This window comes from Haliotis cracherodii, unplaced genomic scaffold (genome assembly GCF_022045235.1).
Source record: "Haliotis cracherodii isolate W230 unplaced genomic scaffold, xgHalCrac1.p SCAF_9, whole genome shotgun sequence".
NCBI lineage: Eukaryota > Metazoa > Mollusca > Gastropoda > Lepetellida > Haliotidae > Haliotis > Haliotis cracherodii.
This window is the reverse complement of record NW_027266343.1, coordinates 8150022-8207838: the sequence shown is the minus strand read 5'-3', so window position 1 is coordinate 8207838 and position 57817 is coordinate 8150022. Positions and strand designations below refer to the sequence as shown.

The following is a 57817-nucleotide window of genomic DNA, read 5'->3' as shown; positions in this document are numbered from 1 at the left end:
AGAAAATCGAACCACCGACCTTCTGCTCTCAGCGCAGACGCTCTACCCTCTAGACCATTGTTCGGGTGTGGATTTCCATCTGCCCAAGGCAAGGGAGTTAACTGACTATAGAAGTCCAGTTTCCACCCTTGCCGAGCTTGCCTGGAATTTCGTGGCCCAATTGTAGCGCAGTGCAGTGGCTAAGAAGAGTTATGTCCCTTCCATACCCCTCCCATTGACCAATCAGATTCCACCTCTCATTTCACTTGCTTTTTCTTCAAACAAAATGGCGGCGCCCAGTCAAGACGATCTGATGGATAATCAAGATCAATATTGTTATAAAATGGGTCTTACATCCCGAAGTGCATCATATCACCTGAGCACCTTAATTGAAAACATGAAATGATCAGACAAATATCTGTTGACGCCAAGTTGACAGTACACATGTTTTGCAAATCCTGCAGTCGACAGAAATCTGCACGTTGAAATCCGTGTTGATGTCTAGTTCTTTACGTGATTTTGATTGTACTATGCATAGACTCGTTAGTACAGCCAAAATGTAACAGTTACTCAAGAATTCCAGCCCAGTTCGGCAAGGGTGGGAAGTGGGCTTCTTTGCCTGGAGTAGATGGTTACAGGACCTTATTTCAGTTCAGATACTGACCGCCTCCGTGGTCTAATGGTAGGGCGTCCGCCCGCAGAGCGGAAGGTCCGGGGTTCGATCCCCATGGTACTTGTTGTTACCCTGTCTGGCGCTTGGCATTGAGGGGGTAAAAAAGGACTCGTCGGCTCGGAGTCAGTGTACTATGTCTGAGTGGGGTATTCATGTTTAAACTGCCGCATGGTGTCTCAGTGTGCTAGCACTATAAATCGGCATCAGTCCGGCCTAGTACAAGCAGCCACACACACACACACACACGCACACACACGCACACACACACACAAACACGTGCATGCACGTCGCTATATAAGTGCAAAAATCTTGGACGCGACGTTAAAACCCATTTCATCTCACCCCACCCAGTTCAGATACTAGTAACTAGATATGTTTGATTCTTCGTATTCACCTTTCATTTCGTGACAACATTCAGCTTCACATGTTTACCCTGTACAAGGGGCGATCGGGTAGCCTAGTGGTTAAAGCGTTCGCTGGTCACGACGAAGACCCGGGTTCGAATCCAGACATGGGTACAATGTGTGAAGCCCATTTCTGGTGTCTCCCACCGTGATATTGCTGGAATATTGCTAAAAGCGGCGTAAAACCATACTCACTCACCCTGTACAAAAAGAACACGTCAACCAGCCCGTTTTAATAGCTAAAACGTGATATAATGTTTAATTCTAAGTATATGTTCAGGATCCATCTGCTGTGATGCAGATGCAGATATCAGACTTTGAGTCAGGGTTCTGTCAACTTTCAAACCGTGCCTCGCCCTAGGGGCACAGCCCTTGTCCCCCTCACGCGATATATGGTGTGTGAGCGTGTCTAGACGTCGGGAAGGGAGGAGGGGGGGGGGGGGGGGTGGGGGGGTGGTCCTGCTGCTAGTTGTATCCCAGTCGGTAAACGCAGGTAACCCATAGGGTCATGCGAATGGCAGTCAAGCGATCACTGAGGTTTTCATGTCACGCCTTCAAAGGATTTGCGGTTTTCAAAAATGCTGATTGTGTAGACTGCTGTGAGCGTAGTGGGAGTTCTGATTTTGTTGGAATGCTGTCACGCTCTTGTCTCATTCCAAAATGGGTTGGTTTGTTGTTTTGCAACCGTCAGCAATATTGCAGACAGGTCGCGGCGGCCTGTCAATAAGCGAATATACAAACCAGTGGTTGGTATTATGAGCATCGACCTTGATCTCCCGATCCATTTTGTCGCATCTAGTGTGTCTCTCCGTCCCTGAACCACATTATTTCACTTCCAATCAGCCCTATCTGTAATGCGAAAACCTTATATGAAGCAAGTCTAGATTTTCCTCAGGTTTTTGATCTCCCTTTTCACTGGGGCTCCTTTTCAATATTAATGGAGTTATTTATTTTCAGAGCTTTAATTTGAATCGCCTCTTGCGACAAGCAGTACATGGAAACTATACTGACAGCCAAAAGAAACGCGAACCATAGAAACTTATAGAGAAGTATGTACGTTAAGAAGAGATGTTTCCAATATGTTCCACTTAATGACAAAACCAACAATCAGTCAAGTATTACGACAACGTGTCTTTATTCTTTTAACGATATGCTGTACGTGGTTTCAAAACTTTAAACGCTCATCCTGCACGAGACACATGGTGCTTCTCGAGTCATGGATCTGTGACGTCACATGTAATGCGTACATGAGCGTCGGTTCACACAACATACCAGTATGTTCATTTGTGCATCGAACCAATCCAATATCTATCATATATAAGTAATTCTTTATATATTAGCCAATATGTGTGATATTCGCGTTTCTTTTAGCGGTGAGTAGATATGTGTACCCAGTGAGGTCACGCGTTTTACAATTGCAAATGAGGCGTTAAACCGCTTGAAGTAATATTCCAACCTTATCACGACAGAAGATACAAATAACATAATTCTGAAATAGCCTGGAAAATTGATGTCACGACAAATCTTTCATCCGTTCGCTACTCCTCAAAATGTTTTTTTTTTTTTAAAATATTGTAGTGTTTCTCTGTTTTGCGTGAAATCATGTTCATATGTTTTGTATACTATAAAAATAGGACAGGTGGTTACGAAATATTTCCTTCCTCTGTGTAATTGCTATGTGTGACTCCGTTTGATGTTCTCTCAAACAGAGATAGGCCAGTTTTAGATCCGATCTCAGCAATGTCCCTGAGGTATGGCTTGTGGTTGTTGTTACAGGTATCTCCCAGAGGGTATTATTTCGACTACCTGATAACATTTCTAAGAACGTGTTCGTTATGACATCAGATAAAATCACAAGTCCTACTCTCTGTAGTATCTCAGCCAGCTAGTGCATGGTGATGACGGGGGTTGGGGGGTGGGGGGTGTGTGTGTGAGGGGGGGGGGGGGGGGGGGTGTGTGTTGACAGTGTACTAATTGTATGATAGCTCGGTGAAACGGTTGCTCTTCATGTGTTGCGTGTGTGGGGCGTTGGAAGGGAGGCAGGGAGCAGTAATAACGCGTTAGTGTGACGTTACAAATGATTATTTGCATATTCGTATAAGCAGAGGGCTCGGCGTACAGTTGTCGGTTGAAAGTTATCACATCAACTCGATAACAAGCGGAATATTTTCCCCTTCGCCTAGGCCTTACTGTAATGCAAGTAATCAAAGCAAGTCTAGATTTTCCGAAGCTTTAGGTTCATATCTCACTGGGGCTCCTTTTGAATTTAAATGGAGCTATTTGTTTCTATCAAAATTATTTATTTCAGAGACTAAACGGTAGTCTATGCTAAAACCAGGGTATGGGGAGTGGGGATGTCAGTGTGTGTGTGGGTGTGTGGGTGTGTGTGTGTGGGTGTGTGTGTGTGGGGGGGGGGGGGTAAGGAGGGAGCAATAGAGACCCTCCGACAAATGAAGGTCGGGCTGGTCCGCAAATTAGAAGCGGAAGATGCGAGGAGAGGAGCGCGATGGCATATCGTGGGAGGACAATGGGTTCGTTTCTCAACACCTACCAATCTATATTTTTTATCTGTTTTCAGACCGATTCACCCCAGGCCTGGCATGTGTGTTCCAATGACTGTTTGTTCTACGCCGCAATCAACAATACTCTGTAAATAACTGAGGACACTTATCTCATTTGAGAACATTTATCTAAAAATAGGTCAATACGGACAAATGGAGCACAGTCGTCCCGGCACTGTCGCAATCCGTCTTGGTTTGTGCTTGACGAATCAAGAATCAATTAAGAATCACGATTTGTTTTGTACAGAACACCCTTGTAGAAAGGGTACAGACTATCTACATATGGTAATAAATATAACTATAGACATGAATGATAGATATATATAACATACATTATATATAGAAATATAACATATTATTTTCATTCACGGTACGTGAAGGTTTATATATATCATAACGTGGCTGACAGTGTACTTACTTGACGAGATGACCGCCTCCGTGGTCTAGTGGTAGAGCGTCCGCCCGGAGAGCGGAAGGTCCGGGGTTCGATCCCCGGCTGCGTCATACCAAAAGACGTTAAAAGATTAGCATTAAAGGGCTAAAACAAGGATTGGTCGGCTCGGAGTCAGTATACTGTGTCTGAGTGGGGTATTCGTGTTAAACTGCGGCATGGTATCTAAGTGGGCTAGCACTATAAATCGGTATCAGTCCGGACTAGTACAAGCAGCCAAACACACACGTGCATGCACGTCGCTATGTATGTGCAATAATCGTTAAAGCGACGTTAAACCCAATTTCACCTCACCTCACTTGACGAGATAACAGAACACCGACCGCTAATGCTTCGATAGCGGCCTATACCAGCTATTCCGATACAATCACGTCAATAGTCACAGCTTTCATATCAAATGTAATTTTTTGGAAGGAAATAATTTTGGAAGCAATTATTCAGATATTGCTACCTATCTTGATTCTTTCTTTCAAATATATCCTAGAGCCGCAACAATATCAGCAACAACGCAAACATCAACGCAACAACTTATGATTCTAACCAGACCACGTGGCAGCTTGTTGGAAACAAACACACTATGTATTAGAGATTAGAGAAAAACACATGTCGCGGCACATGCTCAGACGTAGGTCATGTCGGACTGTCACGTGAGAGGAAATGTGACACTCTTCCTGCTTACATAACAGTAATAGCCATGTAAAGGGAAGTAACTATCTTGAATTTTATGCAGACCTTAAACTTCTTTCATGCTAAAACAATAAGCAACGCAGGTTCGTCCCTCTACTTTCGGAGTAGCCGGTTTTATAAGTGTTCCTTTCCAAAATTATATTGAGAAAATATCTCTAAATGTATGTACATGATAATAATATATGTGTGTGCTCGCGTGCGTTTGTACGTATGTGCGTGTGTGTGTGTGTGTGTGTGTGTGTGTGTGTGTGTGTGTCCCGACTAATGCCGATTTTATAGTGCTAGCCCACTGAGATACCATGCCGCAGTTTAACATGAATACCCCACTCTGACACAGTGTACTGACTGCGAGCCGACCAGTCCTTGTTTTATCATCTTAATGCCGAGCCCCAGGCAGGGCGACAACAAGTACCGATCTTCCTCTCTGTAGTATTATATCGAATGTAACGTAAAAAAACAAAATCCGTTACAACAAATAATAGGATACAATGTTAGCTAGTTGTTGGCAAGACAAGCTTTGATAGCATAGTGATCCAGTGATGCCAATTTACTGGAAATCGAGGAAATAAATAAAAGATAAAAAAATAACTAAAGAACAAATTCTAAAATGTTTGTAGTTAAGATGTATATTGTTTATTTGGTTACTAGATCCATCATCCGTTTTAATTTTCCAGTTTTATCTTAGCACATGTAGGGGATTTACTATCGCAATAAGTGCAATCATTTTAGACCCGACGTTAAACCCCATTTCACCTCAACTCAGCTCCAAGAGGTCCCGCTGTACGTTTATGTATTTACGTCACAGTATCAGCGTACAACTCCACAGTGAAGATCCGGGTTAGAATTGGCCTGCAACAGCCCATGCCTGTCGTAAGCATCTTCCCGAGGCAAGAGAGTTAACTGACTTTAAAAGTCCAGTTTCCACCCTTTCCGAACTACATGTAGGCTGGTATTATGGAGTTACATTTTGGCTGGACTAACGAGTCATTGCATAGTCCAATCAAAATCGCGCACCGAAATCGAAATCCGGTTTGTAAACTGTCGTGCAGATTTCGGTCGATTGCAGGATTTGCAAAGCATGTGCACTGCCAACTCGTTGTCAGCCGATATTTTCAAAATCTTTTCATGTTTTTAATGAAGGTGCTCACGTGATTTGATGCATTTCGCGATGTAGGACCCGTTTTATCACAATATAGATCGAGCAGATTGTCCTGACAGGGCGCCACCATTTTGTGTGAAGCAAACGCAAGTGATACGAGAGGTGGAATCTGATTGGTCCATAGGAGAGGCCTAGAAGTGATCAGACTCACTGTCCTGGTTGATGCATGTCATCGTATCCCAATTGGGTAGATCTATGCTCATGATGTCAATCACTGGATTTTCCGATCCAGATTAAGTTATTTACAGACCCCCGCCGTGTATCTGTCAACAAACAAACAAACAACCGTGTACAGCTCTCAAGGCTTCATCCAGCTTCTCGGGTGGTGGGGTAGCCTAGTGGTTAAAGCGTTCGCTCGTCATCCCGAAGACCCGGGTTCGATTCCAGACATGGGTACAATGTGTGAAGCCCATTTCTGGTTTCCCCCGCCGTGATACTGCTGGAATATTGCTAAAAGCGGCGTAAAACCATACTCACTCATCCCACTTCTACGAGGATTGATTGACAAGTTTTGAGCCTCACAATTACGTAATTATGTAATAGTGAATTTTTGTTGTTGAGGACATGACATGATGTTTGTTCATAGTTTTAAGCAGCACTCATCAATGTGACGGCGGTCTGTAAATACTCCAGTCTGGACCTGACAATCTAGCGGTTGACATCTGTTTCCTAACACGAAGAAGGCTCTACCCGGCAACCGTGATTGACATTTTTCCTCACACGAAGAAGCCTCTACCCGGAAACCGTGATTGACATGTTTCCTGACACGAAGAAGGCTCTACCCGGAAACCGTGATTGACATGTTTCCTAACACGAAGAAGGCTCTACACGGAAACTGAGATTTACATGTTTCCTAACACTAAGAAGGCTCTACCCGGAAACCGTGATTGACGTGTTTCCTCATGTGAAGAAGGCTCTACACGGAAACCGTGATTGACATGTTTCCTAAACGAAGAATGCTCTACCTGGAAATTGTGATTGACATGTTTCCTCACACGAAAATGGCTCTACCCGGAAACCGTGATTGACATGTTTCCTCATACGAAGAAGGCTCTGCTCGGAAACCGTGATTGACATGTTCCCTCACACGAAGAAGGCTCTACCCGGAAACCGTGATTGACATGTTCCCTCACACAAAGAAGGCTCTACCCAGAAACTATGATTGACATTTTCCCTCACACGAAGAAGGCTCTACCCGGAAACCGTGATTGACATGTTTCCTAACACAAAGAAGGCTCTACCCGGAAACCATGATAGACATGTTTCCTCACACGAAGAAGGCTCTGCCCGGAAACCGTGATTGACATGTTCCCTCACACGAAGAAGGCTCTACCCGGAAACTGTGATTGACATGTTTCCTAACACAAAGAAGGCTCTACCCAGAAACCATGATAGACATGTTTCCTAACACGAAGAAGGCTCTACCCGGAAACCGTTATTGACATGTTTCCTAACACAAAGAAGGCTCTACACGGAAACCGTTATTGACATGTTTCCTAACACAAAGAAGGCTCTACACGGAAACCGTGATTGACATGTTCCCTCACACAAAGAAGGCTCTACCCAGAAACTATGATTGACATTTTCCCTCACACGAAAAAGGCTCTACCCGGAAACCGTTATTGACATGTTTCCTAACATGAAGAAGACTCTACCCGGAATCCGTGATTGACGCGTTTCCTCACACGAAGAAGGCTCTACCCAGAAACTATGATTGACGTGTTTTCTCACACGAAGAAGGCTCTACCCAGAAACTATGATTTACATGTTTCCTAACACGAAGAAGGCTCTACCCGGAAACCGTGATTGACATGTTTCCTCACACGAAGAAAGCTCTACCCAGAAACCGTGATTGACATGTTTCCTAAACGAAGAAGTCTCTACCTGGAAACCGTGATTGACATGTTTCCTAACACGAAGAAGGCTCTACCCGGGAGCCATTTTGACTCGAACTTTGACCTTACAGTAGCTGTTGAAAAAACTAAGAGAATGGGATAAAATACCTTCGGCATCTTTGGCAAAAGTTTGTCAGCGAGGAAGGAAATATTTCATTTTAGTATCTTAAGTTCAAGTCATTCTATGTGAGGCTGAGAACTTATCAATCAATCCCGTAGCGATCAGTGGAAGTGAAGGAGTTTGGCTGTGCTCCATTCACTGGGATTCAGGTTGTGTCTGATGACTATCTTGCATGTTGCATGTTACGTCTTCTGTTATATAAATACCCCAAGAACCCATTAATAGAACAAGCCCAGTCAGTCTTGCTACCATTCACTAGCAAGTTGATACATTGTGTGACGTTTTTACGCTTCTTAGTTATTTGGGTCCATTGGCTCGTTAAGGATAAGTGTTTGCCACGTACGTTCTTGTCGTTCAGGTCCTACGTTATCAGCAGTAAACAGCAGGTCTTGTAATGAAGACTAGTTTGCTGTATTCCAGTGTTCCAACACCATGATAGTAAAAGGCTCAAATATACAGACAATTGGTGGTGATTGGTGAATATGATTGATGATGATGCTTGATGATGATGATGATGATGATGTTGATGGTGATGATTGGTGATGCTGCTGCTGATGATGATGATGACTGGTGGTGGTGATGATGATGATGATGATGATGATGATGATGATGATGATGATGATTGATGATGACGATGATGATTGGTGATGATGATCAACCACCGACTCTGACCTGACGCCGTTCCACAAAACCATCTAATATTTACGACTGAAGACAACAGATAAATATTCCTAAACTACATACACGTACGTCGGTATTGCAACGATATCATTAGCTGCATCTACATACTCCCGTCACATATTCCTGACATTTGGGACACATCAAGGCAGTAGAGACATAGGTGATCAGCTTTCTTCAGCAAGCAAGCATTCAGTGGCATACGTTAGACATGAGATGTACGGCTTGTGTAACTTATTTCACGAGACTGTATTGATTCTTGGATTTACATATTTACACAATAATACATGGTTACCATGGCTACGTTCCTTGCATGTCACAGCATCGGTTCTACAAGTCACTACATGCATGTCGTCATGTGTTATATATGTTAATGATTTTAATGAGGCAATATGTATACTAATAGTCACTGAAAATTTCAGTCCACATGTTTGCTTGTTTTTTTTGTTGTGTAACGCCGCACTAAGCAATATTCCAGCTATATGAAGGCGGTCTGTATATAATCGAGTTTGGACCAGACAATCCAGTGACTGACATCATGAGCATCGATCCACGCAATTTGGATACTCCATACATTAACCAAGTCAGGGAGCCTGACCACCCGATCTCGTTAGTCGCCTGTTTCGACAAGCATAGTCGCCTTTTACGGCAAGCATGGATTGTTGAAGACCTATTCTACCAAGGATCTGATGAGTGCAGCGTTAACAAACACACAAACAACATGACATGTTTAGGTCTTAACATGTTTTGGACTGTGTTTAACAGCTAAATGTGTTAACATGTGTGTAACCACCTTGACATTCTTTGTAGATAATTTAAAAGAGGGTGCTTTCTATAACCGTTTATTTGGGATACTGTGAGTTTGTGGGGGTGGGGATAGGGGTGAGGAAGGGGACGGGGACGGGGATGGGAATGAGGGTGAGGATGAGGATGAGGGTGAGGAAGGGGACGGTGATGGGGATGGGGATGGGGAAGGGGACGGAGATGGGGATGGGGATGAGGGTGAGGATGAGGATGGGGATGAAAGGTGAGGAAGGGGACGGGGATGGGGATGAGGGTGAGGATGGGGATGGGGGTGAGGAAGGGGATGAGGGTGAGGATGGGGATGGAGTGAGGAAGGGGACGGGGATGGGGATGAGGATGGGGATGGGGTGAGGAAGGGGACGGGGATGGGGATGAGGATGGGGATGGGGATGAGGATGGGGATGGGGATGCGGTGAGGAAGGGGACGGGGATGGGGATGAGGATGGGGATGAGGATGGGGATGGGGTGAGGATGAGGAAGGGGATGGGGGTGAGGATTAGGGCGAGGAAGGGGATGGGGATGGGGTGAGGAAGGGGATGGGGTTGAGGATGGGGATGAGGATGGGGATGGGGTTGGGATGGGGGTGAGGATGAGGATGGGGATGAGGATGTGGATGGGGTGAAGAAGGGGACGGGGATGTGGATGAGGATGTGGATGGGGTGAGGAAGGGGACGGGGATGAGGGTGAGGATGGGGATGAGGAAGGGGATGGGGGTGAGGATTAGGGTGAGGAAGGGGATGGGGTTAGGATGGGGATGGGGTGAAGAAGGGGATGGGGATGTGGATGGGGGTGAGGAAGGGGATGGGGGTGAGGATGGGGATGGGGTGAGGAAGGGGATGGGTTGGGGGTGGGGTGAGGATGGGTATGAGGATGGGGATGGGGGTGAGGAAGGGGATGGGGATGGGGTGAGGATGGGGATTGGGGTAAGGATGGGGATGGGGATGGGGTGAGGAAGGGGTGAGGATGGGGATGGGGATAGGGATGGGGGTGAGGATGGGAATGGGGATGCGGATGGGGGTGAGGAAGGGGACGGGGATGGGGATGAGGGTGAGGATTGGGATGGGGGTGAGGATGGGGTTTGGGGGTGAGGATGGGGATGGAGGTGAGGAAGGGGACGGGGATGGGGATGAGGGTGAGGATGGGGGTGAGGATGGGGTTTGGGGTGAGGAAGGGAATGGGGATTGGGATTGGGGTGAGGAAGGGGATGTGGGTGAGGATGGGGATGGGGATGGGGATGGGGATGGGGATGGGGGTGAGGAAGGGGACGGGGATGGGGATTAGGGTGAGGATGGGGATGGGGTGAGGAAGGGAATGTGGATTGGGATTGGGGTGAGGAAGGGATGAGGGTGAGGATGGGGATGGGGTGAGGAACGGGATGGGGATGGGGATGAGGAAGGGGGCGGGGATGGGGGTGAGGAAGGAGATGAGGGTGAGGATGGGGATGGGGGTGAGGAAGGGGACGGGGATGGGGATGAGGGTGAGGAAGGGGATGGGGGTGAGGATGGGGATGAGGGTGAGGATGGGGGTGAGGGTGAGGATCGGGATTTGGATGGGGGTTGGGATGGAGATTAGGATGGGGTCGGCTGGGGGTGAGGATGGGAATGGGTGGGGATGGGGGTTGGGATGGGGATAAGAGCTATTCTAGCAGTGTAAATGGATAAGTTTGGGGATGAGTGGGTTGTGGTAACTTAACAAACTTAAGCGTCTATCGTAGTAATCAGACATACTGGTACCTTCATTGACAGCTTCCTGTAAGAGAGAAGTACCACTAGTCATACAGCCTCAACACGTTTATAAACACATGGGTTATACACCTTTGTGGGATATACGAACCCGCAACCTCCTGATGTGTCCTCCTTCACGCTACCACCCGTGCTACGTAGACAAGTGCCTGAGAATCTGACTTACACACCTAAGTTCAGCATATATTATACATCTTATCCATATTTGACTTATTGCTTAATGATTGCACTTTATTAAAACACGTTTAAACTTTAAACATGTGTTTAGACCTAAATGCGTCTAGGTAGAACAAACCAATTTTGTAAACCTGATCATGTTTCGATCTGAACGTGCCTTGTCTTTATTTACATTCTAAACCCATTTTAAAAGTTTAACAACGGGGGGACATCAATGTTCACCATTATAATTTCGATTTGATATTTGCCATTCTGCATTGGACTTTGTAGCACATGAGTATGTATAATCTTGAATGAAAATAGCTTTAAAATTCAAGGCTTAAATCACTTTGACTGGTACTACTGATTACCGCTATTGGTGAAGGAACATTTGTCTTTTGGGGCTGTCTTGATAAAAGCAACAAAACCCTCCCCATAATCATGAGGAATTTCTACTAAATCAAGAGTACAATTCCGACTTTATCATAAGCATGCGTTTATGAACCACTATCAAATAGTGATAATATCAGGTGAGCGTATCCTGTCACATTGCTATCACCTGTCACAAACACATGCAAAGGCATGTTAATGTTCACCTGACCAAACACGGGAATATACATGGTACACGTTTTAACAGGGAACTGCATCGCACATCATTGCTGCCATGGTGTATCAAATGTCCTCCACATGACTCTCATAAAACCTTCTGAAGGCTTACCGAGACTTTGAATGTTGCAACCCTGTAACAGCTTTTTGAGCAAGAGTCGTATGACGCTCTTTGAAATCTTCGTGGAAAGAACATGCTCAGCTGTACCTAAAAACCTCATTGGCACTAACGTTACTCTGCAGATCCATTCCACAGATTACTATATGGAACAATTACATTTATACACATTTAAATTACTCCGTTCCCATGATTCTTCAATCCAGAGATTTGTATTCTGACCATTGCAACGCAGCCGTCCGGAAAAACGGGGGTTCGTTACATACAGTGTTCAGAGATTTGTATTCCGACCATTGCAACGCAACCGTCCGGAATAACGGGGTTTCGTTATATACAGTGTTCAGAGATTTGTATTCCCACCATTGCAACGCAACCTTCCGGAATAACGGGGTTTCGTTACATACAGTGTTCCGAAATTTGTATTCCGACCATTGCAACTCAACCGTCCGGAATAACGGGGTTTCGTTACATACAGTGTTCAGAAATTTGTATTCCGACCATTGCAACTCAACCGTCCGGAATAACGGGGTTTCGTTATAAACAGTGTTCATCATTACATTCCACGACTACAAAATCCTTGTCTCATTTCAGAATCAACACCAGCGTTCCTCGGCTCCCCTCCGCCGGCGATGATTACTCCGCTGATTTAGGTCAGTGTACTCTAGTTACAAAACGCCCCGTAATATGCCCCATCTTTCACAATGGGGGCACGCCTCAGGATTCCGGCACTCGTGATGTACGCTCACCAACTGTTTCGCCGAAAGTAAGTAAATCCCGGTCAGCGTGATCGTAACCTACATCAATATATAAACAGAAGAGGCAGACTGGCACCGAAAGCCGCACTGTAACTGTGTCAGGCTGACCTATTTCCGCATTCAGGACGGTCTGACCTACAATTTGCCACTTGATAGCGGACGGATTGAACGAGCGCGGCGTGATGGAGTTATTTATAGATCGGTAGCCTTCTTATCATGACATTTATAGTAGTTTTGATAAATAGGCCCTTGTGACCCACTTATCATAGAAATAGGTCACGGGTCATAAATATGGGCGTGTTTCGTTTGTTTCTTGTTAAACGCCCACTCCGCAATAGTCCAGCTATATGACGGCGGTCTGTAAATAATTAAGTCTGGACAAGACAATACCCTTGATTGACAACATGAACATCGATCAACGCAATTGGGATTCAATGACATGCATCAACCAAGTCAGCGAGCCTGACCAACCGATCCCGTTAGTCGCCTTTTACTACAAGCATAGTCCCCTTTAAGGGCAAGCATGGGTTGCTGAAAACTTATTCGACCCCGAAACTTCGCGGGTCTAAATATGGGCATGCTTGTCAGACACGTGAGAGCATGTAAGTTTATGTGTACTTTGGAGTAGTTTTGTTGTATGGACAATTGAGAAGTAGACACAAGCATTTCCATATGCCAGTTAACTTTTACATCGACACGAGGGACAGAAAGAACTATTGTTCTTCCCTTTCATGAAGGAGGGGGCGTATTGTGGGTCAGTTGCTTTTATGGAATGGTAAACGCCATTTTTGTTAATTATAGCAATAAGCAATAACAGCGGAGCGAGATACTAAAGCCATTTTTTCCTAAATGCCAAATCTTACTCTTTTACCTGCCTTTGATCATACTTCAGTAAATAAAAGGGACAAAGCTTTTCCATGGGTTGCTGAAGACCAATTCTAACCCGGATCTTCAAGGATAAACGACTTTTAGGCAAGATTTGAAATCTTCGTAGCAAGAGCATGCTCGATTATACCTGAAAGGTTTAGCGAAAGTTATGAAAACCTTCACGGTCTAATTGCCTTGTTTTGATTTTGCCAATCCGTGAAGAAATACCGATGCATCTACATTCGGGAGCACAATTGATGCATCCCCCCCCCCCCCCCCCCTCCCTCCCCCCTCTCCCCCCCTCCTCCCCCCCCTCTCTCTCTCTTCCCCCCTCCTCCCCCTCTCTTCCCCCCTCTCCCCAGCATGCCTATATCTCTTATCCCCAAATCTCACAAAAATGTCATCTTGGTGGAAGTCTGGCAGTTTTCTCAATAAATTTCAGATGACATTTTCTTTTCCTATTTGATGCATTGTCTTGAACCTTTGAAGACAGAGATGTTACGAGACAAAGATAAAGATGTAACTATTAACACTATACTTAACATTAACACAATACCGATAATGACTAAGTAATCGCCTGTTCACTACGTTTGGTGAATCGGAATAAGCCCAATTAACATTTGATATTTACCAACACAGACTGGTTTGCCCACCAATGTGCGCATACGCGTTTATTACGTGAGTGAGTGAGAATGGTTTTACGCTGCTTTTAGCAATATTCCAGCAATATCACGGCGGGCAATATCACGACAAGAAATGGGCTTCACACACTGTACCCATGTGAGGAATCGAACCCGGGTCGTCGGCGTGACTAGCGAACGCTTTAACCACTAGGCTACCCGACCGCCCCTTTACCTTGAAACTAGGTCAATACAATATGCACATTAATCCCTGAAGAAAAACCAAGAAAATAACAGGAAAGGAATACATGGGTTACATATTACAAATATGTAATACAATGCTATTTTGTGGCGCAGCTGTTATGATAAAAAACCTCAACACGATTGCGATTATTATTATTATTTTATTATACATGTATATATACCGCAGGTATCCATGGACTATTATCAGCTCAAATATGTTTGGTTTGTTTGTTGTTTTACCCATCATGTTCGTACTGAAATGAAATGAAGACAAGATTAATGGACTCAGGGGGGTTAAGAATATATATAGGAAATCCCGTCAATCACCTGGTTCAGAACGATAGGTGGTGATGTAGTCTAGCGGTTAAAGCGTTATCTCGTCTCGGCTAAAACCCGGGTTCCATTCTTAATTGGGAAAAGATGTGTGGTGCCTAGCCTTGGCATTCCTGCTTAACATGGATTAGCTAAAACATCTATTCTCCTCACTCCTACATCAGTGCCCCTACTTGACTACACATGGATGTATCACCCTTTCCTTCACACCGAACCATGTTTACTTTGTGTGTTTGCTTGTTTGTTTGTGTGTTGTTTAACGCCGCACTCAGCACTATTCTATATGACGGCGATCTGTAAATAATCAAATCCGAACCAGACAATCCAGTGAATGTGACATATGAGCATCGATCCACACAACTGAGATACGATGACATGCATCAACCAAGTCAGTGAGCCTGACCACCCGATCCTGTTAGTAGCGCCTTAAGACAAGTACGGGCTGCCGAAGACCTTTTTTTACCCGGATGTTCAGGGGTCGCATCATGTTAATTTGCACGCTGCATTAACACGATATCGTGATAGCAACTGTATTCTGACACTATATCGTGATATCCTATTACAGGAATGTACAGACATGAAACCGCATCACGCATGTAACAGGAATCAGCTAATGGCTTGTCGTGAGAGGTTTTTACCCTTGTCCTAGTAGCTAGAGATAGGCCTGCTAGGCACCGAGTCAACAACCACTACCACTGTGTGCTGACCTGGCACAGAGTGCATCTTGTAGAACATATCTACCTGTGTATAAACAAGCTTGTATATTCCGCTAGTTATCGACTTGATGTGATCACTTTCTACCGACAACTGTACATTGACCCCTTTGCTAATACGGACAGAGAGAGAGAGAGAGAGAGAGGGAGAGAGAGAGAGATAGAGAGAGAGAGTTCGGTTTAACGCCGCTTTGAACAGTATTCCAGTTATATCGTGGCGTGTCAGCTTAATGTGGGAGGAAAGCCCAAAGTGATGCAGGTCTCAGACGTTTAACACTTCGGTGAAACCCATGAGCACGGGTATGGTGCTGAAAATCCTGGAAACATAGTCGGGGTGAACCGGGATTCAAATCCACAACCATAGGTTTCTGGCGTGTCCAGGGGACGCAACTGTGCACAGCGAATCGCGGCGCCTTAGACGACTTGGTCAGAGATAGAGACAGAGAGAGAGAGAGAGAGACACAGAGAGAGTCAGAGACACAGAGAGAGTCAGAGACAGAGAGAGGGGTTTTATAGTGTTGATCCACTAAGGTTCCATGCAGTTTAACATAGACACTCAGACACAGTATACAGACTCGAGTCGACCAGTCCTTGTTTTTGTCCTCTTAATACAGCTCCCCAGACAGTAAACAACAAGTACAATCTTTTAACGCCAGTGATCTGACCACCGACCTTACGCTTTCCGGACAGACTCCTTATGCCTGGACAGACTCCTTATGCCCGGACAGACTCCTTATGCCCTAGACCACGGAGACGGTCACTGCGTAAGTATATTAAAGCTAAACGTTGTGGAAAACTGATTAAAGGTTATTGGGACTTGCAGAACCGAGGTTAACAACATCATGAAACAGGAGCTCTTGCACGTTCACCAGACCATCATAATCAGCCTGTATACGTTCACAGAAAAAGATTCCACTCTCGATATTTCTCATCCATCAATCTACATTTAATATCAGGTGAGGTAAGGAGAAATGGGGTCTAACGTCGCGTCCAAGATTATTGCACTTATATAGCGACCGGCATGTACGTGTGTGTGTTTGTGTGGCTGCTTGTACTAGTCCGGACTGATGCCGATTTATAGTGCTAGCTCACTGAGATACCATGCCGCAGTTTAACATGAATACCCCACTCAGACACAGTATACTGACTCCGAGCCGACCAATCCTTGTTTTTGCCCCTTAATGCCGAGCGCCAGACAGGGTAACAACAAGCACCATCTTTTAACGTCTTTTGGTATGACGCGGCTGGGGATCGAACCCCGGACCTTCCGCTCTCCGGGCGGACGCTCTACCACTAGACCACGGAGGCGGTCCCATTTAAACAACTTTACAAAAGTTCCAGGGCCTAGCCTGGCCTCGGGTGAGGTGGATGACCTGTACTTATTGAACAGCTAAAGGCCATCCTATCGTAGACGTATTCATCCCAATTCCCTCAATAAAACACCGTTTGATGTTCAGTTACTGTGTCTACCCGGCCATCAAATGCAACGATAATGTCATTGCCGTTTCCAGACCAATATGGCCTGGGGTCTAATATCTGTAGTCATTATCGATTCCAGCATTGCTTGTGAACCCTAGACTCTAGAATAATTTCAGGCGACATTTACCTTCGTGAAAACAAAAATTTGATAATACCCCAGCAGGGGCGAATCTGATAGCTGTTATTGACCTCGTATCGGCAACCACGTTGATATTGATCGAGATCATATGTTCCAATACTGCCTTTCTGCTTCGTATGACGTTTCTAGCTGATGGCTCTGTATTGAGTGTCACTCTAATCAGATGTGTATGTTTGTCATCATTTGTTTGCGTTGAATGCAAATTGGGCCCAAAACATATGTCTGTATAAAAAATGTTTTGATGGATAATATTCCAGATATGATAAAAAAAATATCAGATAGCTGGGATCATGTTTGTTGAGTCAGAAATATGCTATGTGTGTTTATCAGCGATGTGAAGGACAACCGTTTTTTATAAATTGTACGGATACAGAAGATGGAAAGCTTTTAAAAAATGTCTGAGATTCATTTTCAAAACGTACATAATGTTTTGACCGATCTGTCAGCGTATTGTATACTATGGTTGGAAGATGTGGATAATGTCAACCGACGTCACCTTTAAATGTCATATGGCTTTGAGGAAGAGGGAACTGTAAGTAATTCGTCGTAGCGAAACAGATGTGTTTTTGATTAGGAAACAGAATCTAGAACGATGTTTCTTTGATGTGGTATTAGGGCATCAAGAGGTGAGGTGAAATGGGGTTTAACGTCGCGTCCAAGATTATTACACTTATATAGCGACGTAAATGCACGTGTATGTGTGTGTGTGGCTGCTTGTACTAGTCCGGACTGATGCCGATTTATTGTGCTAGCTCACTGAGATACCATGCCGCAGTTTAACATTAATACCCCACTCAGACACTGTATTCTGACTCCGAGCCGACCAGTCCTTGTTTTAGCCCCTTATTGGCAAGCGCCAGACAGGATTACTACAAGCACCATTTTTTAACGTCTTTTGGTATGACGCGGCTGGGGATCGAACCCCGGACCTTCCGCTCTCTGGGCGGACGCTCAACCATTAGACCACGGAGGCGGTCGAACATCAAGAAAGTATGTGTAGATACGCCAACGTTACACACACTATTTGATGGCTCATGCCAAACGTTCAATCTATTGCGTTGTGAATTATTATTTGGGTTTGTGCAACTTTAATATCTTATGTGAATGCGTGGCTTTAGGAGCAGGTCTTTATTGCAGCATATGTTTCATGCAATAATACAAGATTCTGGCACGATTCTGACCGCATCTTACTTATTTCACGGCATGTGATGATTGATGATTTAGGAAAAGTAATGCTTGTCCTCACAGCTTCGTTGAAACCCACGATCAGGGGTATTTGACAAGAAAGACATGTGAACTTTTAATTTGCATTGATTAGCAATAGAGTTTAATAACGTATATATTTACCTTTTTATGTATACATAATTTGGTGTTTTGTGTCCAACGAGGACATGGATATTCAATTATTACGACTAAAAATGATAATCAAAATGAATGATCGGCTTCGAGTTATTTGATGCTATTTTATTTTACTTTGTAACGGGGGGCACTGGGGGCCCAGTCGTCTGAGGCGCTGCGATTCGCTGTGCAGAGTTGCGCCCATGGGGGCGCCAGAAACCTATAATTGTTGGTTCGAATCTCGGTTAGCCCCGATTATGTTTCTAGGTTTGTCAGCACCATACCCGTGCTCGTAGGTTTCATCGAAGTGGTAAACGTCCGAGACCTGCATCACTTCGGGCTTTCCTCCCACATTAAGCTGACACGCTGTGATATAACTGGAATACTGTTAAAAGCGACGTTAGACCCAACTCACTCACTCACTTTGTAACGCAAATGGCTCATCGCTTGAAGTGTCAGTACTATTGCTTTGTGTACTTATTTTAGCGTTTATGTTTTGTGTTTCTGTATGTATGTTATATGTATATAAGGTATCATTGTCAGAAAAAAAGTCTCTTTGTCTCTTTGTATGTGTATGCATGAGTGTATACATGAGTGTTGATGTAGTGTAGGCATTACACACGCCTTGCTCTTGTTCAAAGGTTGTTAAGCTCAGTAAAGCTTTCAAAACTTTTTATGGTAATTATGCGGAAGACATTTCCAAGTTTGACGCATCAGTGACAAAATGATGTCGGACGCAATAAATCACACCATATGTTCCCGACCCAAACCCCCCACCCCCCCCCCCCCACCACCACCCCCACCCCCCCTCCCCCCGTGAACGGAGCGGTCGGGTAGCCTTGTGGTTAAAGCGTTAGCTCGTCACGCCGGGTTCGATTCCCGACATGGGCACAATGTGTGAAGCCCATTTCTGGTGTCCTCCGCCGTGATATTGCTGGAATATTGCTAAAAGCGGCGTAACACATTACTCACTCACTCACTCAGGTCAATAATTGACAGTTGGGAGGCTGAAAGTTAAAGCCTTGAGGGGAGTGTACAAAAGTGGACTCTTCAGGTTTTAGAGTCAAGTCAAAGTTGATAGTACTAATACATTGTTTGGGCAGATGTCCTCCTCAGTTAACATACTGGCGGTATACATGGCATTATTTGATGTGTCATTTATACCAAGTTCTTTGATCAAATTAATGTAGTGGTGTTTACATATAATGGTTATGTTATTTTAGGCCTTGTCAGTGGGAACAACCACAAACTTTTCACGTAGGGCAGCCAGACTTCGGATGACAGCAGGCTGAGACAGAATGGGTTCCTTCCAATTCCGTTTCCTCTTTCTAAGTTTGTGCATTCTACCAATGACAACATCACGCACTGACTTAACCCACTCTGAAAGACATTCACAGGTTCCTCTTCTCTTTTGGACCATTTTTTGGCATATTCTTCGACAGCATCCATAATGATTTGAATTTGTGATACCAACGGGAAGGAGGTTGCTTACGATATTTTGGTACATGTTTGAATAACTGACGAAGGTTGTTATTGTCCACAATAGAGAAGTCAATAAAGCACACAAAGATTTACAACCACTCAGCAGCAATCAGTGGTCCAAACCGCCCATTACCCGACGGTATCTGTCAATATCCAGACTGTCTGCTACACTTGGAACTAAACCTCCACATCAAACATGAAGCCAAATTTGAAATTGGAATTTAACCCTGGACGCTGATATCAAGTTGAGTTACAGACGTAATGCGTCAATCAACACTAGACATCCTTACACATGGCAGAGTGTTACGTCTCGGTTCATTGACAACCTCTGATTCACGCAGTTTGACGTCAGAGTCTAATCAAATATCAGATAAAGGAACGGATCTGTGAGAGAGGAGAAATCTTCCTAAGGCATTAGAGCCCCTGGGCAAATACAACATGAGATATCATTGACGCTTCAGAATAGCATCTTCAAATTGGAGTTACGAGAAGTGACGTCTTTTCCAATATGAAGTATGTTTTCGTCAAGATGGTTTGGAAAGGTCGTCGTGTTGATGGATATGAGAGTCAAAGAGACAGAACTCTTGTCTGGTATATAGTATATGCATGTTCCCTTATGGATGTCAAGGTGTGGTGGTGCTAGATTGGCGTTGAATATGATTGTAGTACAGTCAACTACGTTTATGACGAACACGGTTATAACGAAATGATGGATATAACGAACATCTTTTTTGGTCCCGGTCGTTTGTTTATATGCTGTATTTATTATGCTTATAACAAACTACGGTTATAACGAACTGAAATTAGTGGTCCCTTTGAGTTCGTTATAACCGTAGTTTACTGTAACACGGAAAAGGGTCCGATACACACAGTAAACTGCGAAAACCGAAGCGAACTTATCACGATTATATGTCTACATTTCATGAACTTTGAGAGATATGAATGGTGTGATCTTTATTTCTCCATGTACACTACCGGGCAAAAGAAAGTATACACCCATGTTTGATGGTGGCTAAAACGCAAACAAACAAGAAATGGTTATTCGACGTGATTCGATGGTATTTGATATAGGTATTATAGGCAATACAAGACCTTCTTTGATAGGCATTTAGAATTTAGAGTACTAAGTAAGGATAAGAATTTATGGATGAATAACTTCTTTATAACAATTAAGAGCGACGTTTCGGTGTAGGTTCTAACACCGTTATCAAGCAAGTGATTGCTTGATAACGGTGTTAGAACCTACACCGAAACGTCGCTCTTAATTGTTATAAAGAAGTTCATCCATAAACTCCTATCCTTACTTCATATAAGACCTTCTGTTTTCAATGTTTCGACGACTGTTTTCTGCCCAGTAACGTTTTAATAACGTTTGCATTTTTTATGAAAATGGTTTAGAAACTTTCTTTTGCTTGACAGATTACTTTCTTTAGAAGTTTCGTTAGTTTGTTTGTTTGTTGTTCAAAGCAGCACAGCAATATTCCAGCTATATGACGGCGGTCTATGAATAAATCGAATCTGGACCAGACAATCGAGTGACTGACGCCATACACATCGATCTACGCAAAGCGAGCCTGACCACCCGATCCCGTTAGTCGCCTTCTTCGATAAACATGGGTTGCTGAAGACCAATTCTGACCCGGATCGTCACGCTCCATACATACACGGATATATATTTTACTGACTATTGAATTGAGCACTGAAGTAGGTAGGGTTTATCGATCGTTTATTTGTCACAGCATTTTTTCAACTCACCAAATATTCTGCTCTGATTTTAAGAGAGATGTATGCTTACCTTCCTTCATATTCTGTGAATTTTGCTGTGTGAGAATTGTCTTGAGAGCATCACTGTACCTACATCGCAATTCTGGATTTTATTAATCTCCGATGAAGAAAACATGAACTATAGTTCTCGTCAATACAGGCAACCTACTTTAGAATAAACATCACGTGTGTTGCAACGCAGTGTTCAACAGTGTTCAGGGCTGCCTCAGCGCCGACAATAACTTTAATTGTTTTCCGTGTCATATGACATTGCCCCAGCCGTGTTAAAGTATCGTCACTCGTGCATCATTCTGAAAGTTTGACACATGCATGTTGTAATACAGCGAGACTAATGTGGAGACGGCACGGATTGTCAGTGGAAGGTTAATAGGCTAAAGCGTAGGTTTAGAAATGTAGTGCTCCACGTTATAAATGGCATGAATGTGTATGTACAGAGCGGCTTATATATAGGGTGTAAGTTGGATTTACGCCTCCTTGTTTGTTTGTTTGTTGTTTAACGCCGCACTCAGCAATATTCCAGCTATATGATGGCGGTATGTAAAATAATCGAGTCTGGACCAGACAATCCAGTGATTGACATCATGAGCATCGATCCACGCAATTGGGATACGATGACATGTATCAACCATGTCAGAGAGACTGACAACACGATCCCGTTAGTCGCCTTTGAACAGTATTTCAGTTATATCACGGCGTATCACGCTTTGTAGGATTTTCGTTGATTATTTATTGTTTAAAACCGTACTCAGCAATATTCCAGCTATATGAAGCCATTCTGTAAATAAGTAAATCCGAATCAGACAATTCAGTAAAAGGCATCATGAGCATCTACGCAATTGGGATACAATGACATGCATCAACCAAGACAGCGAACAAGACCATCCGATCCCTTTTCTCGCCTCTTACGACAAGTATTGGTTGCTGAAGACCAATTCTAACTCGGATCTTCACAGGTCTTTTGTAGGAGGAAAACCCGAAGTGATTGATGTCTTAGACGGGTATTGGTAGTCCTGCACCCTGACTGTGGAATTTATATTTTTAAAGGTATTTTTTAGTAAAAGCCCAGGCAAGTCTAGATCAAACTATCCAAGTCTAGTTTACTTGAAAACAGCAGAAGAGGAAAAGTTCTTTTGAAAAAATATTTGTATTATTTTAAAGACATGTTTTCATTGACTAAGTGTTAGTCTAGGGTATTGGTGCTGACGAACAAAGAATCACTATCGGGGCGAACCGGGATTCGAACCCACGACCATAGGTTTTGGACCACCATTGCCCCCATGTGTGAAATCTCTGGTTGCCATCTGGAGAGGCCCACGTTAAGGTCACACATATGTCAAGGTCGTGTCATCACCTTGGTGATGAGATGACGTACATTGACGTATTGCTATGACACATATAAGGCCGTCTGTGGTTTTTGACGCCGTCTGTCAGCAATGTCGCCACACCATCATAAACTACACCGCGGTATAGTGGGGGAATAGAATCAGGTAACCTTACGCAAAGACTGTACTGAAAGATAAGTCCTAGACTAAAATCTAGTCTCTGAAATGAACATATCGTACATTAAAAACAGTTGCTCAGTTATCTTAATAAAAATATCATAAAAAGGAGCCCAGTGACTCTCTTCATTTTCAGATACTGCAGTGATCTAGACTTGCCAAACACTATAGACTTGCATGGGCTGTATTTGATATATATTTGTATCAGGGTCTGTAAGACAGACTAGATAAGTCCATGGATGTGTAGTTATTCTATCCTAAACTGCAAGTCTACATATGTGGACAGTGAGGACTCCATTCTCTTAAAGGACAACTTGTTCTTATTATTTACATAGTCTAGAAATTATGATTTAAACTAATAATTATTGCCTTTGAGACTTGTGCAAGTCTAATTATTAGGATAGATGTTATTATTTAAGGGCAAACGTACTGACGATTACACTCCGGCGCAGTGATGACCTGTACGACTGCCACACGCTAATATTTTTATCACATTGCCGGATTTTTCACTTGGTTGCAAACAGACACACACATATTGAAATCATAGCAACCCGGCTTAGTGAGAGTCTGTCAGTGAGATTTAAAGATTGTTTTGTATAAATAAAACGATACTCTACAGGACCACAACTTGTGATTATATCAATATAGATTAAATCTATCCGTAGTGCTCTCACAGCCGCACGTGGAACCTCACTGCCAACGCAAACAAAGGTGAAAACACGCAAATGGAAATATAATTTCATGATATACGTATATCTAAATGGTTGGACCTTTCAAAAATTAATTAGATGATAAACATATGTAATTTGCTCAATGGACTGACTGAGATGTGATCGTACCAAATCGACCGCAAGAAACCCTGGGTGGAAGAGTGGCAGATCCCGACAATGAAGAATAAACAGCGAACATAACGAAGGCCGTAAGCAGTGAATGTCATAGATAATGAAGAACATACGTGGTGAAGAGTATATATAGTGAAGAGTATACGTAGTGAAGAGTATACATAGTGAAGAGTATACATAGTGAAGAGTATACATAGTGAAGAGTATACGTAGTGAAAAGAATACATAGTGAAAAGAATACATAGTGAAGAGTATACATAGTGAAGAGAATACGTAGTGAAGAGTATATGTAGTGAAAAGAATACATAGTGAAGAGTATACATAGTGAAGAGTATACGTAGTGAAGAGTATACATAGTGAAGAGTATATGTAGTGAAGAGTATACATAGTGAAAAGAATACATAGTGAAGAGTATACGTAGTGAAAAGAATACATAGTGAAGAGTATACATAGTGAAGAGAATACGTAGTGAAGAGTATATGTAGTGAAGAGCCTAGTACACTGTACGTAGTGAAGAGAATACGTAGTGAAGAGTATATGTAGTGAAAAGAATACATAGTGAAGAGTATACATAATGAAGAGTATACGTAGTGAAGAGTATATGTAGTGAAGAGTATACATAGTGAAGAGTATACATAGTGAAGAGAATACGTAGTGAAGAGTATGCTTAGTTAAGAGGTGAGGTGAAATTGGGTCGCGTCCAAGATTATTGCACTTATATAGCGACGTGCTTGCACGTGTATGTGTGTGTGTGGCTGCTTGTACTAGTCCGGACTGATGCCGATTTATAGTGCTAGCTCACTGAGATACCATGCCGCAGTTTAACATGAATACCCCACTCAGACACAGTATACTGACTCCGAGCCGACCAGTCCTTCGTTTAGCTCCTTAATGCCGAGCGCCAGACAGGGTAACAACAAGTTCCATCTATCAACGTCTTTTGGGCGGACGCTCTACCATTGAACCACGGAGGCGGTCTATAGTTTAAGACGACCGCGTCTTTTGTATGACGCGGCTGGGGATCGAACCCTGGACCTTCCGCTCTCCGGGCGGACGCTCTACCACAAGACCACAGAGGCGGTCCACTTAGTTAAGAGAATACGTAGTGAAGAGTATACGTGGTAAAGAGAATACGTAGTGAAGAGAATACATAGTGAAGAATATACGTAGTGAAGAGAATATGTAGTGAAGAGTATACATAGTGAAGAGAATACGTAGTTAAGAGTATACTAAGTTAAGAGAATACATAGTGAACAGTATACGTAGTGAAGAGTTTACATAGTGAAGAGAATACGTAGTGAAGAGTATACATAGTGAAGAGAATACGTAGTGAAGAGTATACGTAGTGAAGAGTATACGTAGTGAAGAGAACACATAGTGAAGAGTATGCGTAGTGGAGAGAATACATAGTGAAGAGTATTCGTAGTGAAAAGTATACGTAGTGAAGAGTATACATAGTGAAGAGATTACGTAGTGAAGAGTATACACAGTGAAAAGAATACATAGTGAAGAGTATACGTAGTGAAGAGCATGCATAGTGAAGAGTATACATAGTGAAGAGCCTAGTACACTGTACGTAGTGAAGAGAGTACGTAGTGAAGAATATACCTAGTGAGGAATATCCGTAGTAGGGAGCCTAGTACGTAGTGAAGAGAATACGCAGTGAAGAATATGCGTAGTTAAGAGTATACATAGTGAAGATCCTAGTACACTGTACGTAGTGAAGAGAATACGTAGTTAAGACTTCTGAATCCCTACCCCCGGGTTTTTTGGCGTTGTATAAACACATTCATCTGGAGGGTATATTTGCACGCACGTGGGATTGACTCCAGTTGATCTTGGCGGAATGTGATCTTTTGTCGGTCAAGAGAACGCGCACCAGGAAGACACTCAAGTGTGCCGGTATGATTCTTATTGACTGAACCATAGCAGAGGACACCGGTCTTGAACATGAGACGTCAGGTCTATTGCCTTTGTACGGTACATTGTACAATCATCTAGAGGTTCACAATGTATAAAACAGTATTTTACTTGTGTATGTATGATTGTAGTTTTTTAACAAAAAAAACCCATTTCAAAATAGCTGTAATAGTGAGAGACTAAGCTGAATTTAACGCCCCTTTGCATTTCGGTGTGTAAGGGTCACTCCCACGAGTACCGGCGTGGGGCTGCGAAACCTTTAATCATAATCTGGACGAATCTTAGATTCGCACATACGATTATAAGTTCTGACACGCCTAAGGGACGCAACTCTGCATAGCGATATCGTACGAGTAGCACGAAGATATGGCAAGCCGTTTTCACATTTATTACGGAATTACAGATATCTTCAATTGTTTTAAAGATGTCTTGAAATGAATTGAAGATATCTTGAAATGAATTGAAGATATCTTGAAATGAATTGAAGATATCTTGAATAGAATTGAATATATCTTAAATGCAGATAATTGTAGATACCTGCAATAAAATTTAAGATATCTTCAATTGTTTTAAAGATATCTTGAAATGAATTGAAGATATCTTGAAAAGAATTGCTGATATCTTAAATTCGATTATTGATATCAAAATATGATTTAAAGATATCAAAATGTCATGTTTTGTTATGATGTCGTTAATTCAATTCCTGATATCTTGAAACTAAATACAGATATCAATAATTAATTATTAATATCTTCAGTTGTTGCTATTATTAATGATGTTACATAAATAATGTTACTTAAATTAGATAACTGATATCAATAATTGATATAAAGATATCATTAAAAGTATTAATGATATCATTAAAAGTATTAATGATATCTTTAATGGGATGTTTGATATCAGTAACGGTCAGAATTAATGATATCTTGAATGGAATTGAAGATATCTGTAATGCTTTTGTGGATATGTATAACTTATTTCAAGATATCTTGAATTGAATTTTTACATCACGGTAAAGTAAGATATTCATAACTAAATACATATAACTTGAAATACCAAATCAGAGTCTAAAATCAATCAATTCACCTTCTTGTCTAGTCTGGTTGAGTCCGTCTAGGTTGTATCTGACATCTGTACCGTCAATGAAATCAGATGGTCGACTTCCTACCGATTAATACAAAAGATCGCTACGGCGGAAGAAATGCTATCAGTTTTCAGTCAGCGGTCTCCTGGGCGTGCCATGCTGGGGTGGTGACGTAGGAGATGGGTGGGTTGGAGAGAAGTCTGCTCTCTGAATTGGGGACGTCTTTGTCGTCTTATTTCCGACGTAAGATAGACCAAATCCGGAAGTATCTCTCTCCCCGGATTTGACTAATGCAGGTACCTTAGAATAGTTCACTAATGGTGGTATGTGGCATGGGTCAATCATCTTTTGGTGAATATATATACATGTGCAGAATTTTCTGTGTCAATCCTGATGTTTTACAGAATTACACAGAAGTGATTCTGTGAATTTCATCATACAGCCATGTCATAATTTATACAACAGATATAAGAATTAAGGTGAGATGAAATAGGGTTTAACGTCGCGTCCAAGATTATTGCACTTATATAGCGACGTGCATGTGTGTTTGTGTGGCTGCTTGTACTAGTCCGGACTGATGCCGATTTATAGTGCAAGCTCACTGAGATGTCATGCCGCAGTTTAACATGACTACCCCACTCAGACACAGTATACTGACTCCGAGCCGACCAGTCCTTGTTTGAGCCCCTTAATGGCGAGCGCCAGACAGGGTAACAACAAGTACCATTTTTTAACGTCTTTTGGTATGACACGGCCGTGGATCGAACCTTCCGCTCTCCGGGCGGACGCTCTACCACTAGACCACGGTGGCGGTCTATAAGAATTAAGAAAGCTATTGCAAACAAAATGATAGATTTACTCAATACATTTGATTTGGTGTTCAAATACATTCACCTTCTCTCATATGAAGCTTCAAAGACGAACAGTTATTAATATAATTAAGATGCATTGATAAAGACAACCAGGGGTCCTTGTGTGGGTAGATCTTAAAGCCACATATCTAATTTCCGGTCATAAGAAGATTAATTATACCTCTTCATTTCCGTCTCTTTCACGTGTGTTCTCGTTATGTACACATTTATTACAAGGGGGAGCAAATACAGCAGGTTCAATAAGGGATATAAGTGAGTGAATGAAAACCTCGCTTTGAACAGTATTCCAGTTATATTACAGCGTGTCGGTTTGATGTAAGAGTGAGTGAGTTGGGTTAAACGCTGCTTTTAACAGTTTTCCAGTCATATCGCGGGATGTCAGCTTATTTTTGGAGGAAAGCCCGAAGTGATGCAGGTCTCAGACGTTTACCACTTCGGTGAAACCCACGAGCATGGGTATGGTGCTTAAAAACCTAGAAACATAATCAGAGCGAACCGGGATTCGAACCCACAATCATAGGTTTCTGGCGTGCACATGGACGCAACTGTTCACAGCGAATCGCGGTGCCTCAGAAGACTCGGCCACCCGTGCCCCCAGACAAAAGCCCATAGTGATGCAGGTCTCAGACGTTTACCATTTTGGTGAAACCCACGAGCCATGGTATGATGCTGACAAACCCAGAAAGCCAATAGAGGCTAACCGGGACTCGAAACCATCATAGGTTTCTGGCGCGTCAAATGGACGCAACTCTACTCAGTGATATAAGTAGTTGATATGAATTGGTAGCCTGAATTGGTATGCTGAACACATCCAAATGTATCAGTGAGTGAGTGAGTGTGTTGGGTTTAACGCCGCTTTTAACAGTTTTCCAGTTATATCACGGCGTGTCAGCTTAATGTGGGAGGAAAGCCCGAAGTGATGCAGGTCTCAGACGTTTACCACTTCAGTGAAACCCACGAGCACGGGTATGGTGCTGACAAACCTAGAAACATAATCGGGGCGAACCGGAATTCGAACCCACAATCATAGGTTTCTGGCGTGCCCAAGGGACGCAACTGTGCACAGCGAATCGCGGCGCCTCAGACGACTTGGCCACCCGTGTCCCCCAAATGTGTTTGTTTGAAGTTGGTTTGAATACCTCAAACTGCAACGACCTGAACGTCATTGAGGTGTTCCATCCACCCTGTAGAGTTGTAGTTACAGATAGCGTAGCTCACCATTATGTTATTGATCTGTTCCTTGTCGCCGCTCTCAGCAATACTCCATCTGCTAGTGTATTGCGGCAGCCTGTAAATAACCAAGTCTTGAGCAGACAAACAAACCATTAATATTATGGTAACGATCCACGCGGTAGGGTTACGTTGACACGACATCAACCAAGGTCAAGAACCTGACCACCCGTTAAGTCGCCTCCTCTGACAAGCATTGATGACTAAAGACCTGTTCTAACCTAGAATCCCCACGGGGAGTTTATATACTGACATATTGAGTTCATGAAGGTTTAGTTTGGTTTGTTGTTTAACGCCACATTCAGCAATATTCTGGACCAGGCAATTCAGTGATTGACATCATGAGCATCGATCCGCGCAAATGGGATCGATGACATGCATCAACCAAGTCAGCGAGCCTAACCACCCGATCCCGTTAGTCGCCTCTTCCGACAAGCATAGTCACCTTTTACGACAAGCATGGGTTGCTGAAGACCTATTCTACCCCGGATCTTCACTATATCACGGGGTTCGATGCCCGACTGCGTCATACCAAAAGACGTTAAAAGATGGTACTTGTTGTTACCCTGTCTGGCGCTCGGCATTAAGGGGCTAAAACAAGGACTGGTCGGCTCGGAGTCAGTATACTGTGTCTGAGTGGGGTATTCATGTTAAACTGCGGCATGGTATCTCAGTGAGCTAGCACTATAAATCGGCATCAGTCCGGACTAGTACAAGCAGCCACACACATACATACACGTGCATGGAGGTCGCCATATAAGTGCAATAATTTTGGACGCGACGTTAAACCCCATTTCACCTCACCTCACTATATCACATTAAGTTCTCATTTTGATGGACTGGACTATGTAGAAAGTCTGCGACGCCCGGTTGTAGACAATGTTGTGACAAGACCATGTGGAACGTCTTTGACGCTCGAATGTAGACAGTGTAGTGTTGGCGGAGCTCGTGTCTATGACATGAAGCCATTGGTAAACACGACGTGCATCTACTCCAGTAATCAGATCCATGTGTTGGTAGCGGAGTCCTGTGTTATACACATCATTATTTTCTTTGCCTTCATGTAATTAGGAATTGATCCTCAATAACATGTACATAAACACACACAGAGAGATCGGTGACACCGTTTTTGAAGTAAACATAAGTATCGCATAACAACAGATCATTGCAATCATTAATGTGATGGTGGCGGTTTATTTATCTATTGTTTGTTTGTTTGTTGTTTAACGCCGTACTCAGCAATATTGCAGTTATATGACGACGGTCTGTAAAAAATCGAGTCTGGACCAGACAATCCAGTGATTGATATCATGAGCATCGATCCACGCAATTGCGATACGATGACATGCGTCAACCAAGTCACCGAGCCTGACCACCCAATCCCTTTAATCGCCTCTTATGACAAGCATGGGTTGCTAAAGGCCTATTATAACCTGAAATCTTCATGGAACTGTTATCTATCATAACATGTAACTAAGAACGTTGAGGCCTTCAAATATGTTTATCAAACTTGTGCAATAGTTGAAATATTTCAAACATAGAAAATATGAAACGTCAATGCATGACAAAAACCGGTCTCAATTATCGGTCCGAAACAGATTCGGCAAAGGGCAAAATAGCTGTGTAAAAAATATGTGGATGGACGACTGAATCAGTGATGACACCAGGTCTCCTTCTCAATTGTTCATTACATGAACTTATTAATAACTTCTTCTAATCCTTCTGATCAGAGCTGTTCCAACAATCACCCCTTTACAAACCTTTAGGTAAATCGTCAATTACTATACAAATTTTTGCCCAGCAACTCACTACAAATAACGCTGAACAGAAAATGGCAAAACTAAAATAGAGATCTTATCATTTTAGGAGCAGGAGACTGTCGTTGTTTCTTTATTTCTGAAATAAAACAGTTCATGTTTAGATGTATCATCACAGATGAGGTATGGCGAAAGATGATTTTAAGCCACTATAATTTTAAATTTTGAAAATGGGAAAACTAAAATACAGATCTTATTATTTTAGGAGCAGGAGACTGTCTTTGTTCATTTATTTCTGAAATCAAACAGACATGTTCAGATGTGTTTCATTCCAGTGGTTGATGGATCCTACGTATTTGTGTACAGATAAACACAATTCTCAGTGGTTGTGACGCTTCTGTTGACCGAAATGAGTGGCCAGTATCCCTTGGAAAAGAGGCTGTCAAATCAGCGCTATCACCCTGAGAAGAGTTATTGTGATTTGAAACCTATGGCCATCCAAACAGAATTATTATCAAATGTCATGGTAGAATCTGTAATAAAACAACACATATTTTCTCCTTAAAGTAGGGCAAGATATATGTCTCCTTGTTTAATATCGTGACGGATTACCAGGAAGTAGGTGATTTCAGAAGCCATGGCGCTGGCACTAAGCAATTATATGACATAGATAGTGGTTAGTTGAGAAGAGCTTTGATGCTTTTTCATCACTAGTTAACCTTTAACGCCCAATAGAATCTGTTTGGCAGATCTTCGAGACTCATTATTTTCTGGTTTTGACGTTTCATATGTAGATGAATAGGGCTTGCCCCGTACACCTGTAAGGTGTACAGTTATAACTCTCCTTTCCCCATACACCTTTAAGGCACGTACAGTTATAACTCTCCTTTCCCCATACACCTGTAAGGTACTACAGTTATAACTCTCCTTTCCCCATAAACCTGTAAAGTACGTACAGTTATAACTCTCTTTTCCCCATACACCTGTAAGGTACGTACAGTTATAACTCTCCTTTCCCCATACACCTGTAAGGTACATACAGTTATAACTCTCATTCACCCATACACCTGTAAGGTAGGTACAGTTATAACTCTCCTTTCCCCATACACCTTTAAGGTACGTACAGTTATAACTCTCCTTTCCCCGTACACCTGTAAGGTACGTACAGTTATAACTCTCCTTTCCCCGTACACCTGTAAGGTACGTACAGTTATAACTCTCCTTTCCCCATACACCTGTAAGGTACGTACAGTTATAACTCTCCTTTCCCCATACACCTGTAAGGTAAGTACAGTTATAACTCTCCTTTCCCCGTACACCTGTAAGGTACGTACAGTTATAACTCTCCTTTCCACGTACACCTGTAAGGTACGTACAGTTATAACTCTCCTTTCCCCATACACCTGTAAGGTACTACAGTTATAACTCTCCTTTCCCCATACACCTGTAAGGTACTACAGTTATAACTCTCCTTTCCACGTACACCTGTAAGGTACGTACAGTTATAACTCTCCTTTCCCCATACACCTGTAAGGTACGTACAGTTATAACTCTCCTTTCCCCATACACCTGTAAGGTACTACAGTTATAACTCTCCTTTCCCCATACACCTGTAAGGTACGTACAGTTATAACTCTCCTTTCCCCGTACACCTGTAAGGTACGTACAGTTATAACTCTCCTTTCCCCATACACCTGTAAGGTACGTACAGTTATAACTCTCATTTCTCGGTAAGGCAAACTACCCAACAGACACCTCTTGGACATCTCGAAATTAAAAGAAGCAAAACAAGAGAACTGCCCAAAGCCTGACGAAGTAATCAATTTTGTCCAAATTTAATATCCACGCCTGTGCCCTTGGTAGAAGATATTCTCGTCAGGAAAACAGAAGTGGCTGAAGAAAGCTGAGAATATAAACATTTAATTAGAAAAGTCGATACAACTGGTCTCCGGATCGGAGAAAGAACAAAATATTTCAAAGACTCAAAGAAAAGAATAAACATGGAACTACCGTATGCGTTCGGAATTTCTTGAAAGAAAATCAATTTATTTAATTTCAACAAGACGTTCAACAATTCGTCCACAAAACCACATACTGTCAGCCTGGGGTGCTGTCTGATAAATTGGACAACGGCCAAAGACAGGGGCTTGATTCCAATAATTGAATCCGGAATGTTCGCTTCGGACGTTTTATGCATCAGGTTAAAATATGTTTTAAGAGGACTAAATTAAAACAAGATAAAGTAGCATATTATGCCGCGCAGTAAGCCATGCGTATGTCTTTCCAATGATGTTTAATTTCCGGAGCTATGAAGTGGTCCGAATGACGAAAGCTTGGCTGCGTGGCGAGGTGTGAAGCCAACCTATAGTGGGGAAAATATGTCTGAAGGCTCGAGACGAGACGACAGGTTGTTTTCAAGTATATCGTGACGAGTGTATCTACTCCATACAAACACTAGTGCATATCTAAATGACGTGTTTGCTTTATCGGTTACTGTTCGTAAAGGTTAAACTTAACTGTCTCGTTGTGTCATATTTCTGCATTTTTGCACTTGATCCTTTGGACCTTGCTCCAAATCTTAGTCAGAAAAATGTCAATATGACTGCCGAAATGCCATTTTTTTCTACAAAGACTGCTGCTTCAGTTGTGCATCAACATGTACGCAAATTATGCAAACGAAGTTTACATCTAAACATTATAGGTTCAACACAGTAAAATACATCATAGGTTATTTACATAGTTGATTGAGATTCCGAGATGAAGGAGGTCTGTTTAAGTGGACTTATGAGGCCACAGTGGATGCTGATTAGGGATGGGTCCACATGTACATGTATGTACTATTTGTTGCAATCGTTCCAAGTTTATCTGGGTGTTTCAACCCTCGTATATTTCTCACTCACTCACTCACTCACTCACTCACCCATCCACTCACTCACTCACTCACTCGCTCACTCACTTTTTAGGGAAACACATATACATGAAAACACGTTATGCACAGTCCCTTTTGTATTTCCATATATCCGAATTTTGAAATATTAACACATCCAACTTTGATAGATGTGTTGGAATTTATGTCTCTCCAGGCGGTCACAAGGACTCAAGCCGAAAACCCGGGTTCGATTTCCCACATGCGTCCAATGTGTGAAGCTCATTCCTGGTGACACCCGACCCCCACCCCACCCCCACCCCCCATCCCCACCACTAGACCACGGAGGCGGTCTGTTAGATAATCGATTTCAGTTTCTGTATGTCCATTTGAGATTATCACTTTGAAAACAAATTTGTCTCGTCAGAACATTAATACAAGACACGAAATATTTAGTGAGCCTTGCTAACGTTTTTCCTGAAGTATGCTATGTGTACAGAACCTAGTCGGGAGCATACGTTCAACAACGTCTTGTTGACCGATCCCAGTTTTTAGTTGAAATATAAAAAAAAAATGTTTAAACTAAGTATATGAATGTCCATTATCATCCTTATATTTGCGAGATCACTCAGAGACATGCGACCAAACGTGATGAAATGGGATCGATCTAACATGTCTTGGCATCATTGCGGCTGCCTTGGCCGTGTACAGTGTTCATGTGTGTTGCAGGATTTCCGATGTGAGAGATCCTTGGATTGGAGATATCGATGTGTGCGGACGATGTGTATGTCAGTGGGATGAGGTGTGTGTGTGTCTGTGTGTTTGTGTGTGTCAGAGAGATGAGGTGTGTGTGTGTGTTTGTGTGTGTCAGTGGGGATGAGGTGTGTGTGTTTGTGTTTGTGTGTTTCAGTGAGATGAGGTCTGTGTCTGTGTGTTTCTGTGTTTCAGTGAGATGAGGTGTGTGTCTGTGTGTTTCTGTGTGTCAGTGAGATGAGGTGTGTGTGTGTGTCAGTGAGATGAGGTGTGTGAGTGTCAGTGAGATGAGGTGTGTGTGTGTGTGTGTGTCAGTTGGATGAGGTGTGTGTGTGTGTCAGTGGGATGAGGTGTGTGTGTGTGTGTTTGTGTGTGTCAGTGGGATGAGGTGTGTGTGTGTGTGTCTGTGTGTTTGTGTGTGTCAATGGGATGAGGTGTGTCTGTGTGTCTGTGTGTTTGTGTGTGTCAGTGAGATGAGGTGTGTGTGTGTGTGTTTGTGTGTGTGAGTGGGATGAAGTGTGTGTGTGTCTGTGTGTTTGTGTGTGTCAATGGGATGAGGTGTGTCTGTGTGTTTGTGTGTGTCAGTGAGATGAGGAGTTTGTGGCAATGGATGAGGTCTTTGTGGCAATGGATGTGGAGTTTGTGGCAGTGGATGAGGTCTTTGTGGCAATGGGTGAGGTCTTTGTGGCAATGGGTGAGTAGCGATGTGGTGTCGGGAGTAGGGCATGTGGGAGATGTGATATAAGAGGGAACCGAGATGTGTCTTGCAGTGGGATGAGTGACATGTTACATTATCAACGGATAATTTCGTTACACGTTTTCAAGATAACAAACGAACGCTGTATTCGCCAGTTTCATGTGACATAAAAACACAGTTCTACGTCAGAGCGAAAATCAAATATTGAAATAGAAAAATAACGCTCTTTCAAAACATTCCTGCCAGCAAACCACATCATTCTACCTTGAGGAGCAAAACCCGTTCTGCAAATATAATGATGGATTTGAGACGGGCGCATTCTTTGTCATGCTGTTTATGGAATGGTGCATGGTATTGGTTTTTAGGAGGGAATTAACGTAACTGGAAAGATAGTAGCATAATATGATTGCAGCTTTTAGGGATGCTGCGGAGTTAACAGAGGTGTCTATAGAATGTTGGAGGCACTTTGATTCACAACAGTTTGGGGTAATTAGTTTTCAACCCAATTATCGCAGTGTACATGCCGGCTTTAATGTGTCCGAATGATGCGGAGCGATTTCTTGGAGTGGATCAGTTTTCAGAAAGAGCGCTATTACAGATTACAGGGAGAGCTCATGAAGATGAGAAACGCATATAAATTAAGAAAGGGATCTGGAAATATTCCAGCTGTGAAATATCTTTTAACATGAAATATAGTTCCAGATTGTCATTGCAAAGCCAGGGGTGGTCGGGTAGCCTAGTGGTTAAAGCGTTCGCTCGTGATGCCGAAGACCCGGGTTCGATTCCCGACATGGGTACAATATGTGAAGCCCATTTCTTGTGTTCCCCGCCGTGATGTTGCTGGAATATTGCTAAAAGCGGCGTAAATACATACTCACTCACTCACTCATTGCAAAGCCTCTTACAGTCCAGTGATAGAAGTCAGGCGTAATGTGTAAGAAACATGTTCTAGCCTCTAACGTCAGTGGCCATGTGTTACACGTTGGTTCTGTTGTTACCCTACATCCCCAAAATATCCGTTATGTTTGCAAACCATTGCTTTACAATCCCTTGTTGAGTTCATAATGGATGTCAATACTTTGTAACTGTTCATGATTGCCACGTTGTTCTTGATCTTTGGTCTTTGAGGATTCTTGAGCGCTAAATCGTTTCTTGCATGGCTGCCTCGGTCTTTCATTGTGGGATCCATTAAAGCAGTTGAGACTTTATCGAAGATTTCTTCGGAATGTCATCAAAGTGACGACACTGTATGGCGGTTTCGGGGATTTCACTGAAAAAGATACAACTACATTCCTAATTCATATTGAATAATCTTGTCGTTCATCAAAGAAGTTTTATGCATGATTTTTTCTTTTCCTGTAAATGGGACAGTTTATGACAACGATTCGTTTAACTTTATCGCAGTTTTGCGAAAAGTCCATTTGTTAAACTGGACCTCCTCGTGCACACTCCATTTTGGTCTTATCATATTGGTTGGTTGGTTTGTTGTTTAACGCCGCACTCAGCTATATGACGGCGGTCTGTATAAAATCGAGTCTGGAACAGGTAATCCAGTGATTGATATCATGAGCATGGATCTACACAATTGGGATCGATGACATGCATCAACCAAGTCAGCGAGCCTGACCACCCGACCCCGTTGGTCGCCTCTGACTCTGGGTTTAACGCCGCTTTTAACAGCATTCCAGTTATATCGCGTCGTGTCAGCTAAATGTTGGAGGAAAGCCCGAAGTCATGCAGGTCTCAGACGTTTAGCACTTCGGTGAAACCCATCAGCACGAGTATGGTGCTGACAAACCTAGTAACATAATCGGAGCGAATCGGGATTCGAACCCACAGTCATAGGTTTCTGGTATTCCCAAAGGACGCAACTCTGCACAGCGAATCGCGGCGCCTTTGACGACTGGGCCACCCGTGCCCCCATCTTATCATGTAAATAGATTAAGTAAATGAATTTGTGCTTAAGATTTCCAGGGCATTACGTGAGTGAGGAATACATTAAAAGGGGCATCAACCAGTTTTGCAATAGGAGCTACCTCCTAAACTTAGTCTTTGTTTATGTAAGTGGTTGAGTGACTTTTGTTTTATGCCGCAATATTCAAGATATTAAACCTGGGCAGGTGCTCTGTCATTCACGTTTTGGGTACAACAGACAACCAGCCAGATCTGACAATGAAACACCATCCGATTCTAAGAAATAGTTAGTTGGTACCTGTGTACTATCAACATTGCGTACTTTGGGTTGTATGGGGGAAAAGAAAAATGACTTTCTTGTATGCCACGCAAGAAGTTCGCAGATTATTATTAGCTACAACGGTATACCTGGCCCGCCTATTAACGTCATTGCTTAACAGCTTGAATGTCAAGGACAAGGAGCATATCACGTGACATTTCGTCTGAGGCTTGTGCCCGGGCAGCTGTCTATTTCTGACAGGACTTTGTTTTCCTTGTATGATATTCCTCTTATACAGTTGAGCATCAACGTTTCTTGCGTGAGTGTTCCACACCTCCACACATGTACGCGAAATACTGGCACGCTCGTTCTTCCGCCATATCTTAGGCCTCGTGTTGCGAAACATGTAAGTGCAAATCCTCTTTGGCTATTACAGGACGACTCGGGCTAAGTGCATGGGGCATTAATCAGGAGTGATTCCATCTCCACCTTCTACTAGTCTCTTGTCTGTGTAGGGGGCGGTCGGGTAGCCTAGTGGTTAAAGCGTTCGCAAGTGACGCCGAAGACCCGGGCTCGATTCCCGACATGGGTACAATGTGTGAAGCCCATTTCTGGTGTCCCCCGCCGTGATATTGCTGGAATATTGCTAAAAGCGGCGTAAAACCATACTCACTCACTCTCGCACTTTTCTGTTTAGGTAACGTTTGTCGTCACTCGAAATGTTTTTTTACATTAAATATGTTCCAGAAAACTACTGGATACATTATCACGGATCATAAAGGACTGAACAAGTTTAGAAACGTTGACGTACAATTCCTTTATATTCATACACATATTCCTTGTTAATAATATCGTTCACCCCTTCGAGAACAGCGTTAAGACAGAACTCTTCTGTACCCGAAAGGGGCGAATACAATGGATCTTACGTTCAGGCTCGGGGAATTGGTTGATTTCTGGTCTTCGTTAACAATTACACATTTCGGTAGAGGTCCGATCCGGTCCAAAGTTGCCTCCCTTCACCATGCCAGGATCCTTTTGGTTGTCTGAATCCCGATTATGATCCTTGGTCTGTCAGTAGCCTACCCGTTTTCTGCTTTCTTTAAGGGGACTATGTGACCAATATTTTGTGTTTGTTTTGTTTGTTTGTAGTTTAACGCCGCACTCAGCAGTATTTCAGCTCTATGGCGGGAGTCTGTAAATTATCGAGTCTGGACCAGACAATCCGGTGATTGACATCATGATCATCGTTCCACGTAATTGGGACAATATTTTGTGAGCAAATGATCGTAATAACCAGCGGAAGACGTGACTGTAAACACCGTACACAGTCTACCAGGAATTTCAGTCCGTGTGCGAAATACGCATCAGTCGGAAAGCGCACGTTAAATCTCCAAAGTAAGTAAGTAAGTAAGTAGGAATTTCAGCTGTTCTATAACGACAGTCGTACAATGAGCGCAGATATGGCTGAGTGAAAGAAGACGTTTTGTCACCAATATTCGTGACCCGTGGCGGTCCAGGGAGAAAATGGGTCTTCAGCAGTCCCGTCACGCCGAACACCCGGGTTCGATTCCCGACATGGGTACACTGGATTGTCTGGTCCAGACTCGATTATTTACAGACCGCCGTCATATAGCTGCAATATTGCTGAGCGCGGCGTTAAACAACAAACCAACCAACCAGCCAACCTATAACGTCCCATAACTTACAGGAACTCGGTATAAGCGACTCAGTGATGCCTACGACTGGGCCATTAGACGTCTGAGTTAGTTTTCAAGCCATAGTCATCATCAACGACCTTTTCTCCCACAGTATATCCACACACCGTGATCTTAGAGCCATAAGGGCCAATGTCATGTGGAGTCTGTTTTGAGAAAAATATTATGCATGTTAATGAACTTTTTTTTACCGATAAATTCCAAGACATTAAAGCATTCTGACAGCAGAGATATAAATGTTGTTATAAAAAAACATTCAAAAAAGGAAATAATCTTACGTTTTTAATTTGTGTAAGTGTGGAAAGGACCAATGTCTGTATTTTGGCCCTTTCTAACCCTCAGGCATTTGCAGGGATTTAACATGTGAGATTGATAAACTACCCATGAAAGTACAAACACATACTATTGAAAGTCTTTTAAATGATTTAAACTAATGCCAACTTTGTTGAAATAGTTTGAAATATAATAATAAGGTGTCTCAACCATACCCGGAAATGAGAGCTAAAAGAGCCAAAATCGAGCAAAGTGACTTTGGCCCTTTTGGAACTTGCTTTGGCCCATTTTTTGAATTTTAAGTGGCTATATTTCAAAAACGCATCAATGAAAATATTCAATATTTTTTCTACAGTTAGACAAGAACTCATATATGCAATAATTATCAAAAAAGGCCACAGTGCATTTTGGCCCTCTTTAGCTCTAAGCTCTTCTCCTTACAGCAACTGCAATACTCCCAAACCAAATTCTCACACTCATCCCTACACTGAACAACTTTGTCTTGTCATTGCCAATGAAGGCGCCTCGCTACATACCTACAAACTGACGTCCTGCGTTTGATTGGTGTCACATTGTACCACTTCCACATATGTGACCCGCGTGGAGAAAAGGTACCCTATGGCTGCTAGGAAACAATTCTGCTGTGTCGTCATAGTGAAAGACGTTTGACGTCAACTTCCTTCCGTAAAAATCGCCATGTGTGCCGACTGTTAAAAAATATCGCATTTTTCTCTCGTTAGTTCGTAATGAAATAAAAACGTTATTTCAAAGCATTTCAGTATCCATGTCTACTTTTAAATAATCAGAAATCATAATCTAAAAACTGCAATTATTACATAAACGGTCATCAGCCTGAAAGTGGGACTTTGCAGAAAATAAGTCCAAATGTCTGTTGTCCACTTCCTTCCGTAAAAGTCGCCATGAATGAGGACGGCAAAAATGCCTTACTTCTTTCTTGTTAGTTTGCAATGTAATAAAAGCATTATTTAAAAAAATTCAGCTAACATGCCTACTTTCGATTAATCAGTCATTATATCTAAATTATTACAACAGCTGTTACTTCAAGACTGAAAACTGGATTTTGCAGAAAATAAGTCCAAATGTTTGATGCCATGTATCTGCAATACATATGAAGTGATGGTTGTGAAGTGTATTTTTATGTTACTAAGATACTGTAGTTTTAAAAAATTATAAGAAATCAAAATGTGATTTTTCACCCATAAGGTCCCTTGGTGGGTCACATGTGATTTTGATTGTGACAGTATAAGCAACTAAGGCAAGATGAGGCCAATGTTTCATGAATTACACCAATATCAGTTTCTGTTTGTGTCCGTCAGATTCGACGTTTCTGATGACGTCATAGGGCGCGTATTACTGCGTGAGTACGAGGAGCACGCCAAGGTTCGCTAAATACAATGTTTTCCTGAGACAGGAAACCAGCATTTACCTTCCCAAAACACATTCGCGTGACAAACTGTATTTATTTTCGTTATCGGCATTATTCCGCGGAGCTGACAAGTCTTATTATTGTACAAAGAAGAACTTTGAGTCGAATGCTGTCAGGACGCCCCCGGTATGACGCCGGTAAATTCAAATGTTGCAACATGGCCTAATTATTTGGCTAAACATTATTTTATGGTTCAGAAAACAATATTTCATTTCGTCATTCCATGCCTGATTCAGATGTAAAGGGGGCACGGGTGGCCCAGTCGTCTAAGGCGCCCCCGATTTGCTGTGCAGAGTTGCGCCCTTGGGCATGCTAGAAACCTATGATTGTGGGTTCGAATCCCGGTTCGCCCCGATTATGTTTCTAGGTTTGTAAGCACCATACCCGTGCTCGTGGGTTTCACCGAAGTGCTAAACGTTTTAGACCTGCATGACTTCGGGCTTTCCTCCCACATTAAGCTGACAGGCAGCGATATAACTGGAATACTGTTAAAAGCGACGTTAAACCCAACTCACTCACGCATACATTCTTGTTAATAATTTGACATGTCAACGTCTAAATTAAAATTGAAAGTTAACCCACAAATCTATACTCAAAGGAATTCAGTGCCCGCAGTCCTCCAGTCAACAGTCAATCGTGTGGTTTACATCACTCATGTATACCTTTACATTGGCCTTTCCTCCTTTCAACCATTTCCATGCATACATTATTTATACATGTTGGTCAGTAGGCTGTGTGGGTGAAGCTCCAGGCAGTCGCACCACACCAATGACACGAACGAATACATTTAGCGTCATGTAACTGTCTGTAACGGCATCATGTCAACTGCGACCTACACTTGTTCAGGGAATGGGTGTGGGTTTCGAATATTCTTGAATTCTTGACGCATGTGCTGCCATCGAACTCAACTACTCAGTTAAATTTACCACATAACATGAAGATCAGATAACGCCACTTTGAAGAACTTTTTAGTTACATCAAGTCGTGTCAGCTTTCTGTGGGGAATCCTGCAGGTCTTTGGCGATTATCATTTTGGTGAAATCCCCGGGCTGGGTGGGCACTGACAAACCACTGAATTTTTTTTATTATCAATGCGAGTCTGGGACATGAGCCCACAATCATATGATTCTGGCAAACCCACAGTGCGTATCATTTGCTACACGATGGTTACCCGTGCCCCCAAAAGATGAAGTAGCTGAGTATAGTTTTATGCCGCTTCCAGCAATATCCAACACCATCACGGCGCGGGACACCGTTATGGGAATCGAACCCGGTCTTCGGCGTAACAAGCGAAGGCTTTAACCACAAGGCTATCCGAACGCCAACTAAAAGAGCACTCGAACAGTTATATTAATAATAACGCCTATGTAATCGATCTCTTCACGTGTTCAGATCCCTGAGTGACATCTCTGGCATGTGGTGTAGCCTTATCTTTACTGTCTGTCTGTCTGTCTGTCGTAAAATTAATGTATATCTCAAGAACGATGACTTGATGTCATCTAACGTCATTCACGGGGACATTAGACTGCCAGTAAAGTCACATTAGTTGCATACATTAAACTGATTTATGTCAGTAACCTTTGAATTAACAAACGACTTAACATCACTTATTATCACATGACAGTGCAGAAGTGTAAATACTTCATGCAACTCATTGACGGTCTTGAACAGATGACTCAGTTGATGTCTGGTGTCTTGTGTCTGGTGTCTGGTGTCTGGTAGGGTATGTGATATCAGATTGTTGAAAGCAAGCTCTAGGTACATATATTCCCAAGTAAATCTTTGATAGTGCACTGACGGCGCTTACAGTCAATATCTGCAAAAACAGATATTGATATCGGAAACCCAGTCAATACCGTGGTATCAGCTAAATATGATTCGAAGGCACGATCAGAAGGCACGATCATAAGCTCCTGACACGACCAAGGCACAGCAGATTTCGGAACCTGAGAAGGATTGGTCCACCGTGGACCCTAAATGAGAACAGACAGCCAAAAACATGAACGAAAACGGATCTCATAACGTACAGGACCCCACACACACCCCCACACACCCCTCACACAACGCTTGATGTTCTACACACCGCTATCCTGTATTAACCTTTTCAAACAGTAATGGCAGTGTGTCTTAACTATGTATCATAAAAAAATACAAATGTAGGTTTTCTTAATCAGATTGTATCCACGCTATCCAGGAATGAACGGCGCTGCATAACTTGAGGTCTGCTTCTAACATTTACCAAAGGAGTGTTCTCGTTGCAATTATTATTAACCTTTTCAAAAAGTAATGACATTGCATCCCGAAGGAATGAACGGCACTGAATAACTTGAGGTCTACTTCTATTCCTTTAACACGTCTGAGATTTACCAAAGGAGTGTTATAGTTACTTGCAATTTGACGTGACGCTGATCAGGGTAAATGTATTTATTTAGCAGATACGTCAGGGCGCAATGTAAATACAAGGAGGGGATTTAAACACAAGACGGTGGGACACTGCAGCAAATCCAAGATGACCCTCACTGTACTGGGCGTCGTTCTCCTGTGTCTGCCCATGGTCACGGGACAGTACGGTTTCCTGCCAGACTTTTACGGTTCGTACTATTCAGTATATATTCTTAACATAGAACTCTTTCGGAAAAAGAAGAAAAACGATTAATTCAGCCAAAATATCTCACAAATTAAATTGAGCTAGAACTAAATGCTAATGATTATAATGACATGTGGTCACTGGCTGACAAGTATGTTGTTTTGGACACTATTTGGAAAGATCAGTGAATACTATGATTATTCGATTGCATTACATGTTGATGTTGATGATATGATCTGATATGAAGTCCGGATGAGGTTTAAGGCCTTCGACTTCCAATTAATCGGCAGTTGTTGCCTGATTTCAAAATCGCCATATTTTTCAAGAGAGTCACTGTGTTAAACCCCACATGACTAACTCCCTCACTCCACACTGATACAAGCCTGGGATAGGATCTAGACAAGAATAGTTTCACCAAAACAAAATTTACATTCTCATTTTAGATTCCAAATTCTATTAATTATCTCTTCGTTCAATCATTTATTCCCAATAGAACAGTCAAGACTTTCCTTCACATCCGGTGATGACGTCACACTCACGTGCCCGGTTACTCTACATCCGGGCGAGCAGTATGACAGAGTGGAGTGGACGTTCCTGTCCTGTGGACGCTACTACTTCAAGATCCCCTGCCATGAACAATCCGTGTGGTCAAGAGAACAAGGACTTGAGAGACAAGAAGGCCCAGTGATTCCCCAGATTCCTGAAAACAGTTCTGTGAAGGCTACTGCTACAGTCAAGAACATCACAAATGGTCTTTCTGGATATTACCTCTGTCATGTTATTGGTACAGGAAGCACAGATCAGTACCACCTCCTCGACGTGTACGTTCTTAAAAGTAAGTGTTCTTACCATCCTCGGCACAGACGGGAATATTTCCTCTTCACGTGTCACTTTTAGATGACATTAGCTATTGAAGCAAGCTATGATATAACGTGCACGTTCTTAAAAGTAAGTGTTTTTATATTGACAAATATTGTAATAAAATGTTTAGAATGAAAACACATAAAATACATGTTTAAGAATGTGTTTAAGTCCTGAACGGTATACACATTTGGTGTGTGCTATCTAATCACGTTTAGGGTCAAAACACATGAAATGATATCTCGTCTCACACCCTGAACATCACTTCAGCACAACATCCCAAAAATCTAAACATGTTAAGATTGTAAACATTTTTCATTACTTAAAATGTTTAGAATTTAAACATGTTCTGTCTGAACGTGTTTAGTATTTATACACGTGTAAATATAGTGCATAATATTGGGGATTAAGATACGTGTTTTCCCCATATTTTGACCTTACACATGTTCAGCTTCTAACTCAGCGCGTCCAAAGTACTAGTATGTGACAAGATATGTGTTTAGGTTTGTGTTTTAGGATCTCAGCACATTTTTTACATTGCACAGGGTAATATTTACACTACCTTTTTAAACTTTTCAAGCCAGCTAAAATATAACACCAATGCGAACAAAATCACATTTATTCTCATAATGACAACGTTTCTCAATGAAGATGATTTTTCACAACTGCTTCTAAGACACTGTTTATTGTTAGATATTTTTACGAAATGTTCCTTGATACTTTTAAACTGAACATATCCATGTTGATAAAGTTTTGACGTCGTAAATCAGTACTGTAAGTATTATTTTTTCTTTCCACAAAACATTTTTATATTTATATATTTATCCTAAATTTATGTTTAAAAAGAATATGGCTACGACAGTCGTAGTGACAAATCCGCTTCTTGTAACAGGACCCTGGCCATAGTAAAAAAATAATTTCTTCATCGCTTGAGTTCTTGAGGAAGTGGGTTAACACTTAATATGCCTCGACGAAGTTTCAGCTGTAAATGGAATAAATAATAAATCATAAGGAAGGACATTCTTGATCACCTGGTGTCTTCGGGTTTTCTGATTCGGCAGATAATCGAGACTGGTTATTCTCTGGCGTTTACGCTATGGAGAAAGCGCTGAAACTACTGTAATGCAACGTCCACTATATATTGGTTCAGTCTTCCTAATGTGTGGATAATGTGTCGTCTAATTAACTAATAAACCGCTTTGGGTTTTCTAACAGATGCATCGGCTGTTCAAACACTGAAACCAGATCCTATACTGGTCGTCAAGGGTGCGACAGGATCTGTACAAGTCACATGCACGGACGAGGCCTATGTTCCTGGAAGCATCATGAGAATTTATCACGGAAGTTGGTCTTTCAGAGCAGCATTCTTCGATCTTCCAACAGTTTGCACCATCACCTATGACCCCGAGACCTTTTCTGAAATTGCATCTTGCCAAGCGGACATTGCAGTATCCATCTTGACTGGCAAGCTCACATTGCAAAACTCAGTCCATTGTGACGTCATCCGTCCCGGAGGCAAACGGATATCTCTCCTAAAACGCGCGAGGATTGTGGACCTCGGTCTGCTTGATAACTGACATGTTTCAATATAGATGCATTTTTAAAAAAACATTGCAGAATAATTTGTGTTTTTGTTTCTCCTTTCTGATCGATAAACAGCTAATTGCTGATCTGGCGTTCAGGGATATCAACCAAGTGGCCAAATTCCCACGTTCATGATTGTGATGACTTTTTCATCAAACTTCAATCTGAAATCGAAGCCATGGTAAAGTCATTTGGCGTCCTACCATCATAACATGATGAAATTTAAAATTAATGCAAAACCAAGTCTTACAAAACAATGATTGCGGAACAAAACAAACACAGTGATTTCTGTGGCAAGAATATTTACCAAGAAAAGAAGCTCCCAAACACAACATTGTGGCAGTCATGAAGCATGTGACCTCGAACAGCACGTGCAATGGGCGTTATGCCTGATTTACCGTTGTCGCTCACATTTGGTTATGAGTAGACGCATATTGTTTTCTTGGAACCAAACCCTCGGAGACACTTTCTTAAACACATTTAATCATTAAGGAAAAAATAGCATTGATCCTGCGTCGTGTGGAAGGTGCTGAACGTTTTCGTGCCATAGGCATGTTGCAGGTGGACACACGTCAGAATATTGTTTCCCAATCGCTTCATGTGTGTTTCATTCTGTTGTCAGCAGATCGACGCCGCTCTGGACGACCAGGGGCACCAACTCCAGCCCGGGACAGATTAATCAGAACGATTTCATTAAGAAATCGGTTGCAAACTGACATTTAGATAAGTGTCGTAACTGCGACCCTACTACAGTTACTAAATGTATTGCCGTTCCTGGTCATCATGGTCAATTACGCCATGACTTTGCCACTCGCCTTGGCCCCAGCGGTTCGGCTCCGTCATGGAGTGATTGGTCTAACGACGCTTACTCCAAGTTGTCTCTATCAGTATTCATACTCGCATAACAAAGAAACGCAACACCAACTATACTCACATAGTTTTACTTACTCTCAGCCCATCTATCAATGTAGGACAGGGTCAGGCCGGCCAGACTCGTGACTAACTGGGAAAAACTTAGAACCATCGGGATTCGACTGAACAAATTTGTCTTGTCATTGCCAATGAAGGCGCCTAGCCAAGTGCCTACAAAGTGACGGCCTGCGTTTGATTAGTGTCACATTGTACCACTACCAGATATGTGACCCGCGGGGAGAAAGGGACCTTATGGGTGCTAGGATACAATTCTGCTGTGACGTCACAAAGAAAGACGTTTGACCTCAACTTTCTTCCGTAAAAATCGCCATTATATCTAAAAACTGCAATTATTACATAAACAGTCATCAGCCTGAGAGTTGGACTTTGCAGAAAATGAGTCCAAATGTCTGTTGTCAACTTTCTTCTTAAATATCGCCATGTTTGAGGACTGTGAAAAAATATCTTACTTCTTTCTTTTTAGTTTGCAATGTAATAAAAGCATTATTAATAAAAATTGAGCTACCATGTCTACTTTCGATTAATCAGTTATTATATCTAAATTATTACAACAGCTGTTACTTCAAGACTGAAAATTGGATTTTGCAGAAAATAAGTCCAAATGTTTGATACCATGTATCTGCAATACATATGAAGTGATGGTTGTGAAGTGTATTTTTATGTTACTAAGATATTGTAGTTTAAAAAAATTATAAGAAATCAAAATGTGATTTTTCACCCATAAGGTCCCTTGGTTGGTCACATGTGATTTTGATTGTGACAGTATAAGCAACTAAGGCAATATGATGCCATGTTTCATGAATTATACCAATATCAGTTTCTGTTTGTGTACGTTAGATTGGACGTTTATGATGACTTCATAGGGTGCGTATTACTGCGTGAGCACGAGGAGCACGCCAAGGTTCGCTAAATACAATGTTTTCCTGAGACAGGATACCAGTATTTACCTTCCCAAAACACATTCGCGTGACAAACTGTATCTATTTTCGTTATCGGCATTATTCCACTCAGCTGACAAGTCTTATTATTGTACAAAGAAGAACTTTGAGTCGAATGCTGTCAGGGCGCCCCCGGTATGACGCCGGTAAATTCAAATGTCGCAACATGGCCTAATTATTTGGCTAAACATTATTTTATAGTTCAGAAAACAATATTTCATTTCGTCATTCCATGCCTGATTCAGATGTAAAGGGGGGCACGGGTGGCCCAGTCGTCTAAGGCGCCGAGATTCGCTGTGCAGAGTTGCGTCCCTTAGACATGCCAGAAACCTATGATTGTTGGTTCGAATCCCGGTTCGCCCCGATTATGTTTCTAGGTTTGTAAGCACCATGCCCGTGCTCGTGAGTTTCACCGAAGTGGTAAACGTCTGAGACCTGCATCACTTCGGGCTTTCCTCCCACATTAAGCTGACACGCCGTGATATAACTGGAATACTGTTAAAAGCGGCGTTAAACCCAACTCACTCACTCACTTCGTCATCAATGGTTGAACATGTAGAGCATAGCCTCTGGTGTAGTGGGGTTGGTGTATTAACCTTTTCAAACAGTAATGGCAGTGCATCCCGAAGGGATGAACGGCGCTGGATAACTTGAGGTCTACTTCTGTTCCTTTAACACGCCTGAAGATTTACCAAAGGAGTGTTATAGTTACTTGCAATTTGACGTGGCGCTAATCAGGGTAAATGTATTTGTTTAGCAGATAGGTCAGTGTGCCATGTAAATACCAGGAGGGGATTTAAACACAAGACGGTGGGACACTGCAGCAAATCCAAGATGACCCTCACTGGACTGGCCGTCGTTCTCCTGTGTCTGCCCATGGTCACGGAACAGTTGAGTTTCCTGCCAGACTTTTACGGTGCGTACTATTCAGTATATACTCTTAACATAGAACTCTTTCGAAAAAAAGAAGAAAAACGATTAATTCAGCCAAAATATCTCACAAATTAAATTGAACTAGAACTAAATTTTCCAATGCTAACGATTATAATGACATGTGGTCACTGGCTGACACGTGTGTTGTTTTGGACACTATTTGGAAAGATCAGTGAATACTATGATTATTCGATTGCATTACATGTTGATGTTGATGATATGATCTGATATGAAGCCCGGATGAGGTTTAAGGCCTTCGACTTCCAATTAATCGGCAGTTGTTGCCTGATTTCATCTCGTCATATTGTTTAAGAGGGTCACTGTGTTAAACCCCACATGACCAATTCCCTCACGCCACACTGATACAAGCCTGGGGTAGAATCTAGACAAAAATAGTTTGACCAAAACAAAATTTATATTCTCATTTTAGATTCCAAATTCTATCAATTATCTCTTAGTTCAATCATTTATAACTATTAGAACAGTCAAGACTTTCCTTCACATCCGGTGATGACGTCACACTCACGTGCCCGGTTACTCTACATCCGGGCGAGCAGTATGACAGAGTGGAGTGGACATTCCTGTCCTGTGGACGCTACTTCTTCACGATACCCTGCTATGAGCAATCCATGTGGTCAAGAGAACAAGGGCTTGGGAGACAAGATGGCCCAGTGGTTCCTCAGATTCCTGAAGACAGTTCTTTGAAGGCTACTGCTACAGTCAAGAACATCACAAATGGTCTTTCTGGATATTACCTCTGTCAAGTTATTGGTACAGGAAGCACAGATCAGACACACCTCCTCGACGTGTACGTTCTTAAAAGTAAGTGCTCTCATCATCCACGGCACACGGTGGAATATTTCCACTTCACGTGTCTCTTTTAGATGACATTGGCTATTGAAGCAAGCTATAATATAACGTGCACGTTCTTAAACGTAAGTGTTCTCATATTGACAAATATTGTAAAAGATGTTTAGAATGAAAACAAATAAAGTACATGTTTATATCTAAACATGTTTAAGAATGTGTTTAAGTCCTGAACGGTATATACATTTGGTGTGTCCTATCTAATCACGTTTAGGGTCTAAACACATGAAATGATATCTCGTCTCACAGCCTGAACATCACTTCAGCACAACATCAACATAATCTAAACATGTTTAGATTCAATTTGTAAATATGTTTCATTACTAAAAATGTTTAGAATTTAAACATGTTAAGTGTCTGAATGTGTTTAGTATTTATACACGTGTAAATATAGTGCATAATATTGGGGATTAAGATACGGGTCTTTCCCATATTTTGACCTTACAAATGTTCAGCTTCTAACTCAGCGCGTCCAAAGTATGTGACAAGATATGTGTTTAGGTTTGTGTTTAGGATCTCAGCACATTTTTTACATTGCACAGGGTAATATTTACACTTCCCTTTTAAACTTTTCAATCAAGCTAAAATATAACACCAATGCGAACAAAATCACATTTATTCTCATAATGACAACGTTTCTCAATGAAGATGATTTTTCACAACTGCTTCTAAGACACTGTTTATTGTTAGATATTTTTACGAAATGTTCCTTGAAACTTTTAAACTGAACATATCCATGTTGATAAAGTATTGACGTCGTAAATCAGTGCTGTAAGTATTATTTTTTCTTTCCACAAAGCAATGATATATATTTATATATGTATCCTAAATTTATTTTTAATGAAGATATGGTTACGACAGTCGTAGTGCCAAATCCGCTTCTTGTAACAGGACCTTGGCAATGGTAAAAAATAATTTCTTCATCGCTTGAGTTCTTGAGTAAGTGGGTTAACATTTAACATGGCTCGACAATGTTTCAGCTGTAAATGGAATAAATAACAAGTCAAAAGGAAGAAAATTCTTGAGCACCTGGTGTCTTCTCGTTATCTGATTCGGCAGATAATCGAGACTGGTTATTCTCTGGCGTTTACGCTATAGAGAAAGCGCTGACACTACTGTATTACACCGTCCACTATATATTGTTTCATTGTTCCTAATGTGTAGATAATGTGTCGTCTAATTAACTAATAAACTGCTTTGGGTTTTCTAACAGATGCATCGGCTGTTCAAATATTGAAACCAGATCCTATAATGGTCATCAAGGGTGCAACAGGATCTGTAAAAGTCACATGCACGGACGAGGCCTATGTTCCTGGAAGCATCATGAGAATTTATCACGGAAGTTGGTCTTTCAGAGCAGCATTCTTCGATCTTCCAACAGTTTGCACCATCACCTATGACCCCGAGACCTTTTCTGAAATTGCATCTTGCCAAGCGGACATTGCAGTATCCATCTTGACTGGCAAGCTCACATTGCAAAACTCAGTCCATTGTGACGTCATCCGTCCCGGAGGCAAACGGATATCTCTCCTAAAACGCGCGAGGATTGTGGACCTCGGTCTGCTTGATAACTGACATGTTTCAATATAGATGCATTTTTAAAAAAACATTGCAGAATAATTTGTGTTTTTGTTTCTCCTTTCTGATCGATAAACAGCTAATTGCTGATCTGGCGTTCAGGGATATCAACCAAGTGGCCAAATTCCCACGTTCATGATTGTGATGACTTTTTCATCAAACTTCAATCTGAAATCGAAGCCATGGTAAAGTCATTTGGCGTCCTACCATCATAACATGATGAAATTTAAAATTAATGCAAAACCAAGTCTTACAAAACAATGATTGCGGAACAAAACAAACACAGTGATTTCTGTGGCAAGAATATTTACCAAGAAAAGAAGCTCCCAAACACAACATTGTGGCAGTCATGAAGCATGTGACCTCGAACAGCACGTGCAATGGGCGTTATGCCTGATTTACCGTTGTCGCTCACATTTGGTTATGAGTAGACGCATATTGTTTTCTTGGAACCAAACCCTCGGAGACACTTTCTTAAACACATTTAATCATTAAGGAAAAAATAGCATTGATCCTGCGTCGTGTGGAAGGTGCTGAACGTTTTCGTGCCATAGGCATGTTGCAGGTGGACACACGTCAGAATATTGTTTCCCAATCGCTTCATGTGTGTTTCATTCTGTTGTCAGCAGATCGACGCCGATCTGGACGACCAGGGGCACCAACTCCAGCCCGGGACAGATTAATCAGAACGATTTCATTAAGAAATCGGTTGCAAACTGACATTTAGATAAGTGTCGTAACTGCGACCCTACTACAGTTACTAAATGTATTGCCGTTCCTGGTCATCATGGTCAATTACGCCATGACTTTGCCACTCGCCTTGGCCCCAGCGGTTCGGCTCCGTCATGGAGTGATTGGTCTAACGACGCTTACTCCAAGTTGTCTCTATCAGTATTCATACTCGCATAACAAAGAAACGCAACACCAACTATACTCACATAGTTTTACTTACTCTCAGCCCATCTATCAATGTAGGACAGGGTCAGGCCGGCCAGACTCGTGACTAACTGGGAAAAACTTAGAACCATCGGGATTCGACTGAACAAATTTGTCTTGTCATTGCCAATGAAGGCGCCTAGCCAAGTGCCTACAAAGTGACGGCCTGCGTTTGATTAGTGTCACATTGTACCACTACCAGATATGTGACCCGCGGGGAGAAAGGGACCTTATGGGTGCTAGGATACAATTCTGCTGTGACGTCACAAAGAAAGACGTTTGACCTCAACTTTCTTCCGTAAAAATCGCCATTATATCTAAAAACTGCAATTATTACATAAACAGTCATCAGCCTGAGAGTTGGACTTTGCAGAAAATGAGTCCAAATGTCTGTTGTCAACTTTCTTCTTAAATATCGCCATGTTTGAGGACTGTGAAAAAATATCTTACTTCTTTCTTTTTAGTTTGCAATGTAATAAAAGCATTATTAATAAAAATTGAGCTACCATGTCTACTTTCGATTAATCAGTTATTATATCTAAATTATTACAACAGCTGTTACTTCAAGACTGAAAATTGGATTTTGCAGAAAATAAGTCCAAATGTTTGATACCATGTATCTGCAATACATATGAAGTGATGGTTGTGAAGTGTATTTTTATGTTACTAAGATATTGTAGTTTAAAAAAATTATAAGAAATCAAAATGTGATTTTTCACCCATAAGGTCCCTTGGTTGGTCACATGTGATTTTGATTGTGACAGTATAAGCAACTAAGGCAATATGATGCCATGTTTCATGAATTATACCAATATCAGTTTCTGTTTGTGTACGTTAGATTGGACGTTTCTGATGACTTCATAGGGTGCGTATTACTGCGTGAGCACGAGGAGCACGCCAAGGTTCGCTAAATACAATGTTTTCCTGAGACAGGATACCAGTATTTACCTTCCCAAAACACATTCGCGTGACAAACTGTATCTATTTTCGTTATCGGCATTATTCCGCTCAGCTGACAAGTCTTATTATTGTACAAAGAAGAACTTTGAGTCGAATGCTGTCAGGGCGCCCCCGGTATGACGCCGGTAAATTCAAATGTCGCAACATGGCCTAATTATTTGGCTAAACATTATTTTATAGTTCAGAAAACAATATTTCATTTCGTCATTCCATGCCTGATTCAGATGTAAAGGGGGGCACGGGTGGCCCAGTCGTCTAAGGCGCCGAGATTCGCTGTGCAGAGTTGCGTCCCTTAGACATGCCAGAAACCTATGATTGTTGGTTCGAATCCCGGTTCGCCCCGATTATGTTTCTAGGTTTGTAAGCACCATGCCCGTGCTCGTGAGTTTCACCGAAGTGGTAAACGTCTGAGACCTGCATCACTTCGGGCTTTCCTCCCACATTAAGCTGACACGCCGCGATATAACTGTAATACTGTTAAAAGCGGCGTTAAACCCAACTCACTCACTAACTTCGTCATCAATGGTTGAACATGTAGAGCATAGCCTCTGGTGTAGTGGGGTTGGTGTATTAACCTTTTCAAACAGTAATGGCAGTGCATCCCGAAGGAATGAACGGCGCTGGATAACTTGAGGTCTACTTCTGTTCCTTTAACACGCCTGAAGATTTACCAAAGGAGTGTTATAGTTACTTGCAATTTGACGTGGCGCTAATCAGGGTAAATGTATTTGTTTAGCAGATAGGTCAGTGTGTCATGTAAATACAAGGAGGGGATTTAAACACAAGACGGTGGGACACTGCAGCAAATCCAAGATGACCCTCACTGGACTGGCCGTCGTTCTCCTGTGTCTGCCCATGGTCACGGAACAGTTGAGTTTCCTGCCAGACTCTTACGGTGCGTACTATTCAGTATATACTCTTAACATAGAACTCTTTCGAAAAAAAGAAGAAAAACGATTAATTCAGCCAAATTATCTCACAAATTAAATTGAACTAGAACTAAATTTTTCAATGCTAATGATTATAATGACATGTGGTCACTGGCTGACAAGCGTGTTGTTTTGGACACTATTTGGAAAGGTCAGTGAATACTATGATTATTCGATTGCATTACATGTTGATGTTGATGATATGATCTGATATGAAGTCCGGATGAGGTTTAAGGCCTTCGACTTCCAATTAATCGGCAGTTGTTGCCTGATTTCATCTCGTCATATTGTTTAAGAGGGTCACTGTGTTAAACCCCACATGACCAACTCCCTCACTCCACACTGATACAAGCCTGGGGTAGAATCTAGACAAGAATAGTTTGACCAAAACAAAATTTATATTCTCATTTTAGATTCCAAATTCTATTAATTATCTCTTAGTTCAATCATTTATAACTAATAGAACAGTCAAGACTTTCCTTCACATCCGGTGATGACGTCACACTCACGTGCCCGGTTACTCTACATCCGGGCGAGCAGTATGACAGAGTGGAGTGGACATTCCTGTCCTGTGGACGCTACTTCTTCACGATACCCTGCTATGAGCAATCCATGTGGTCAAGAGAACAAGGGCTTGGGAGACAAGATGGCCCAGTGGTTCCTCAGATTCCTGAAGACAGTTCTTTGAAGGCTACTGCTACAGTCAAGAACATCACAAATGGTCTTTCTGGATATTACCTCTGCCATGTTATTGGTACAGGAAGCACAGATCAGACCCACCTCCTCGACGTGTACGTTTTTAAAAGTAAGTGTTCTCATCATCCTCGGCACAGAGGGGAATATTTCCACTTCACTTGTCTCTTTTAGATGACATTAGCTATTTAAGCAAGCTATGATATAACCTGTACGTTCTTAAAAGTAAGTGTTCTCATATTGACAAATATTGTAAAAGATGTTTAGAATGAAAACAAATAAAGTGCATGTTTATATCTAAACATGTTTAAGAATGTGTTTAAGTCCTGAACGGTATACACATTTGGTGTGTGCTATCTAATCACGTTTAGGGTCTAAACACATGAAATGATATCTCGTCTCACAGCCTGAACATCACTTCAGCACAACATCAACATAATCTAAACATGTTTAGATTCAATTTGTAAATATGTTTCATTACTAAAAATGTTTAGAATTTAAACATGTTAAGTGTCTGAATGTGTTTAGTATTTATACACGTGTAAATATTGTGCATAATATTGGGGATTAAGATACGGGTCTTTCCCATATTTTGACCTTACACATGTTCAGCTTCTAACTCAGCGCGTCCAAAGTATGTGACAAGATATGTGTTTAGGTTTGTGTTTAGGATCTCAGCACATTTTTTACATTGCACAGGGTAATATTTACACTTCCCTTTTAAACAATCAAGCTAAAATATAACACCAATGCGAACAAAATCCCATTTATTCTCATAATGACAACGTTTCTCAATGAAGATGATTTTTCACAACTGCTTCTAAGACACTGTTTATTGTTAGATATTTTTACGAAATGTTCCTTGAAACTTTTAAACTGAACATATCCATGTTGATAAAGTATTGACGTCGTAAGTCAGTGCTGTAAGTATTATTTTTTCTTTCCAGAAAACAATGATATATATTTATATATGTATCCTAAATTTATGTTTAATGAGGATATGGTTACGACAGTCGTAGTACCAAATCCGCTTCTTGTAACAGGACCCTGGCAATTGTAAAAAATAATTTCTTCATCGCTTTAGCTCTTGAGTAAGTGGGTTAACATTTAATATGGCTCGACAATGTTTCAGCGGTAAATGGAATAAATAACAAGTCAAAAGGAAGAAAATTCTTGAACACCTGGTGTCTTCTGGTTATCTGATTCGGCAGATAATCGAGACTGGTTATTCTCTGGCGTTTACGCTATACAGAAAGCGTTGACACTACTGTATTACACCGTCCACTATATATTGTTTCATTGTTCCTAATGTGTAGATAATGTGTCGTCTAATAAACTAATAAACCGTTTTGGATTTTCGAACAGATGCATCGGCTGTTCAAACACTGAAACCAGATCCTATAATGGTCATCAAGGGTGCGACAGGATCTGTACAAGTCACATGCACGGACGAGGCCTATGTTCCTGGAAGCATCATGAGAATTTATCACGGAAGTTGGTCTCTCAGAGCAGTGTTCTTCGATCTTCCAACAGTTTGCACCATCACCTATGACCCCGAGACCTTTTCTGAAATTGCATCTTGCCAAGCGGACATTGCAGTATCTATCTTGACTGGCAAGCTCACATTGCAAAACTCAGTCCATTGTGACGTCATCCGTCCCGGAGGCAAACGAATATCTCTCGAAAGACGCGCGAGGATTGTGGACCTCGGTTCTGGCTCACAAACAATCACAATATGATATCATGGACCAGGTGAATATCTGCTTGATATCTGACATGTTTCAATATATAGATGCATCATTAAAAAAATTGCAGAATAATTTGTGTTTTTGTTTCCCCTTTCTGATCAATCAACAGCAAATTGCTGATTTGGCGTCCAGGGATATCAACCATGTGGCTAAATTACCACCTACATGATTGTGATTAGTCTTTCATCAAACTTCGAAATTGTGTAAATGGGCAAGCACGATCTGAAATCGAAGCCATGGTGAAGTTATTTGGCGTCCTACCATCATACCATAAGACATGATGAAAATTAAATGCAAAACCAAGTCTTACAACACAATGATTACGGAACAAACAAAAACATGAAATAAACCACGTCCGTGATGCAAAACAAACATGAAACAGACCACGTCCGTGATGCAAAACAAACATGAAACAGACCACGTCCGTGATGCAAAACAAACACGAAACAGACCACGTCCATGATGCAAAACAAACATGAAACAGACCACGTCCGTGATGCAAAACAAACATGAAACAAACCACGTCCGTGATGCAAAACAAACATGAAACAAACCACGTCCGTGATGCAAAACAAACATGAAACAAACCAGGTCCGTGATGCAACAAACATGAAACAAACCACGTTCGTGATGCAAAACAAACATGAAACAAACCACGTCCGTGATGCAAAACAAACATGAAACAAACCACGTCCGTGATGCAACAAACATGAAACAAACCACGTCCGTGATGCAAAATACTGCATATTATGAATATTGCAGTTAAAAAAAGATTTACATAGGCCTAAATGAATTTGACTAATTCTTATGCATTTTTTAAAATCGTTGTGCAATCACTGGTTCACTTTTCCCGGATTATTTATAATGACATTATGACCAGACATATTGTAAAATATTGATCAAAATACTGTTTGATCCTTCAGTTACCTTGATCAATTTTTAATACAAATAAGCATTCAGAAATATTCGCCGAATCCTGCTCACTCTGACAATATAAAGTTCGTGCTTTCATTTTGAAATGGCTTTTGCGTGTATGATGGATCCGATCTTTTGTCTTTCCTCTGTCCAGGTTAGTAGGACTTGCATCAGTTTCACAAACCATGCACAACCACATAGGGTTGATTTGTTAAGAGGTGAAACTACAGGTAAATACACCAATGTCTGGCAATGAAAGTACAGTAAAGTACGGTTATAACGAACTCAAAGGGACTATTAATTTTAGTTCGTTATTACCTAGTTCGTTATAAGTACATATACAGCATGACTACGGCAAGTAGTCGGGACCAAAAAGGAAGTTCGTTATATCCGTCAGTTCGTTATAAGCGAGTTCGTTATAACCGTTAGTTTACTGTAA

At 41.9% G+C, this 57817-nt stretch overlaps 4 protein-coding genes across 4 annotated transcripts; 3 read left to right on the top strand and 1 right to left on the bottom strand.

Annotated features, from left to right (window-relative positions):
• Positions 1–10132: 10132 nt before the first annotated feature.
• Positions 10133–19970, bottom strand: LOC139451684 (tetra-peptide repeat homeobox protein 1-like). Its single transcript, XM_071233003.1, has 2 exons — positions 19901–19970; positions 10133–10995 (listed from the first exon to the last, which is right to left on the bottom strand). The coding sequence occupies exons 1-2, from the start codon at positions 19968–19970 to the stop codon at positions 10133–10135; spliced, it is 933 nt and encodes a 310-aa protein (XP_071089104.1).
• Positions 19971–43425: 23455 nt separating this feature from the next.
• LOC139453103 (uncharacterized) lies at positions 43426–46002 on the top strand. Its single transcript, XM_071234727.1, has 3 exons — positions 43426–43507; positions 43997–44338; positions 45580–46002. The coding sequence occupies exons 1-3, from the start codon at positions 43426–43428 to the stop codon at positions 45939–45941; spliced, it is 786 nt and encodes a 261-aa protein (XP_071090828.1). The 3' UTR covers positions 45942–46002.
• Positions 46003–48600: 2598 nt separating this feature from the next.
• Positions 48601–51284, top strand: LOC139453206 (uncharacterized). The gene is made up of 3 exons (XM_071234835.1): positions 48601–48735; positions 49233–49574; positions 50833–51284. Exons 1-3 carry the CDS (start codon positions 48654–48656, stop codon positions 51192–51194), a joined length of 786 nt encoding a protein of 261 aa, XP_071090936.1. The 5' UTR covers positions 48601–48653; the 3' UTR covers positions 51195–51284.
• A 2622-nt stretch (positions 51285–53906) lies between these two features.
• LOC139453351 (uncharacterized) lies at positions 53907–56454 on the top strand. The gene is made up of 3 exons (XM_071235024.1): positions 53907–53988; positions 54486–54827; positions 56081–56454. Exons 1-3 carry the CDS (start codon positions 53907–53909, stop codon positions 56452–56454), a joined length of 798 nt encoding a protein of 265 aa, XP_071091125.1.
• Positions 56455–57817: the final 1363 nt, after the last annotated feature.

Excerpts from the sequence above, each read along its gene's own strand:
- LOC139453351 (XM_071235024.1), top strand. The coding sequence starts at position 53,907 with ATGACCCTCACTGGACTGGCCGTCGTTCTCCTGTGTCTGCCCATGGTC. Across the intron at positions 53,989-54,485 it reads TTTCCTGCCAGACTCTTACG|AACAGTCAAGACTTTCCTTC; the intron begins GTGCGTACTATT and ends TATAACTAATAG. Across the intron at positions 54,828-56,080 it reads CGACGTGTACGTTTTTAAAA|ATGCATCGGCTGTTCAAACA; the intron begins GTAAGTGTTCTC and ends ATTTTCGAACAG.
- LOC139453206 (XM_071234835.1), top strand. The coding sequence starts at position 48,654 with ATGACCCTCACTGGACTGGCCGTCGTTCTCCTGTGTCTGCCCATGGTC. Across the intron at positions 48,736-49,232 it reads TTTCCTGCCAGACTTTTACG|AACAGTCAAGACTTTCCTTC; the intron begins GTGCGTACTATT and ends TATAACTATTAG. Across the intron at positions 49,575-50,832 it reads CGACGTGTACGTTCTTAAAA|ATGCATCGGCTGTTCAAATA; the intron begins GTAAGTGCTCTC and ends GTTTTCTAACAG.
- LOC139453103 (XM_071234727.1), top strand. The coding sequence starts at position 43,426 with ATGACCCTCACTGTACTGGGCGTCGTTCTCCTGTGTCTGCCCATGGTC. Across the intron at positions 43,508-43,996 it reads TTTCCTGCCAGACTTTTACG|AACAGTCAAGACTTTCCTTC; the intron begins GTTCGTACTATT and ends TATTCCCAATAG. Across the intron at positions 44,339-45,579 it reads CGACGTGTACGTTCTTAAAA|ATGCATCGGCTGTTCAAACA; the intron begins GTAAGTGTTCTT and ends GTTTTCTAACAG.
- LOC139451684 (XM_071233003.1), bottom strand. The coding sequence starts at position 19,970 with ATGGATGCTGTCGAAGAATATGCCAAAAAATGGTCCAAAAGAGAAGAG. Across the intron at positions 10,996-19,900 it reads ACCTGTGAATGTCTTTCAGA|CCGACCCCATCCTAATCTCC; the intron begins GTGGGTTAAGTC and ends CCTCACCCCCAG.